The 72,089-nt window shown below is 39.8% G+C and overlaps 1 protein-coding gene across 2 annotated transcripts; it reads left to right on the top strand.

The window, feature by feature from the left end:
• Positions 1–31,988: 31,988 nt before the first annotated feature.
• On the top strand, positions 31,989–58,860 carry adprs (ADP-ribosylserine hydrolase). Of its 2 annotated transcripts, none has more exons than XM_052036241.1 (6): positions 31,989–32,182; positions 37,022–37,118; positions 44,356–44,563; positions 47,654–47,838; positions 54,549–54,643; positions 55,502–58,858. In XM_052036241.1, exons 1-6 carry the CDS (start codon positions 32,008–32,010, stop codon positions 55,816–55,818), a joined length of 1,077 nt encoding a protein of 358 aa, XP_051892201.1. In that variant the 5' UTR covers positions 31,989–32,007; the 3' UTR covers positions 55,819–58,858. The 2 variants fall into 2 exon arrangements, with proteins under 2 accessions (XP_051892201.1, XP_051892202.1); XM_052036242.1 differs by having other exon boundaries at positions 32,002–32,182; positions 37,022–37,058; positions 55,502–58,860.
• The last annotated feature ends 13,229 nt before the right edge of the window (positions 58,861–72,089 follow it).

Below are 72,089 nucleotides of genomic sequence, written 5' to 3'. Positions count from 1 at the left end.
TTAAATTATTCTCATTTGAAAACAGTCAAATACATTCAAATTAAATAAAAAGGTCTATTTAGCATTCTCCTAACAGCTACTTCTGCCTATTTACTTCCATAGCTGCCACGTTTGAGCTTGGTTAACCCGATGTAGACAACAGGCAGGTGTCCAGGAGGAGGGCTGGGAAATCTGTGGAAGTCTGTGCCGACCTGCTTGGACTCCATGGGGAAACTGCATGTCAGCCTGCACTTGGTAACCTTGAGCATCTCACAGGTTAAATGCTTAAAAACCAGCAAATGGGCTGCGCAGTGCCCACCTGGTGGAGCTGCTGCATCGCAGCTCCAGTGACCCAGATTCAAGGCTGGTCTCCAGTTGTGTCTCTGTGGAGTTTGCATGTTCTGCTTACGACTGTGTGGGTTTCCTCTGGGTGCTCCGGTTTCCTTCCAAATCTGAGAAACGTGTATGTTGGTAGGATTAATTGTCTGCTATAAATTGCTACTAGTGTGTAGGTAAAGGGTAGAATTGGGGAGGGGTTGATGGGAATGTGGGAGAATAAAATGGAATAGGGTAGATTTAGTGTAAATGGGTGCTAGATGTTCAGTGTGGACTCAGTGGGCTGAGGGGCCTGTTTCCGTTCTGTATCTTTCGATGACTATGAACTCTAGGGATGTGAGTGGATCTACTGGCTTTTACATGCAAGACCTGCCCTATAATTTCTCAAAGAGATTGTATGAATTCCAGTACAAACAAAATTAACTCTCCCAACAGCAAACATTTGCTCTTTGAAACTGGTGTTAAAGCTCAGTGTTAGAGCTAAGCAGTTAGAGATTAGCATTGTCTTTGACCCATGCTCTTCCTGACTTAATTAGGTAATGTCTCTTGGTGCAACAGAGAAGTAATTTATGCCGCAGACTGCAGTTACTGGTTTTGATAGAGCTACCTGCTCTGAGAGTGAGCAATGCTGAATTATAATGCCTCTCTCACTTTGCTGTACAAAGGCAAAATAAGGGCTTTGTAATCCGTTATCGATAAAATGTTTTGGAAGGAGGGTAAATGTTTCCATTTGGGATTGCTTCATTTGGTTGTTCAGTGTATTCCATGTCACTGATAGGGGATGATGTCCATTCGAGTAGTTTATAGATTGTGAAACCGAGACTAACACTGCAGGTTTCTAAGGAAATAATATAAAATTATTTATTGAAGAACTTGAGGTCTTGTACCCATTATAACATAACAACATCTTGCTACAATGCTTTATAGCATTCTGAGTTCTCTCTGGTGTAGCATATACTATTCATAATATCATGATTAATAAAGATCAATAATCCCTGACACTCTACAGCTATGACGTGATGTTGTATTTCTTCAAAATGCAACATTAAAATCCCATCATGCAAGGTTGCTGAAGCTTAGCATTAAAATAGTATTACTAAAATAACTCAAAAAAGCAGTCCGTGAACCACAGAGATTCAAAAATTAGGCCATTTTGAGTCCATGCTGGATCTTCAGTTAATCCCACTCCCCAGCTCTTGGTCCAGGGCAGGTTATTTGCTCTTCAGATCCTCATCCAGCTACTTTTTAAATATGATGAAGGTTCCTGCCTCCATCCTCCTTCCAGACCCCATCACTCACTGTGATATCATTTTATTTCCTAACTCTCCTCTAATTCTTCCACCAAATAAGTCCATGCCCTCTAGTTACTGACTCTATGCTAATGGAAACATGCTCTTTCAATTTACTCGGATGAGGCCTCTTATAATTTTATGCACCTCAATTAAATCCTTTGTTTCAAAGGAAAAAAGCCTCATCATTGTTGATCTCTCCAGCCCTGGCAACATCTCCTCTGCACCCACTATAGCGCTATCGCACCTTTCCTGTGGTGCAGTGACCAAAATTATACATTATACCCGAGCTGTATTCCTGGCATGATTTCTCTGCTGTTGTATTCTATACTTCAGCTAAAAGAAGCAAGTATTCCATCAACTTCAGAAACATCAGCAGAATAGTCACAAGATACAATTCAAGCAAAAATTCAGTGAAGCAAATTTCTTCCCATTGATACGAGTAATATGGCATTTCTAATTAGGCACCACCTAATCGAAGCATTACATCCAGATCCTGAACCCTCTTTTTATTTCCTCCAGAAAAAGTAGCACACTTAAGGATTCTAATCACCTTTGGGTAAATCCCATTATTTTTAAAGATATGTTTTGAAAGAATTGTGACATAATAATTAAGTAGCCCGTGGTATGATGATTTGCAAATTGGCTATTTTTATCTGCATTTTGCACTTTAAGGTAATCCTAACTGATGCTGAAAATGTCCTGGGGAAATAGTTCTGCATTTATCAGGATTCTACCCTAACATTTAATGGCAATGGAGAAATACAAGGAACTAAATGGCAGAACTAGACATATTTTCCATTAATAATTGTTATTTGGTGCTACTTGTAGTTTTGCAGGCAAGTCAGGCTACTCATTTCACAAGGTTTGAAATCAATGTAACTGTTTCATATTTGTTTGCAAGTAAAGGTGACTCAAATTAGACACCAGAAAACAGCAAATAATCCTCAAGGTGATTCATCTCTTACTTCATTTGAAGAAAAGAAATGAGTCAGGAGTGAAATAAAATGGAAGCATATTATACTCTTCATCAGCATTTTAACGCTTTCAATACTATTTGTAGTTTCCAGGTGATGTGCTATTTTCTTGAATTAAAATAATTTGTTGTAAATTCTGATTGCTGAAGATTACAAAATAGAAATAGAGCCTTAGATTAGACCTTAGAACTGCTCAGCATCGATACACATTATCTAACTGTTCATTAGAAATCTTTAACTTGAGATCCTGTTAATTACTAGAAAACAAGGTAACAGGTCAGATCTCACTGGCTTTTGCCAGTAGTTCTAAATGGATCTAAGGCATTTAAAGGGCAGTAAGTCCTGGACTTTTGCACAGGTGGTGAACAAACATGGAAGTCATGAACTCACTAACAGATTCAGAAACCCAAATCTGTTTGTCCTCATGGAGTGCAGAAGAGAAGCCCAGAATTACCGGGATTTCTGGCTTCATGTTAGGGAAATTGCCTGTATCTGAGACTCTGTTGATTTCAACGGGGAATGATAGGCAAGGAATTAAGAACCAAAGGGGAATTACTTCCCTTTGTTTTAATGTTTTGTATTACTTTTGTGCTTTGGGTAACTTTAAATTATCTTAAATTGCACACTCTGACATTAATAATTTTAAATGTCTATGAATGTCATCAATGTTTACAAACAATTTAAAAATTACTTTCAAATTTTACCTTCTGTGGGAAGTGGGCATGGAGAATGGTGAACATTGGTTTCTGGTGGGAGAACCAGCACAAATTTTTTACAGAGTACAGTCTACTGCAGGTAGACGTCAAGCAATGTAAGTTTCAACCACTCTTAATAATCAATTCTTAACTATACCCAAATCAAAGTTGTGCAAAGACCAGTTTAAAATATGTTGTAAAATGATTTGATATTAACATGCAGTGCTCTTTTTCAGTAAAATTTGACCATGGGTTCAATATTTAGTGCACTTGGCATTCAAATTGGAGAGTGAAGTTCAGAATAAGCATTTATTCACTTGCTAATTCTTACCCCATCTTCTCTACTGAAGGCAAAAATTCCCTTCTGCCTGGTTCAATAGATACCTTCAGCATCCTACACCCATTACACATGTGTAGGTCTTGGCACTGAGTATGGAGTTGATGGAGCACTTCTTCATCTTAAAATCTGGCAGATCTACTTGTGTCTGCCAATTTTTAACCAACTAACTAGCCAGAAAATCATGACACCTGTGCACAGGCTGAAGTACAGCCTCCCATTCCAGTTAACTGCCAGTCCTGGGACACCTTGCTCTGCCAATGGGATCCTCATGGAGACCAACAAAGGAGCTTAGATTTCCTCAGTCTTCCCAGCCATCAGACTGGGAAACCTGCCTGCTGAACCTGCACCAGATTAGACCGAATCCAGGTAGAGCAGCCATTAGAATGAATGGGAAGAAAAAGAAGGGTTGAATGGACATTGTTATTTGGTTTAATTCAGCCAGTTTAAATGAATTTAACTGCTTTAGGAGTGTATGATTTTTTTTGTGTTACAATTTTTAATTATTGAGTTAGTTTTTTTTTAGTTCCCAAGTGTTGTTGAACATTTGTGAATGTTAAAGGGGTGTGGCCTTACCAGCTGTCAGAACCATACCTGGCCATACTTGGTCACTTGCACACTGAGAGGTTTTGCACTAGACGGACCCTCACTGATCAGTTGGGAGTAAGCCTCCCAGAGAAAGATTGGTAATTAGTTGGTAATGGGTTGGTAATTGGTTTGTTATCATCACATGTACTGAGATATAGTGAAAAGCTTTTTGTTTGCATGCCATCCAGACAGATCATCCCATACATAAGTACATTGATGTAATACAAAAGGAAAGAAAACAGAATGCAGAATATAATGTTATAGTTGCAGAAAAAGTGCAGTGCAGATAGGCAAATACAGATCATCCCATACATAAGTACATTGATGTAATACAAAAGGAAAGAAAACAGAATGCAGAATATAATGTTATAGTTGCAGAAAAAGTGCAGTGCAGATAGGCAAATAAAGTGCAAGGGCCATGACGAGGTAGACTGGGAGACCAAGTTTCATCTTTAGCGTGTAATCTTCTTTAGCATATGTCAGAACCACAATGGAAGAAACCGTAGTCCAAGAACCAATGACCAATGAGCTCAGGTAGCCCTCCAATCAACAGGGACCCCGCCCACAATTTGACCATGTTGGGCTTCGGTGGTGAGTTCTGATGTCTCTCTTCACCCAGGTGTGCATGGCGATCATGAACAGGATTCATAATTAAGTTTCCTTGTAAAAACCCAATGATACAGAGAGAGTTGAGGCCCAACCTGTTTCCTTCATGGTTCAAGATCAGTTTTTGCGGCACAGGTCTGGAGTCAAACCTGCTGAGATGCCAAAAGCCAGCAATGGCCTTGACAAGAAGCTAAATCTGTACAATGTTCAAGCATTCTTACATGGTGGGTACAGTGGTAGATAAACCTGTGGGTTGTAAGTTTACCATTATTATTTCACATTTTCTGAAAGAAAAGAAATATGCACATCACAGAGTTCTTCTGCTTAATTAAGCACAAACTTCATTATTTTTACAAATAAAACCTTCACTTTATTTTCTAGCTCTGCCACAGTGAGCGCTCTGCAATAACTTGCTAATTGTCTGTAAGGAACTTTGGAATGCTGTGAGAATATGAAAGTTATTATATAAAGTAAGGTCTTTTTTTCTTTACTTGCCACATGAGGAATTTATTTTTATATTTTCATCCTCCTTGATGATCTATTGGTGAGAAGAAAAAAAATTTAGTTAATTTGCTATTTTAAAAATATTGCTCAGTTACAAATTGGGAATTTGAATCTAGGTCTTGCTGATCAGGTGATAATAATAGGCAAGGTTATTAGAAGCAAACTTAGAACTGAGTCTCGGTCCCTTCCACTCACACCTGAAGTGGTGCAGAAAAATATGGCAATTTGGCTATCAATTTTCCCTTCCCTTGGGCAGCCACATTCACCCCCTCTCCAAGTTACAACTACAATGTTTAAAAGACATTTGGACAGGTACATGGAGAGGAAAGGTTTAGAGGGATATGGGCCACATGCAAGCAAATGGGTCTAGCTCAGATAGGCAACTTAGTCAGAATGGACGAGTTATGGTAAAGGGCCTGTTCCTGTGCTGTATAACACTATAACTATAAGTTTAAGTTGGTCCTCTTCCTCCAGTCAAGAGAGGGGCCTGGAAATCCTAATGCACCCAAAAGGTGCATTTAAATAATGTCAAAGTGGTGGAACAATGTCTATTGTGGTTGACTTGGTTATGTTATAAATTGTTGCATATTTTCATATTCCAAAACATGCCACTCAGAAATCGAAATGCTGAGCTTGGGACATCAGCCACAGGCCCAGTTGGCCAGTAGGACATATTGTAGCCAAGTACACAGGTGAGTGTGTAAGGATTAGGCTGTTCATGGAGACGGGATGGTCAGAGAAGCTGACGATAGGGATTGGTCAAGAAGGCCAGCCAGCAAGTTTCTGACCAATGCATTATAGATGGCTGAAACTTTGTAAGCTATCTGGAGATGTGTGACTCACTGCAGGATACCCAGTCTCTGATCTAAGGTTGTAGACAATGTATTTAAGAGACTGATCCTGTTGAGTTTCTGGTCAACATTGACTCCCAGGATATTGACAGTGGGGCCCCTGCAAAGACAATACTATTGAAAGTCAAGGTTAAGTGGTTAGACTCTTTATTGTTGGGCACGATCATTCCTTAGCATTAGTGTAGCACAAATCTTACTTGCCATGATTAATCTAGGTTTAAACGTTTTCTGGGTCTTGCTCAGGCCACTTATGAAAACAGGATGCTTTCATTTGGAGACTGAAGGAGTACTTTGATCTGCCTTCATAATAGAATGTGATGAGGAAGTAGAGATAATTAGCTTAGTAGAAAGGAGGTGTGAAATATATTGGCATTTACCATTCACAAGCCACCCAGCACAGTTGGAATACATCCTAAATAGATGAACGAAGATGGGCTGGAGATCAGTGAGACTCTGTACAATCTTTCAATCTCTTTGGTTGTGAGGATAATGTGAGAGGAGTGGAGAATTGCAAATGTTATGCATTTGTTCAAAAAGGGGAAGAGAGATAAACCACATATTTATAAGTCAACCGCTTTAATGTCAGTCATGAGAAAGGTACCAGAGTCAAGGTCAAAATTAATTCTTACTTAGAGAAGCTTGGGTTAATTAGAGGTGATCTGGATGTGTTTGTTAAAGTCAAATTGTGTCTGACTTACCTGGGTTGTGTGAAGAAATAAAAGGGAGGGTTAATGAAGGTCATTCTGTAACTGTTATATATGGCTTATAAATATCAGACTCATTCATTAAATAGAAGCGTTTGGAATTAAAGGGACATTGTGGTTTATGTGTATAATTGGCTAAGGAATAGGATACAATGAGTAGTGATGAATGGAGGGTTGCAGTAGGATCCCTATTGCTATATATAAATGACAAGGACTGGGAATAGGGAGAGCAATTGTCCAGATTAGCTACAATATGCCAATGTCATAAAAAGTAAACAAGGAAGTGGCATGTTAGGAAGCCATAGAGAGATTGGTGAATAGTAGGTCATAGCCAGCAAACATCCCTGAAATTTTTGAAGTAGAGACTGAAGATGTGGACAGAAAATTATCTACAGATGTTTTTTATATGGCAATCCAGAAAGCAATTTTTAATGCCTGTTGTGAGAGACGGGTTATGTCAATTTAAAGGTTATGGAATTGAAGGCAGTTACTGAGTTTCATTGTGATGAGACAGAGTGCAGGGATACTAGTCAAGTCATCAGATGGCATAATATGACCAGTGATGCTTTGCAAGGACATGTGTTGGCAAGCAACTATTCATTATATTTATGAATGACTGGCGTGAAGGGATAGAAAGCCACAGACACAAAGATAAGCATCGTTATAAAAAAATAGATGGAAGCAATGGGGTTTCACCTTTCAGAGTCGGGAGTTAGAGTGAGATTTGGAGCGGGAGCTTTGAAAAGAGGTGAGTCTCTGTGCCTGTGCTTGTGAGTTACACCTTGCAGCAATCTAAAAGAGGCACATCTGCAAATTGTTAATAGTTGGCTGGCTAATTAACAGCAGCCAATAAAAAGAAGGTCGGGTTAAGCAAAATCGCCATTTTGGAGCGGACCAGTGTTAGACTGAGGGCCGAGCGCCAAGCGCCAAGCGTGTCTCTGATAAGTTCCTTTCTTTCTTTGGTTTTTCCTTTAGTGCCAGGCCAGTGTAGTTAGAGTGGCTCCAGGGTCAGTGGTGTGTTCACCTTGTGATATGTGGGAGTTCTGGAGACCTCCAGTCTCCCTGATAGCTACATCTGCATGAGATGCATCCAACTGCAGCTTCTTACAGATTGTGTTAGGGAACTGGAGCTGTTGCTGGACCACCTTTGGCTCCTATGGGAGAATGAGGAATTCATAGATAAGAGCTACAGAGAGGCAGTCACTCCTAAACCGCAGGAAGCAGGTAGCTGGGTGACTGTCTGGACAAGGAAGGAGAATAGGCAGGTACAGCAGAGTACCCCTGTGGCTGTTCCCCTGAATAACAGGTATACCACTTTGGATACTGTTGGGGGAATGATCTACCAGGGGAAAGCCACGGTGATCAGGTTTCTAGCTCTGAGCCTGGTTGTGTGGTGCAGAAGGGAAGGGAGGGGAGAAGAGGAGAACTGTAGTGACAAGGGATTCAATTGTGAGGGGGGCAGACAGGAGATTCTGTGGACACAAAAGAGACTCCCAGATGGTATGTTGCCTCCTAGGTGTCAGGGTCTGGGAGGTCTCGGATCAGGCCCACAGCATTCTGAAGGGGGAGGGCAAAGGAACAGCCAAAGTCATGGTACAACTTGATACCAATGACATAAGTGAGAAAAGAGATGAGGTCCTGGAGAGGGAATATCGGGGAGTTAGGTAGGAATCTGAAAAGCAGGACCTCAAGGGTAGTAATCTCTGGATTGCTGCCTGTGCCATGTTCCAGTGAGACTAAGAATAGGATGATTTGGCAGATTAATGTGTGGCTGAAAATTTGGTGCAGGGGGCAGGGTTTCAGATTTGTGGATCATTGGGATCTCTACTGGGGAAGGTACAACCTGTACAAAAGGGATGGGTTACATCTGAACTGGAGGGGGACCAATATTCTTGTGGGCAAGTTTGCAATTGGTGTTGGGGAGGGTTTAAACTAGTTTGGCAGGGGGGATGGGAACCCAAGTGATAGGTTAGAGGTTGGGGCATTTAGTATACCAGTAGATGCAGCGTGTAGAAAGACTGAGGAAGGATAGGCAGTTGAAAGGGCAAAATTGCAGTCAGTTGGATAGGTTGAAGTGTGTCTTTAATGTGAGAAGTATCAGGAACAAGAGTGATGAACTTAGAGCATGGGTAAGTACATGGAACTACGATGTTGTGGCCATTACAGAGACTTGGCTGTCGCAAGGGCATAAATTGATTTGACAAGATGTTTCAAACAGGGACAGGGGTAAAAGAGGTGGGGAGTGGCTTTGCTGATCAAGGAGAGTATCATAGCTGTAGAAAGGGTGGACATCCTGGAGGCATTGTCCGCAGAGTCAGTGTGGGTGGAAGTCAGAAACAGGAAGGGAGCAATCACTCTATTGGGAATATTCTACAGACATCCCCAATAGCAGCAGAGACACTGAGGAGCGGATTTTGGAAGGGAGCAACAATAACAGGGTTGTTGTCATGGGTGATTTCAATTTCCCTAATATTGATTGGCACTTCCTTAATGTAAAGGGGATAGATGGGGCAGAGTTTGTTGGGTGTGTCCAGGAAGGATTCCTGACACAGTATGTGGACAGGCCGACTAGAGGAGAGACCATACTGGACCTGGTACTAGGCAATGAGCCTTATCAGGTTTCAGATGTCTCAGTGGGAGAGCATTTTGGAGACAGTGACCTTAACTCCTTGACCTTTACCATAGCCTTGGAAAGGGATAGGAGCAGACGATATGGGAAAGTATTTAATTGAGGGAGGGGGAATTATGATGCTGTTAGGCAGGAACTTGGGAGTGTAAATTAGGAACAGATGTTCTTGGGGAAGTGCACAATGGAAATGCGGAGGTTGTTTAGGGAGTTAGCATGGGGTTCTGGTTAGGTTTGTCCCATTGAGGCAGGGTAAGGATGGTAGAGTGGAGGAACCATGGTTGACAAGATGTAGAATATCTTGTCAAGAGGAAGAAAGAAGCTTACCTAAGGTTCAGAAAGCATGGATCAGACAGATCAGAGTTACAAGGTAACCGGGAGGGAGCTTAAGAATGGACTTAGGAGAGGTAGAAGGGGGCATGAGGAGGCTTGGTGAGTAGGATTAAGGAAAACCCCAAGGTGTTCTACACGTATGTGAAGAATAGGAGGATGACTAGAGTGAGGGTAGGGCTGATCAGGGATAAGGGGAAATGTGCCTGGAGTTGGAAGAGGTAGGGGAGGTCTTTAATGAATACTTTGCTTCAGTATTCACCAGTGAGAGAGACCTTGATGTTTGAGGATGGTGTACGACAGGCTGATATGCTAGGGCATGTCGATGTGAGGAAAGAGGATGTGTGGAACTTTTAAAAGACATTAGGATAGGTAAGTCACTGGGGCTGGATGGGATATATCCAAGGTTATTATGGGAAGCGAGGGAAGAGATTGTTGCACCTTTGGCGATGATCTTTGTGTTTCCACTGGCCACAGGAGTAGTGCCAGATGATTGGAGGGTGGCAAGTGTTGTTCCTTTGTTCAAGAAAGGGAGCAGGGATAACCCTGGGAATTACAGACCAGTGAGTCTTTCTTCAGTGGTGGGCAAATTACTGAAGAAAATTCTTAGACAGGATTTCTGTGCATTTAAAGAAGCATAGGCTGATTAGGGACAGTCAGCGTCACTTTGTGAGGAGCAGGTCATGCCTCACAAGCCTGACTGAATTCTTTGAGGATGTGGCAAAGCACGTTGAAGGTAGAGCAGTGGATGTGGTGTACATGGATTTTAGTAAGGCATTTGATAAGGTTCCTCATGGAAGGCTCATTCAGAAAGTTAGGAAGCGTGGGATCCAGGGAAACTTGGCTGTGTGGATTCAGAATTGGCTTCCTCATAGAAGACAGAGGGTGGGTGTAGATGGACCATATCCTGCCTGCAGTTTGGTGACCAATGGTGTTCCACAGGGATCTGTTCTGGGACCCCTGATCTTTGTGATTTTTATAAATGACTTTGATGAGGATATGGAAGGGTGGGTGAGTAAGTTTGCAGATGACAAAGGTTGGTTGTATTGTCGATAGTGTAGAAAGTCGCTGTAGGTTAAAACAGGATATTGATAGGATGCAGAGCTGGGCTGAGAAGTGGCAGATGGAGTTCAACTCAGAAAAGTGTGAAGTCATACACTTTGGAAGATCGAATTCGAAGGCAGAATACAAGGTTAATGGCAGGACTCTTAGCAGTATGGAGGAAGAGAGGGATCTTGAGGTCCAAGTCCATAGATCCCATAAGGTTGCCACGCAGGTTGATAAGATTAAGGTGTATGGTGTGTTGGCCTTCATTAGTTGGGGTACTGAGTTCAAGAACTGCGAGATAATGTTGCAGCTCTATAAAACTCTGGTTAGACCACACTTGGAGTATTGTGTTCAGTTCTGGTCGCCTCATTATAGGAAGGATGGGGAAACTTTAGAGAGGATGCAGAGGAGATTTACCAGGTTGCTGCCTGGATTGGAAAGCACGTCTTATGATAGGTTGAGTGAGCTAGGGCTTTTCTCTTTGGAGAGAAGGAGGATAAGAGGTGACTTGATAGAGGTGTACAAGATGCATAGATTGAGTGGACAGTCAGACATTTTCCCAGGGTGAAAATGGCTAACATGAGGGGACATAATTTTAAGGTGATTGGAGGAAGGTATAGGTGAGATGTCAGAGGTAAGTTTTTTTAGAGTGGTGGGTGTGTGGAATGCACTGCCAGCAGAGGTGGAGGATAAAATGTTGGCACAACATTGTGGGCCAAAGGGTCTGCACTGTGCTGTATTGTTCCATTATACAAGTGTATTGGGTCTGATTTTGTAGTCACTGGTAAAGGGGGGATGCTGACCCTTGAATTCAATATGCCCACAAAGACCTAATGATCTCTTTAAAGCACTTTTCAGCTTGCCTCTTGTAAATTGCAATCAGGAATTAGCTAAAGGGAACATCTGACTTTCTGCAACCGTGACATCATTAGATAGGTGGAGAAGCCAATCACATTAAAAAAATTCTCACTGACCATAAGCCTGGATCCACAAAACATTTTTAAACATCTCACAATGAGGGAAATTAAGTTTAATCATTAGTTTAAGATTAAGGCAGAAACTGATACATTACAACCATTTTTTAATTCACATTGGTTACAAAATTCCATATTCTACATTATCTGAGGAAATGATAATCCATATCTAATTTTTAAAGCCAGAGATGTTCTGCAGCAATAATTATGGTTTAGGGAACAATTAAAAATTCAATCAGATCTTATTCAAATAGGCTGCATTTTGTCAGTTTAACTTGCCATGAAAATGGTTTAGTTGAAATTCTTGTTCATTCACAGATTTCCATTGATTAAAGTGGAGGAGGCCAAAACAGTTCACCCAGTGTCAAACCAGAGAATCACTAGCGGCATGTTTTGGACTTCCCTGGGTGCAAGTAAGGACCCTACAGTTCCTTCCAGATTTCTTTCATTATAACAGTGGGCTCTGAAGGCCTCATCATTACATCTGTCTGAAATATCCTTTAAATAGGTCAAGAAAATCTCCGATTCCCTTCCTTCAATCTGTGTTGTTCTTGCTCTGAATGTACAGAGCAGCAGGAATATAATGAAACAATGTGAAAATGGAGAGTTGCTAAAAGAGTTGCAGCTTGTTTACTACACTGCACATGTGTGCAGACCTCTCACTTATATCAGTATTTCTCAACTGTTTTGTTGCTGGGGACCACTTGGCCACCTTTCCATCTGAAGGGGACATCTTTTATGATCCCAGCCATTTTTGTCTATTTTTTATTGCTAGATTTGTGCATATAGGCTTGAAATTAAATGGAAGTACCTCAATGAGTTTTTAATAAATTGAATGCTTAGATGCCCTATTTAGTACAAATAATAATAAAACATCATTTTCTGTTAAAATTCAATGTTTTAGAAGGAATCTTTGACATGAAGTGAACATGGTCATTTCTTTTTTAAATAAAGGTGAAGGACCTACCTGTCTGGTAGAGCTGGGGGAGATCGCAGATACCAGTGTATTATTTTTACAAAATCATAATTAGTATACAGTAACTCTATATTACTTTGTTTTGCACATTACAGTTAATTTGGTTTAAAATAAATGATTCAGATATCATATCCTAATGCGATTTCTTTGCCTGTTTTTTCAGCACAAGGTTATCTATCTCAGAATGAATGTCAGGCAAAGATACTGGGGGCATCTTTTCAATGCTCAATCTGTTTTGGCACTGGGTTTTAGTTGCAGCTTTTGCTGAAAATCCACTTTTGCAAAAATAATAATGGAATGGCAGTAAGATTTTGACTGCAGCTTCACTGAGGTCCAGATATTCTGTCTTGAACTTAATCCAGGATACAGGTCAGGTCAGATATTGAAATCGTAACTATGGGCCCTAATCATTTGACAGCTCCAGCAAACATTCTTCTAATATCTGCAACAATGAAGTCCACAGATGAGAATGGGTTACAAATCCATTGCTTTCCTCTGTGGATCAGAGGCAGAAAGGAAATATTCTTACAATTCTTGGAGAGTTGATTTTTAGATCAGATGATATTACTTCACTTTGGACAGTGAGATTGATATCTTTGTGGTCACCAATACCCAATTGATGCAAAGGATGGGAAGGCGTGAAAACAATTGCACTCAACTTTTTCCACATCTTTAAGCTGTAATCTTTTCTGCCATTTCAAATACACTGGGTACACTTCCCTGCAGATATAAATTTAGGTGACTAGAGTGATCAAGTATATCTGCCACATTTGTAAGCCTGGCAGGCCAGGGTAAATTCCAAAAGTATTCCACCAGAGGAGGCTTCTTTTGAGTCAAAGGCTTCAAGTTCATATCACATTCATATTCTTTATCATAGGACACCCACTGCTCTTCAGCATGTAAAAGGAGGTGATGGTGGTCAGTAAATGACAAAGCTGCAGGAGGAACTCAGTAGGTCAGGCAGCATCTATGGAGGCAAAGGGATAGTCGACATTTCAGGTCGAGACTGTTTTTGTGCTCCAGATCCCAGTATCAGCAGTGTCTCGTGTCTCCTGACGGTGGTCAGTCCCCATTTTTTCACGCAGCAGGAAAGATCATTTAGTGCATTTGCGTTCACAAAATTCAGTTTTACTTACTATATTGAGGACATTGTTAAACTCTGGAGACAATTTCTTGGCTGCCAATATCTCCGTATAAATGAAGCAAAGTGTTGCTTGAGCACTCAATGCAACTTCCATCATTCTGGCCACTCCATTGGTGCAAATTCCAATGCAACAGTCCCACAGGAGTCCATGTCCTGTCACTCACTCATCCAGAAGCTGAAAAATTTCAGCATTGGTTATATATTGTGGCACTTCTTCACAGCAAAATAAATCTTTGTGAAAGGCCCTTTAGACCTAGAATGCACAAACATTAAGAACCACAGCATTACAAATGTCAGTCAAGTTATCTAACTGTATTGCAAAACTAACCTTTCCATTCTTTTAGTCAATTGAGATCCAATATCTTCTGCAAAAATCAGTAATTCTGTGTGAGACAGTCATTTACAAGGGAATGTCTTTTCCTGATGGCTGCATCACTCAAAACTGAATGGCAAACATCTACTACTGAAGGCATTATTAATTCATCATCTATTGTTTATGGTGATTTGCATTGGGCAGTGCAATGGGCCAGGAGATATGACTCTTTTAACATACTATCATTTGTCATTATTGCAGTATGTGTAGCTTTTTCTGAGAGGCCACTTCATCCTGCTTCTATTGAAAATACCCCAGTGACTTTTCTTTCAGTTTGGGTGCTTGTCTCAAGGCAATGAATCATCTTGGAAGGTTTCAAAGCACCATTGCTCAGAATCATGCAACACATAATGAACTCTGGTTTAGGGTATTCCTCTTGCTGCTTGGAATAAACCCATACTTCAGATATGCAACATCGTATTTTCGGTTGAAGGCCAAATGAACTTTTCATTCCTTAAATTGCTCATCACGTTCTTCATCTGTTATCAATCCATGAACTTGTACTAATTCCAATAAATTGATCCAACTGTACCAGCTCTGTTACATGAAACAAAATAAAATCCTTGTTTAACAGCTGCTTTGTACCCCTGCTAATTTCAGTTGAAAGGTCACAGAAATGTAATTTTGAATGGAAGATCTGAAGTGATGATGCAATGGTTTGGAATGTAAACTTACTATGAACTGTTTGGGATTGTATGACTGTTAATCAGTGACCTTGGTTTGTCTTCATCAGAACATTTTGTTCTAATTTATTTAATTCTTCCTCCACCTAGTTCTTCAATGCAGATGGCAGATATCGAGGCATAAAGTGCACTGGTTTGCTTCCTGTTGAAGATACAAAGATAAACATTGTGACCCATAACACTAAAATAGGTAACCTTGAACATTTTTTTCATATTTTCTTTATAATACATCTGAGTGCAATTTTGAAACGTCCATGCTCAACCTCACTTTCCAGATTTAAATAATCGGAACCAATCTTTGCTTATCAATGTTGATCTGTTAATATAATCATCTATATCCATTGGTGGTTCTATTTGTTGGTCACTAAACATTTTATCTGGCTGAAGTCTTCAATACAATGCCTGAATATATTTTCAAATAGACCAGAATTTTCATTGGCAATACTTGGTTCAACCAACTTAGATATATAGAGTCACCTTACAGCACATAAGTGGACCATTCAGCCTACCTCATCCATGCCAACTTTTTTACCCATCTGCACTAATCCCATTTGCCCACATTGGGTCCGTATCCTTCTGTGCCTTGCTTGCTTAAGTGTCTGTCTAAATGTTTCTTAAACGTGGTGACTGTATCTGCTTCCACCACCTGATCAATGAGGGCAAGGCAGTAGGTGTTGTCTACATGGAGTTTAGTAAAGTATTTGACAAAGTCCCTCATAGTAGTCTGGTCCAGAAGATTAAGTTACATGAAATCCATAGTGAGTTGGTAAATTGGGTCCAAAATTGGCTTGGCCATCAAAGACAGGGTAGTGTTGGAGGGGTGTTCTTTTGACTGGAGATTAGTGACTAGTGGTGTTCCGCAAGGACCAATGCTGGGATCTGTTGTTTGTAATATATATTAATGATTTGGATGAAAATGTAGGTGGTCTGATTAGGAATTTTGCAGATGATGTGACAATTGGTGGTGTTGTAGATAGCAAAGAAGTTGTCAAAGGATACAGCAGGATATAGAAGTTGGAAATGTGGGTAGAAAAATGGCAGATGGAGTTTAATCGGGACAAGTGTGAGATGATACATTTTGGGAGGTCAAATTCGAGAGGAAAATGTACAGTAAATGGCAGGATAGTAGCATTGATGTACAGAGGGAACTTGGGGTGCTCCCATAGCTTCCTGAAGTCCATAGCTTCCTGAAAGTGGCAACACAAATGGACAAAATGGTAAGGAAGACCTTCATCAGTTGGGGCATTGAGTATAAAAGTTGGGAAGTCATGTTGCAGCTGTATAAAACTTTGACTAGGCTGCATTTGAAATATTGTGTCCTGTTCTGGTTGTCACACTGTAGGAAGACTGTGGAGGTTTTGGAGAGGGTGCTGAAGAGGTTCACCAGGATGTTGCCTGGATTGGAGAGCACTAGCTATAATGAGGGGTTGGCCAAACTTGGATTGTTTTCTCTGGAGTGGCAGAGGCTAAGGGGCAACCTGATCAAAATATATAAAATTATGAGGCATTGATAGGGTAATTAGTCAGAATCTTTTTCCCGCAGTGGAAATATCAAATAGTAGAAGACATAGGTTTAAAGAACTTTGGTTTAAAGATTTGTGAGGCAAGTTTTTTTTTTGAGTACACATGGCAATAAACCAATACCTGTACCAATGATAGTTGCCTGGAATGCACTCCCAGGGGAGGTGGTAGAAGCAGCTATGATAGCAACATAAAAGAAGCATTTAGACAGACACATCAACAGGCGGGGAATAGAAGGGTCTGGACCAGGACCGTGCAGATGAGATTAGTTTAGATTGGCATCATGGTCGATGCAGACATGGTGGGCCAAAGGGCCTGTTCCTGTGCTCTACTATGTGCTGTGCTGTGTTCAAACTTCCTCTGTTTGCTCTGTCCACTGGACTTGCTGGATTTATCCTCTACATTTTCCTCCCCACCTACTCCACTGCTACTATGCTTCCCATTCCCCCCTGCCAAATTAGTTTAAACCCTTTAGGGCAGCATATAGATCCTGGCTCATGGTGAAATATCTGCTGCTGTGTCCAAGCTTATGTCAATCACTGTCCCTTTGACCATACTTTTGTGTTGATGTTCTTCTTTCCAGCATTACTACTGGTGGTGGTATAATTGTTATATAACCCAATTTGCCCTTTGTGGTTTTTTGCTTTGTTGGTTTCCATCTGTGAATAAATACACTACTAGAGTTGCTTTGGTTAATGATCTTGCTTTACGACTTACATGCTGATGAATTGTACCTTTCCTTCTGACAGTTAAAACATTTTGCTGTTCAGTTTTGACATCCATGCAGCATTAGCTTCTGTTAGTCAGCAGCAGCAATTTCCTTGAGTTTCACCCACACGTTTTGGATTCTGCTTTGGAACTCCATTCTTCACTGTGGCTCTCTGACTCCAAATTGCAGTCATAATTGAACCTTGCTTGGATAAAATGCTTCAGCATGTCAGTTCTACAGGCATCACACTTCCGCACACAAGATCAAATTGGGATTTTGAGCTTGATAGCATCAATTGAACTACATACACAGTGTACCATCTAAAAAAGGTGCAATGTTGCAGTGCGAGACAGGTCCTTCAGTAAAGCAATACATTTGTTGACATCCCTGTCTGGTTTCTGAATGCTTTCTTCATGTTTGTAACTATCAACAAAATTTTGAAGGTTTAGGATTGAAAAGGATCTGTGAGTTTTCCACTGCTTTGCCAAATGAAACTTCTTTTGCTTACCATGCCATTAGAAGATTTGGTAATACACAGTATGTTTCAAAACCAATTCTTTGTACTCTCGTATCATTTTCACCACCAGGATCAACCCTCTTCTTGTTCCAAAAGCATTTCCATGTGTTCCATGTATGAATTGAAAGGCTCACAGAGCCAATTACATGCACTAATCATCCAATGCTTGAGTGTGAGCAGCCATTTTGACCAGTTCTTTTGATGCCCTTCTCCTAAAGTTGACGACAATGCACCAGAATGGATAAAGCTTCCTCAGTATCTGTGCTAATTTAATGTCTGTCCTCTAATTAAATTCATCACAATGAAGCTGCACTGTATCCATATCTCCTCTAGCTGCTCTACAAGAGTTTACAGGTCCTTTTCCAAAGTACTTGCCTGGGAGTTTGTCAAGCTCTGCTGCTCCCCCTTCTCAATACAGACCTTTGGCTGCTATTCACTCCTTTGTCCACATTCACTGGTGCTCAAGCACCATTAGATGGTATGGTTCTCCACAGCACTACTGGTGCCTCATACTGTCACTGTGGTCATTAATGAGGTCATCTTGCATGGTCCAGATGAAGGGTCTCAACCCAAAATGTGGACTGTCCATTTCCCTCCATAGATGCTGCCTGAGCCGTTGAATTCCTACATGGCTTTGTGTGTTGACTTGATATCCATTACTTTACATCATAGTGACCAATCTGCACTGTCTGTTTGAGCACTTATTCCAAATGTTCATAGTAGTAGGCACATCATGAATCACAAAGAGACTGCTAAAACACACTCATCCCCAATCCACTCTTTAAAAACTGCACTGTGAATCTGTGCCTGCACAATACATACAGGAGACACATTTGAAGGGGAGGCTCCAAGAATCCATAACAATAGTGGTGACCAGCATTTGAGTGCTAAAAATAGAGCTGAAGCATTTAAAACCATGTTCACCCTGGTTCATCTCTGTTCCCTCCTGAGATCCTCAGCATCAGATGCCAGTTCATTTCACTGAATAAGATATCAAAAATGTTTAACTACCTACTCTTGATATCTAATGACATCATTGAGTCCACCATCATTAGTATCCTGGGGCTCACCATTGTCCAGAACACACTTAAGACCACTTTTGATGAATCTGTTAATCACCTCCTCCTTTGGCTGAATGCTTTCAATAATTTTGCTTCTGTAAAGGAGATTGGTATGTTAAAGACATAATTTTTAAGGTTGTGACTCTGACTAAGGAAAAGGTTATTAAATCATATCTTAGTTCATTACTTATGATACTTATTATTTTCCATTCATATAAGAACTGGAATACAATAATGGGAAGACCATGTAGAACAAAGGATAATATTGAACTTTATGACTGCCACTAATCTTAACATGCAAATTAAACCATTAGTCTGATTTATTGCTGACTAACCTCAGGCTGACATTGACGGATTGGAACTCGTTTTTGCAAACTTGGTGAACCACAATCTATTGATAAAATGTGTTTTAATTCAGCAGAATCACAGTTGAAAATTTAGTTGTTTTTTTAACTTTTATATTAAAAGAACTTTCTAAATGAGGACTTTACTGCACAGCTGTTCAGGCAGCCTGGCACAGTGTGGGTGGGGTTGGACAGTGGTTGTGTTGCATGCTACAACATTGTGCAAACAGTATGGAGGTTCACTGCTGAGAACTACTGCCTTGAGTTTTTGATCTCAGTTGGATGACAAGGAAGATGGCAAGTGAAGATATGGCTTTCCTAACAAAAAAGGAATAATTATGAGTTATACTCTCACTCTCACGTATCTCCTGATAAGCAGCTCAAGGACAACAGTAATTGCCAGAGTGGCATGTGATAGTGTCTTTATTTAGCCTAGAAAGTGACAGCAGAGCCACACTACAAAATGTATGCAATAATGAATGCTCCTGGTGCTGTCACTATGTCCAGGTCTGTTTACAAAGCTGGCAAAGTGCACAGTAACATGATTTATTAGGGGCTCACATTCCATTCATACTGCGAGTTTCCTGCTGGAAGAAAATAATCTTTGCTATTACTCCATTAAATGCAATTCTACGTCAGCAAACAGAAACAGAAAATGCTGGAAAAACTCAACAGGTCAGGCAGTGTGGAAAGAGGAACAGTCAGTGTCTTGGATCTGAGACCCTTTGTCAGAACTGGAAAAGAGAGATGCAAGTTAGTTTTCAGTAGGAGAGAAGATGGAGGAGGGATATGTAGAACAAAGGGAGAGTCTATGATAGGACAAATCAAAATGGCTTAATGGCAGCGGCTCTCTATCCAGAGCTACTGCTTGACCTGCTGAGATTTTCCAGCGCTTTTTTGTTTCCAATTTTCAGGATCTTCAGTTTCCTTGATTTTCATTTCTACTTCGTGTTTGGTGCTGGATGCAAATGAAAGTCTTCAAGTCAAAATATTAGTAACCTATATTTTCTCTTTACAAATGCTGATAGGCCATATATTTCTAGTGTGCTCTTGTTTTGTATTTTCAGAATTTTTACGTTTTACTGCCTCTTATCAGTTAAATCCTTGTTGCTTCTTTTTACCAGATACCTGAACTGTAAAAAGTATTTGTTTTCAATATTAAAAGTTACTGCAAGAGCTGTGTCTATAAATAACATGCATGTTGTTATAAAGTACTGTGAAATGTAAGCATCATAAAACGGTCCTGTCCTCGGAATATTATTATTTTTGATTCCAATTGTAACTGTCCTCCTTGAATAGGTCAGTGTACCAGCAAGAAATAGTTAATTCTGCAGGGCTGAGTAATATTTACAATGCACGGTAGACTGTCAATTCACACAAGAGAAAATAAAGCTGATAATATACAAAGGTGGAAATAATCACTCAGCGGACAGCAGTTGCCTTCAGCTTTTTGGAATTAATTTAACAGCCTCTGTTGAATCCAAAGTTCATTCAGGCCACCAGAACAATATCTCTGGAGAGAGGAATTTCCAGATATTATCTCACTTTAAATAAAACCATTCTTGCAATTCAGGTCCTGTGGCTAGTAAGATTTTCTCAACTGATGAAAGAGAAAAAAACATCTTAATTTAGATTTATAATCATTTGGCCCATTAACTTAGTCCTTACTTGGTGCAAAGAAGCATGTTATTTTATTTGGATTACATTTTTCTTAGTTATTACTTTAGTAGACAATATAAAGTATCCTAAAATAAGTAAGTCATAAATGTATTGCAGCAACTATTTGATTAAATTATTAAATGCCATTTGCCATAGGTAAGTAGGATGCATATTTGCAATTGCAATTCAGAAACTACCTTAATCACTCTGGTGTCAGAGCGCTACTGGTCTATACTTGGAGAGATTACCATGTAAAATTGGCAGTGACTAGCATTAAAATGTCTTTCTGCACAATCAGCCAATTTATGGCACAAAGTATGCTATAAAGGCCACTGAGGAGGAAAAATATAACTAACTTGAAATTCAAAAGCAAATGAAATGAACAAAGTTAATCCCAAAAGGAAAGAGAAATATATGAATGATTTTACAGTATATGTTCTCTTAAGGTGTTTGATTCTGGTTTTCTCATTGCATAAAACAAACTTATAGAATTTTCAATAAGTCAAGCACATTTTATAGTGTGCAATATATAATTTGTAAAGTAGCTATTCTATCCTTCCATGTCTGTAAGCTCTCCTTATGCCTGCAATGCCACCAACACACCAGGCTGGTTTGTATCATATCAATTCCTTCATTTGCTTATTTACTTTACATTCCTTCAGAGTTTCTACTTCAAATAATTGCCTGAATGCGTTTTTTTATTTATCTGGTCAAAACTTTTGTTTTAAACTGTTCCTGTCTTCTCTGAGATGCTTATGACGCTGAAACTGCCTTCCATACAGCATCATAGTTGCTACAAAAAATATTTGAGTGCTTTGCATCTGAACCATATTTAGCAATAAGCTTCAAAATAATTTTTGTTATGTAGAGTGGTTTATAACTCTTACTGCAAACTGAGTTGCTAACATTATTGGTCTGCTCTCTCCTTTATCTCACTCGGGTCCTCCTAGCCATAATTCCAAAAGCACCAGTGCATTTTTATACTGCACTTATTCTATTTCATCCTTTTCCAAAGTGAGCAAGACAGACACAGCATTTAGACATTATTGGTTTTCACCATGTCACATTGATCTTTCTCCATCAGTCTTGCTTACTTTAGTAAATTTTAGACAGATAATGCTCTGTGCAGTTCCTTGAGTTGTGCTGATTTTACATTTCTGACTGCTGGACATTACTGACAAATATTTTTTCACTCTATTCCATTTTTGGATGAAGATGGCATTGTGTAGGAGGTGGACATTTGATCCATTGAGAAATGGCCATGTCTATCTGCCATCATTTTGGTTCAGCTTTTTTTCATCTTTCTGTTTTTCATATAGTCTGGCCAGCTGGGCATGTGCCACAGACTCACTATTAGCAACACATTGCACAGACAAAGCTTAATCTCATCTCCACTGCCTCTTAGCTGCCACATTTGGTCATCTGCCATCTTCTCATCAAAGACAGAGCTATAGAGGCAAACAGCATGGAAACAGGCACCGATCTACACTAAGTCAAAATAAAAAAAAACTGTAGACGCTGGAAATCTAAAACAATGGCCACTAAAATTGTGCCTAGTGTATAGGTGAGTGTAGAATCTGGGGGAGTTGATAGGGATGTGGGGATCTGGTCAATGAGTGAAAGGGAGCAGTCACCCTCTAACTGCTTGTATTCACTCATTGACCGGATAACCTTGTTTACAGTTTATCCCCATCGTCACCCAGATTCACCCATCAGAACCAACCCCTCTCCCCCACCTTCCCTGCAGTTTTACAAGCTTCTTTTGTCTCCTTTTCAGTTTTAATGAAGGGTCTCTGACCTGAAACATTGACTGTCTCTTTTTCCCCAGACCTGCTGAGTACTTCCAGTATTTTCTATTTTTGTAATGATCTACACTAATACTACACTAATTTCAGTTTATTCTCCCCATATCCCCAACAACTCCACCCCCCACCCCATACTGTACACTCCCCTACACACTAGGGGTAACTTACAATGGCCAATTAACCGACTGAGCCACATGACTTTAGGACATGGGAGGAAACCCACGTTGTCGCAGGATGAATGTGCAACTCCACACAGATAGTACCTGAGGTCAGGATTGTAAGGTCTACCTTCTACCAGCTGTGTCACTGTGCTATCTTTGTTCCACCACACCACCACCCCCCCCCCCCCCCCACCCACCATCTCTGCCACCTAAACTGTTTCTCTCTTTCCCAGTTCTGAGGAAGGGTTCTGGACTTGAACCATTAATTGTTTCTCTTTCCACAGATGCTACCTGACTTGCTACCTGGGAAATTTCTAATCCACTGCAAAGCCTTTACATCCTTCCTACATTGTGGTGCCAAGAACTGGACCCAACAATCCAGCTGGGTACCGTGTGTGATCTAATAGTTTATTTTCACATAATTCCCTGGTTTTTATACTCAATACCTCTATTGCTAAATCTCGATTCCACATCCACCATGAAATGCTATGTGTTACCATCTTCAAAGATTTGCTCACCAACCCCTCCACATCCCTGTCTTCTTGCAGTCCCTTTAATGTTGGAACATACAATACATATAGCTTCTCCTCATCCTTTCCACCAAAATGTGCCACATCACAAATTATCCATGGATATTTCATTTGCCATTCCACCAGCCTGCCCCTGTCTTCCTGTGGTCTGCAGCATTCCTCTTTTTGTTACACTTCCAAGATTTGCATCATACACAAACTTCAAAATTGTGTCCCTTTCACCTTATGCATACCCAATCCCTGTACAATTTATTAACATATAGCAAAAATAACAGTAGGCCTTGGGTAACACTTTCCTATTCAAATAAAAGGCACATGCCTCAACTTCCTGTTTTCCGTCTCTCAACCTGTTTCGCATCCATGATGCTTTTGCCTCTTTTATCACAAGGGCTTCAGTTTTTTTCAGGCCTAATATGTGGACCCTTTCAAACATTTGCATATGTAACATTAAATACTGTCATCCACCCTCTTTTACCTCAGCAAAAACTTCAATTTAGTCAAACGTGATTTGTCCTTAAAAGGTCTGTGCTTTCCTTGAGCACTTCATGCTTGTCCAAGTGGTTATTAATACTGAAACCCGTCCATCCCACCCTACCCTGCTCCACAGTATTTAACTTTCTCATCATTATATTCCTAGCATGTGCACTAGGGCAGGGAGACATATCTAGCTTGGTGTATCAGAAAGTAAAATTTGCCCCCAAAATATTACCCATCTCTACAATACACCAAGTTCTTGAATTTGGGGTGCCCAAGGCCATCCCTGCCACAATTCTTCATGTGACCTTCTTATAATCGTTCTTTCTGTACCAGTACTTGCCATTAGCATACTGAGTGACACAAGCTGTTGCGAGGCACTCATCTGAAGTCGAGCTCTGCCAGTTCCCCCTCTTGGGAACCTGCAAGAAAAGAACATATTTCAGTGTTTGCAGGAAGATACACCTTGAAACGTAGCTTAACTTCACAAGGCACTACAGCAAGTTAAGCTGAATTATTGAAACATATGGTTATTTGTAGGGGAATAAATATGGAGAAATGGAATGAAAATCAAAGGATACTAACTATTTCAGGATTGTTACCTAATTAGCCTAGAAGTGATTGTATGATTCATTTATATTATGATGTTGTTATGAAGCTAAACTTGGCTCACTACTCAGAGCAGTTTGTAAAATTGGGGTCCCAACATCTTGCTTGTAGCTTTAAATACATTTTGGAATGTTCTCTATGTTATAGACGTTATACAAGTGTCATTAGGGATGGAATGGCTTCCATTCATTGACCACAACAAGGTTATGACCTTAATAGGCTATTTGCCTCTTGTACATCAAGGAGCAATCAGGCAGTTTCTGCTCCAGCATTATTGTTACAAGATAGTCCAAACTTCAGAAACAACTAGCCTTCTCTGTCAGCCCTGTAAATTAGTCACATTAAGTGGGTAGTTTTTCCTTGTGTCTGTCTCAAGCCATTATTGTGTCCTTTGTTTCAGAAGCTTTAAGATTAAGCAGCAGTCCTTTAAGAGTTGATGGTATCCTATAATCTACCTCTTAACCTCATGGCAATCAACGCCTGTCACATTCCAATTGCTAGAGGTGGTATGTATTTATTACAATGGACTTGCCTCACATATAGTGCAAGGTCAAGGAATGCACTACTGGCATGCACAGACGGTGAAGAGTAATATTCCCTGTGCATCTATCCCGTGATCACATTATTTATATAATGCCCCTTTCACTAGGCTGTACTTATCCATGTCCCCATCTCCTCATTGTCACATTACCTATTAAATGTTTGCACATCTTTATTGAAGAGCTTAGGAAGGCTCTGACCTTGACTGGATTTACTGCGTTTTTCTAGCATCTTCAATAACACTTTGAATCGCATTGCAAACTACTTGCCTAATGTCAGAAGCATGGTAGAATTTATGTAATGTGAATGCAATTACAGAATAAATCATAGGGTGGCCAAATTCCAGGCTGCAGTTTAGCAATGTTTGACTAACTATAGTTCAGAATGTAATCAACAAATTAAAACACACAATTGCACTTTCTTAATTTGCCACTAATCAACCTGCAGAAACTTGACACATGAGGTTAAAGAAACAACACAGCATCTATGGTCTGCCTTTGTCCAGCATGTTTTAATTCACAAACAAAATGCTGGAAGCAGACAGCAGTTTGGGCAGCAGGAAGAGAATTCACATTTCACAGCAAAGATCACAATGATTCCTCTATGACTCTATTACTCCTCACACAGGTGCAAGTGGGAGAAGTGATCCTGAACACCCTCTGTGGATAGGGTGAGAAAACAAGTCAGTTTTAAGTTACGGAGAGGATGGGAAGAGGTAAATGGGACAAAGGGAATATCTCAGATAGGGTGGGGTCAGTATACCCTGGTGATTCCAGTGCCTATGGAGTTCTCTGGTTAACAGATTAATGAAAAGTTAGAAAGGAGAGAGAGTAAACCAGTGAAGAGACATGTTAAAACCATAAAGCTGTTATTAAAACCTGAAAGCAAAGTGAGAATGTTCGAAGGACTCAGCAGAAGAACTGAGTTAATATTACAGATTGATAACCTTGCAGCAGAACTAATCAGTTCTGATACAAACAGGAAAGGCGAGTTATCATGATTTTGATTTAAGTTGATAAAAGACTAACCTATCTGTGACTGCATGGGAGATCATGTTGTTATATATATTCCACTGATGCAAGGGAAAGATTTCCTCTGAGTACAATGCTTAATGAAATCATAAATCTAAGTGAACCTCATACAATATATTCTGCCAGAGTTTTTCTCCAGAAATATTGGAGTCAAAATTGGTCCATATTGCACAGTTTTTCAACATTGCGTGTGCAAATTACAAATGCAAGCTTTTAGAAAGAGATTTTTGCTACTTGGCAGAGTATGTGGCAATTGAATATATGAATTGTGCACAATAGATGGTTGTTGCTAATCCTCAAATCCTCTGATAGCTGTCTCGCAACATTGGACCTTTACGGTTAACACATTGCATTAAGCATGTTCAGGAAACAGCAGCATAAACACAATTTGAAATGATTATCAGTTAATTGCATGTTTGATGCAGAATGAATAATAGGGGAGTTGGTTGGAGAGAGATGCTAAGCTTGGCTGGAGGAGATTCAGGAAAGTTGTTAAATTCTTTGGGCAGTATACTGGCTGAGTCACCATTCAGGAACTTGACTCAAACCTTCAGCCATAGCTGGATTTTGGAATTCAGCAAGGAAAGTAAAACAAGGAAAGCACACAGAGCGGGAGGAACTGCTGGAAGAGGGAATATCAGGAGATGCAGAAATATCTTCAGCTGGAGGTGTTGAGGATCACTCCCCCAACTGCATCTGTGTGAGGAATAATAGAGGTATAGAGTAATACAGCATGCAAACAGGCCCTTTAGTCCAACTCGTTCATGCCGACCATGGTGTCCACAAAGCTACTGCCATTTGTTTGCTATTGGCCCATATCCCACTAAATCCCTCCTATCCATGTACTTCTCCAAATGTCTTTTGAATATTGTTATTAAAATGTTTCAGAAGATTCTCCTTCAAGAAGGTGGTGGTTACTTGTTCAGGACCAGGACTGCTTTATTGTGGCAGTCAGTCACAGTGGCCTGAACATGTTTCCCTCAGACTTCTTCCAGGCTGCAGATGGGAACTCTTGCAACCTTTCATAATTTTTTGCACACCATCGCAGTTGGGAGACCACTGAGTTTCTTTTCATCCTGAGAGTTAAATTCATCTCCTTTTCTCTCTTTGAAAAGTGGAATAGGCAGCAGCCACAGGGGTTTTTTGCCACAGCTGTCTGAGTCCTAGAGTCATAGAGAGATGCAGCACAGAAACGGGTCCTTCATCCCACTGAGTCCACACTGATCATCAACAACCCATTTTACACCAGTTCTACATTAATCCACTTATTTTTATTCTCCCCACATTCTCTTCAACTCCCCCAAATTCTATCACTCACCTACACATCAGGGGAAATTTACAGTGGACAATGAATGTACCAGCTCACAAATCTTTGGGATGTGGGACAAAACTGTTTGGGGGGTGTATGTGAGGTATGTGCTCATGCATATAGCTCACATACACCACCCACACAGCCCATACTATCTATGCTATGGCATAACAGTGTTAGGTGCACAACCTATAAATCCAACTATCTTCTGCGTTAACAGAGCAGGGCATCATGAGAGGCCCATTCTATTCCTACTCCCTACGACATCCGAGCATGAGGAGCAGAGGGAAGACTGGAGCAAGAGGAGGAGGAGGGGCATTGTGAGATGATGAGCAAAGAGCTTCATTGCATCTGACTGCCCAAAACACCACCTCAGAGACTGGCACTGCCGGGGTTGAATGGAATCATGGAATAATAGAGAATACAACACAGAAGAAGGCCATTCAACCCATTGTACAGTATGTACTGATTGAAAAAGAGCTACCAAACCTAACTCCACTTTCCATCACTTGGTCTGTAGCTCTGCAGTTCACTGCACTCCAAGTACTTTTTAAATGTGGTGAGGGTTTCTACCTCTATGATCCTTTCAGACAGTGAGTTCCGGATATGTACCATTCTGAAGGTGGGATAATTATTCTTCACCTCCCACTCTAATTCCTTTACCAACCATTTAGTCATGTATCCTCTGGTTTTGACCTCTTTGCTAAGACCAATAGGTTTCTCATGGCAGATTATGTTAGAGGGACACGCATTGCAGGGAGTTACACCAGGATCTAATGGGTTGCAGTCAGGCATCAGGCTTAGGAGCGTGCAGTGGCCTGTGGGAGGTTAGAGAGGCTGGGATCCGTGTATCCATACTGTCTCAGAGGATTTAGACGAGGGCCATAATTGGGATGCTTCCTTGAATGGGCTGATATGGATGGACAATGAAATGGTAAGTATGTGCCAGGCATGAGATGTGAAGGAGCATGGAGGAGTCCGGCACCATGTTCTTTTGGAGATTATGTGGAGTCAGGAAACCAGAAAGTCTTTCAGTCTCATTCTGATACAATTGAAGATCTGAGCTCTGTGGAACCAATCTGAAGCTTTAAAGGAACATTTGTATGCTACCAGGGAGCAGCATGTTATCCTCACTGAGCCCAGGAATGAGCAGATCTCAGTGAGTACCAAAGTGTCATTCATGAGTAGATTTCTCTTTCAGTGGACAAAGTAATTCTCTCTATGAGCAGTTAGCATTTCCTCAAAACAGAGATGCCAGACAAGAACAGATTGCTCTCTTACAGAAGCAGAGAAATGGTGCATAGGACTGGTCTCTTTTCCACAGGAAAGGTATATAACCCTCCACTCTCACCCTCTCCATCATGAGTAGAGTGTTGCTTTGTGTGGTGAGCTGATACAGAGTCTGACAGCTCAAAACACCACCTCAGAGACTGGTACTGCCATGGATGAGCAGAATCATGGAATAATAGAAAAGTTACAACACGGAAGGAGGCCATTCAACCTATTGTATGTACTGGTTGATAAAGAGCTATGTACCTGAATCCCACTTTCCAGAACTTGGTCCGAGCTCTGCAGATCACACCACTTCAAGTATTGTAAATATACAAGTACTGTGGAGAAGAGCAGGGACCAGGCAGCTGTGATACAGGTTCTGTCGCTGTCTGTGATTGGAGGTTAAAACTTCGTAGTGTGGCTGTTTTCCAGGTTCCACTTCATGACACATAGGTTCTGGGTCTCCTAGCTCCTGACTTTGGCAAGTTTGTGTAGCTTTCAGTCAATGATCATCTGTCCTTGGCGTGTACTGCATTGATGCAGGTAATAAAATCTTATCCTTAGGAGACTTATGGTGTTTTTCACCACAGTTCCAGTACTTACATTGTCTTGTTTTTGTTAAGTCTATGTTCAACAGCTCTGGTTGGAGGTCACACGGGTGTCAATAGCCAGGAAGAAGAGATATATCCCTTGACTCAGAATCCATCCTTCTAGGTAGTGATGGCTGCTGAAAATTCTGGTAGCATGGAATCCGTCAGGATGAAGGAGTCATAGAGTCATCCAGCATGGATATAGATCCTCTGGCCCATTCCATCCATTGAATAACTGATTACACTATTTCTGTTTTCCAGCACGTGGTCTGTAGTCTTTTGTGTCAAGATGATTCAAGTGCTCATCCAAGTACTTAAATGTTGTGAGAGTACTTATCTCCACCAATGCCTCAGGTAAAGCATTCCCGATTTCAATCACCATCTGGGAGAAAAAATTCTTCCTCAGATCCACTCTAAATCTCCTACCTTACATTAAACCCAAGCCAAGAGGAAAAGTTTCTCACTATCTATCTTATCTGTGTCCCTCATAATTTTGTATAACTCCCTCATACACATGCCAGGTGAAGTTGAATGCAGGGAAATGTGAGGTGATGCAATTTGGTAGGAAAAATGAGAAAAGGCTCCAGATAATAGAGAGTACTGTTCTAAAAGGGGTTCAAGAGCAGAGGGACTTGAGGATACGCATGCAGAAATCATTGGAAAAGTTAGGGCAGGTTAAAAAAGTGGTTAATAATGCAAACACAATTCTGGGCTGTATCAGTAGATACACTGACTATAACTGCAGAGATGTTATTCTGAACCTTTATTCTGAATCTGATCCAGCCTCAAATGTAGTATTATGTTCAATTATGGTAATCAAGTTATCAGAAAGATGTGAAGGCAACCAAGAAAGTCCAGAAAATATTTATGAGAATGGCTCCTGGAATGAGTGACTACAGTTGCAAGGATATATTAGGAACTGGGATTGTTTTCTTAGGTGAAAAGTCTGAGGGAAGATTTGATAGTATATAAAATGTTGAGGAGATAGGGTGGATAATGGGATGTTGTTCACTTTGGGAGGGGTCGTTGTTTGGTCACAGGTATAAAACAAGCAGGAAAAGAATTAAAAGAGACAAGAGTAAGACGTTTCTTATGTAATTTGTGGTTGGAATCTGGAATGCACTGCTTGCATGGGTGGGGGAGGTAGATTGCAGGGTGGCCTTTAAAACGGAATTGGATAGATAAATGTAGGTGGAAAACAGAGAAGGGGCTGGGGATTGGAATTCTGATAATCTGGCACACCTGGGGCATTGGTAGAACCAAACTAACGAATTTTCCAGACTATTGGATGTTACTCATCTTACCCCAACACTTCTTGCATTTTTTTTACATCTTATAATAAATGTTCCTTGATCTTGAGAAGTTTAAAGGGAGTGCAGGAAACAGGGCTGTGGTGAGTTTCAGTTTATCAAACAAGCACTCTGGACCTTTAGCTCTGGCCACAAACCTACCTATGTTCCCGACCATAGTGTTCCCTACCCAATCCTGGCTCCTGCTGCACACTGCTCAGATGCCAACCTAGCAAGCGTGTGGGTTATATGTCTGCAGATAACGATGAACAAATGACTGGGGCAGATGCTGCACCATCGGAATTTTCAAACAACTGGATACCAGATTATTGGAGTTTTACTGCAGTGGGTTGCTCTGATGGAGAACTGGCATGGACACGACGGGCCAAATGGCCTAATTTCTGTGCTATAATCATTCTATGATTTTAATGTAGACTGGGCCTGGAAGAACTCAAGCCAGTGTTGCAATTGGCGTGATTTCTCTTGACAATGATCCTTAGCACAATCTTCTCCAGGTTAAATCGAGACTGGATTGCGCTTTAAAAAGTGCTGCAGAATCCAATTTCTGAACTGAAGTCGTCATTTAGCAGCTCCTGCACACACTGATCTCCTATTGGGAATCTAAATGGAAGCTTTATTGTGCCCCCCCCCCCCTCCATTTACGTGGACAAATGATGCACCATCTGCCAGCTTGTTTGGGAGGAATACAAGGCAGTACGTTAGACTGAAGCGCAAACTGAGACATGCAGTGTGGGGTTTGCTACATAAAGTACTGTCAGAACTCCGCCAGCCAAGCAGCATCTGCGGAAAGGTTTAACGTTTCGGGTCAGGGTCCCTTCTTCGGAACTCCGGTAAAACGTCAGCTGTTTTCTCTTTTCACAGATGCTGCTTGACTGGCTGATTTCTTTCGGCATCTTTTGTGTCAGATTGCAGCAGCCACAGTTTTATTTGTTGGACCAGCGGTAGGGATGTGAGGGTTCGTCAACGCATCGGTGCCCATTGCATTGTGCAGGGCAAGAGATGCTGGTGCGCTGGGGTGATGGTGGGAAATGGACAGTCAACGTCTCGGGTCGAGACCCTTCATCTGGATCCAGGGCGCGGGGTCTCCATCCAAAACGTCGACTGTCCATTCCCCTCCACAGATGCTGCCTGACCCGCTGAGTTCCTCCAGCGCTTTGTGTGTTGCTCCAGTTTCCAGCACCTGCCATCTCTTGTGTCTCCTCGATGAAGATGTGTCACTTGGCCCAGATGAAGAGGCAGCAGAATCATTATCTGATTGCGGCACCTCCTGGGGGGATTGAATTCAGCCCATCAGCAGGTGCGCCGCTTTAAATGCAGGCGAGGACCTCTCCCTGCTTCACAGGACCTGTTCATTCGTCGCTCTGGCCGCTCTCGCATCCTGATTGGCCAGATTGTCGCCCGGGCTGCAGATCTGATTGGGTGCTCCCTGCCGCTTGTCTTCCTGCCCAATCACCGGTCGACTTTGGATCAGCCGCCTCCGTGATTGGGCGCCTTCAACGCCAATCAGCGCCTTCCCTCCTCTTGCCCGGTTCAGCTTCAAGCTAAGATGTCGGCCGTGAGCAGGGTCTTGACTCCGCCCAGTCTCTCTCGTTTCTGTGGGGCTATGGCTGGGGCGCTGCTGGGGGATTGTATCGGTGGGGAGTTCGAGGGGAAGGAGCTGGTCAGGATGCAGGATGTGATTGAAGCCGTCCAAGCCTTGGAGGAGGAGAGGCAGGAGGAAGGTAAAGGCCACGGTTGCCAGGCATTGGAAGCAGAGCACCGACAACCCGGCGGCACGCCGAGGCTCGCTGCTCTACAGCCAACTAAGTCTTTCCGCATTCCTTGTATCCCACCCCCCAAAAAAGCTGTTATCTTTGAGAAACCATAGCATACTTATTTATTTCTCGTGCTCTTCCACCCTCCAATGTGTTTCTTGTTGGTGTACAGAGCCCAATAGCTGTAACGTTGCCACAGTTATCACCTGATAGGTTTTGTGTGAAGTTTAATTCAAATTATCCGCTACTTAATTTTGGATTCGGTAACAATTTTATTTTTGAGTGGTGTGTGAGAAAAGTTCTTAAAATGGAAAATGCTTGCATCCTCTTTCTTTGGGAGGTGCGATGTTTTATTCATTTGAGTTTCTTTTTAATTTGTGACAACTTTATCAGTAAACATCAGAATTTCAGTTGCAGCCTAACCTCATTTCCCATTCCTTTTGTAACTTGGAAAATGGGGGAAAACAAGGGGCAATTCATCCAACTAACGTGCAAAAGTTGTATGATATTTGCATTCTTTTTTCTACGCGTCCATGTGAGCTTGTAATTTATGAAGGGAAGCTTTAATTACTTTGGCTTTTTCACAAGTATCTTTCATGCACTGGAATGTTTCAGTTGCAAACTGTGTACTGTTTGATTAAAATCAGTATTCATTGCAAACAGTGTTAAACTGCTTGCACAAAGGATGTCACTTGCTTAAAGTCCTCCATGATTTTATTGCTGCTAATCAACATTGTTGCAGGTGTTCATACCCAGACTTGTAGAAAGCACACTGCTAAATGGTGTTGTTATCAAAAGTAAGGGCTAGCCTGTTTAGGGCAGATGAGGTGATTTACACCACCCCACCCCCCACCCCCAAGAATTCTCTTCTTTCTTCTTGAAAGAATGGTGGAATTAGAGTCTTTGAATATTTTTTGAGGTTGGTAGATAATTGATATGCAGAAGGATGAAAGGTTATTCCGGGTGGGCAAGAATGTGAAACTGAGGTTAAATAGATGAGCTGATTCGAGCAGTTAAGAGGCCTGCATCTACTCTTAATTTGTATATTTATGTTGAGCTGAATTAGTAGTGTTTTAAAGGTAAGGGAAACCTCAGATGCTTCATTTCAAAGAAATTTGCTTTTGCTAAGCAGTTAGGCCTGAATCTAGTGGCAAGGCAGTACTTGTCTATTAATTCAAAAGCAACACACTGAAATCTGGTGATCTGTGCTGTAGATTACTTTTTCTTTCCTCATTCCTCAACCAATGATGAGTTGAAGTAAATAGATTTAAAGAAAAACGGAGAAATTAATGGGATTGAAAGCTGATAAATCCCTGGGACTTTACCCAATAGAAACCAGAGGCTGTAGGTTGAAGGTGAGAGGGGAAAGATTTCTTTGTGGGGGGGGGGGGAGGAACCTCGGGCAAGTTTTTCCACACAGGATGGAAGATATATGGAATGAGCTACCAGAAGAAGTGGTAGAGACGGGTACAATTACAATGTTCAAAATGGATCGATATTAATAAAATCAAGGGACATGGAGTTAGTGCAGGCAATTGGGCTAAGGTAATGAGATCAAGTATGGGGTTGCACAGCAGAGCTACTGCCTTTCAGCTCCAGTGATGCTAGTTTAATCCTGGCCTGTGGTGCTATGTCAAATTTGCATGTTCTCTCTGTGACAGCAGGTCCTTCAGGTGCTCTGGTTTCCCCTCTATGTCCCCAAGATTTATGAGTTTGTAGGTTAATTAGTCTCTGTAAATTGCCCCTACTGTAAACAGGAGATAGAATCGATGTGAGAATAGATCACAAGAAAATTACTGGGGGATGGGATTCCTCTGTGAGTCAGCATAGATTTAATGGGCTGAAAGTCCTCCCATAAGGTAAGGAAAATATGGAATGAACTTGTTGACTGGCAGAGCAGGCATGTTAAGCTGAATGGTTTATGTCTGGTTATATTTCTTGTGTTGCCCCTTTGGGTATCAGTCCAAAGGTATTTGTGTTATCTGGTGATCAAGTTAGTTGAGTAGACTGCAAACTGGGAAAAGCACAAATTTGAACTGATATTTTAAATGTTACTTTGCACAAGTAAAGATAGTAAGTGCATATTTTAAGGTAGAAGCTGAACTATCATAACCTTTGAAATATTGTTTAATGTATTTATTAGAGGGAATTTCAACTCCTATACCTGAAATTAATTTTTGTTAAATTTTGCTAATTATGGTTTAATACACCATTTAAAGTTTTTGTTTCTTGTAGCATGGCATCATATTTTGAAGATATACATAAAAGTCTCTCAAAAAATTCATCAAGAAAAAAATATAAGCAGATGCTGGAAATCTGAAATATAAAGATGCTCCACAGGTCAGGCAGCATTTCTGGAAAGTTAAGTGGGGTTAATGTTTCAAGTGGATGACCTATCATCTCACCCAAGAGTGCTAGAAATTAAACATTTTAAGTTGCTGACGAGGCAGAGGAACTGCGAAGGTTAGATCACTGGGGGTGTTTAAAGAGGAATTAAATCAGTTTTTGACAGATTGATGAATTGAGGGCTGTGGGAACTGGCACAGAAGAGAGATGCCTGGGGCACATCCACCATGACAATATTGAATGTTGGGGCAGGCTTGAGCAACATCAAGGCTGAGATGTAGCAAGCAAGATTCATGTTGGGCAACAACCATCTCCAAGAACAATAACCACCCCACTGTGACATTCAAAGACATTGCCAGTATTTTCCTCGTCCAATGAGTATCTGGACTATGCACATAGGAGGGCAGTAGTAGGAGGTAGAGGCCACAAATTGTGACTCTCATGCTGACATTTCAACATCTCACCACTGTGTATAGAACACATGAGAAGTGTAATGCATTTAGCTAAATGTGTGCAGCTCCAACCAGGTACAAGAAGCAGTCCAATTGATCGGCACTCTCTCCGCTACTGGTGCTCCATGGTTGCAGTGTGTATCATCTGAGATGTGCTGCTAGAACTCACCAATGCTTAGTTAGTAACAGCTCTCTAATCTGCAACCCCTACCCCTGAGAAGTAAAATAGCTGCAAGTGCTTGAAACTACCACTGCTTCCAAGTCCCTTACTATCCAGATATGTCATTGTTATCATTGAATTTGTTATGTAAACACTACTTCACACAGTTCAATGAGGTGTCCCACTACCATCTCAAACAATTAGATGGGCACTAAATATTGGCTTTGCCAGTGATACCTCCATGCACATAATAATTAATATGCTATTTAATTGAAACAACTAGAATTAATGTTTCAGGGCAATTGACTTGATCTTTTTCTCTGCGTGATTAAGTTTTCTTGGGTAATCTTGCCTTTTTACAAAGGTCACTGCACCTGTCTCCAGAGATCAATGCAGCTAGTCTGCTTTAGTCACCTTGTATTTTTGATAGTTAAATATTAAAAGGCAAAAATAAGTGATTGAAATAATTACTACAGGCAAGTCTATAATAGTAAAAGAATGAAAACTACCTAATTAACTAGCAGTAAATTGAATATTCAGGCCCCTTTTAATCTCTTCCGATTGGTTCACTAGCAAATGTGTTTTGGAAACCAAGCAATGAGATTGGTCAAGTTATTTTAGTAAGTGTTCAGGAAGCTATCAGTCTTTGTAATAACACAACTTGTTCACTAATGTCACCTTACCAGCACTTCTTGCTAGATCTGTTATGCATGGGGTTTGCCTTCGAGCAACATGGTTGACATTTAACTGCCCTCTTAATTAATCTAACAAGATGTATGTTTGCACCAAATGGTTCATTACTTTCCGTTAGAGATGGGTAATAAGAGGTCACTTTGCCAGATAAACTTTCCCCAAGAATGGAAAACAAGCTTTTGCCATCTTGGTTCACTTGGTTAAATAGACAGATTTATGCATGGGTTTATATTAAAGGCTTACACAGTTCTGGAAACCAATCAGATGATTTGACAAAATTTGGTTATTTAGTATCATAGGTGCTACTTGGACAGAATTGCCCCTCTTTTGAGAGTTGGGAGTTTTACCTGGGCTTGAATGCTGAAAAACTCTAGCTGCTTGATCCTTCTGCTTAGAGCAAATTGGATGCAGGAGATGCATCAAGGGAGTTGTGGTTTCAAAAACACAATTTGTTGGAAGCACTCTTGACTGCAGAGAGCAGATCAGTTAATATTTTGGATGTAGATCCTCTGATTTCTTGTATTGCTGATCAGCCATGCCCTTTTGTAATATATGGACATTCTTCATTGCTGTGAAGCTTCATCAGGTTGGTTTGTTTCAATAGTTGGCAATATTCAATTGGCTGGACGTCTGCATTTCTGGCTCTGTTTGTTGTACTGATTTTTGTTTTCCTTTTGGTCAGTGCATCCTCCATGATATTGGATTACGTGGTGGTGTACCAGGCTTTTCATTGTGGACTTGAGAATCAATTGAACCAACTTTGCTATTTTTCCACTGCCCCTACATTGATGTATCCCTGTTTAAACAGATCAGTTGTTATGTTCTTTTAAAAGTGAAAGTAGCAAAATTCTGGAAACACCAGCTGAGTTGGGGTGTGTGTGTGTTTTTTGGGGGAGGGCAGGGGAGAAGAACAACTACTTTGGGTCAATGACATTTCTGTGTGATCTCTGGTGTTCCATCTTCAATACTAGTGTATAGGACGAAGAGAGCCAATGATATCCTTTAATTAATAATCGTATGTCTTCTATTTCCGTGATTGCTTATATTTATGGTGGACATTTTGGCTTGTAACGGTACACTGCTGCTGTTTATTGTATCTGTTTTCAGTCGGTCTGTTTTCAGCTGATTTCTTAAGACAATGTATTTTATTTTCAGGTTCATTAGTATATTCGGATGATACAGCAATGACCAGGTGTGTGGCACAGTCACTGATAAGTAAACAAGATTTTGACGAAGTGGATATGGCTAAGAGGTAATATGTTGCTGAAATTAAGAGGCTTAAATTGAACTGGGATTTTGTTAAATTCTCCTGTGTATTCTATCACGGCACAACAATTGTAAATATAATAATCGTAACTTCCTGTAGTGTTTTGTATCTATCACTGCCCTGAGATATACAGTATGAATTCGCTTATCTGTAATGGAGTTGAAAATCACCTTTTGAGACACAGATTTTATTCTCTTTAAATTCTCTTATTTGTCGTGTGTGCTTGATAATGTACAGTTATCAATATTTTGATGTGTTTATTTAGTATGGTTACCAGACCTTCATTTTAATACAAACATTTTATCTTTGTTAATATTTGTTGGTTCAGCATTTTTGAAGCAAAGCTCACTAATCCTTCCTGTATTTTGTGTAGGCTGAGTACAAATAGCCGGTATGCTTCCCCATTTCTAGAAGCTGATCTGAAAATGCTCACTACGTAATTTTGAGGGTCTGGATTAGCTCCTTCAGTTTGACGTCTTCCCAAAGCCCACTATTTCAACATAATAACATACAATTTTGTGTAATGGAAGGAGAGAACAGTGTTGGAACCACATAGTCCCTCAAGCTTGCAAATCCATTCAATACAAAAGCTAACGAAAGTCTGATTTCAGATTCAGTTTGTGGACTCTAAACAGCTTTTGAATGCATCCCAATTTCATTTCTGATATATCTGGCAAAAAATTTTTCAGGTACATCCTCCAAGTTCTAAAGTTTCCCTATCAGAGGAAGAATTCTGGTTGTCTGCCCTGTCAGTTTCTGTAAATATCTTGAAGTTCGAGCTGAGTCGTTCCTTGCCAAATTCCAAAGAATATAACTATTTACATAACCTCCGCTCATAATTTAATGATTGGAGTCCAATTATCATTCTGATAAATATATGTTACATTTTGGACTTGGTGCCCATGTTGGCTGCCATACTTGTCGTGTGGGCTAACCAGGGCTTTTTATAGCTGTAGCATAATCTTTACTCCATGTTTCTTCAGTCAGACGACTTCATATCTAAAGACCCAAATTCTATTAGCTTTTATTATTTTTCTGTACCTTGATATTTTTATGATCCATGATCATGGACACTCACATCTTTTTGGATCTCTCAACACTTAGAGTTATATAGTACTACAGCACAGAAACAGGCCCTTCGGCCCATCTAGTCCATGTTGACCTGATCATCTGCCTGGTCCCATCTACCTGCACCTGGACAATATCCCTCCAAACCCCTCCCATTCATGTATCTATCCAAACTTCCCTTAAATGTTAGAATTGAAGCCGCATCTACCACTTCCACTGGGCAGCTCTTTTCACACTTGCACCATCCTCTGAGTAAAGAAGTTTCCCCTCAAATTCCCCTTAAATATTTTGCCTTTCACCTTAAACCTATGTCCTCTAGTTCTAGTCTCACTCAACCTTAGGGTGAATGCATGCAGGTTTTTTCTTCTATCTATAGCCCCCCCCCCCCCCCCCCCCCCCATAATCTAGCTTTCAGCTTTTCATCACTTTGAACATACACTGTTTCAGATCCAGATGGATGACCTGTCATTTATCTGCATTGAAATCCATTTTCCACAGGTTTGTCCCATTACTTTGTCAGAATGTTTAGTGAATAAATTAGTCTTTAGGTACTTTACCCAACTGTTTCCAGCAGTGTATCTAGAGGTGGATTTGTATTTGGGATTTGTATTTAGAATAAAAATCCACCAGTATGTTGAACAGATATTTGCACATTTTTTTGGCCATCTCTGAAGAATTACTTCTGTAGGAGATCCCTGACAATAGCCTACTTTTTTATAACTAGGTTCTACTGTTCTTAGGCAGTGATTAAGTATTGTACATGGAGCATACTGCTAGGGAGACAGCTAGTGATTTATATTACTCAAACAAGGGTAACCTTATAACTGATTTATAGAGGTCATTCTGAGTGAATTGAAAGTTGTCTCCTGGAAGAGTGTTCTGTATTTGGTAGAACTTTTTAATTACACTTATTTATTAAACCATTAAAAGATTATCCATTCTTAACTAAATGAATTAACAACACAACTTAAATGATGTATTCTTCTTTTTCCCAAGCTTCTATTGAAGTACTCATGTTTTTTTACCTTTGACCCATGACTTCTTTACTGAAGGTTCTTCTTCTTCTTCTGTCAGTCTCTGAACCAAGTAATTTCTCATGCTTGTTAATTCCATATCTCATCTGAATTGTCCCACTTCCTCTGAACCCTTTGTCTCTGTCTATAAGATCTTTTTGTTGAACTAGTCAAACACTTCGTATCTCTGTATTCTGGCAAAGCTTCCAACTTCGATCTTTCAAGTCACACATGACTTATTCATCAGTCATTAGATCATGCTTTACTGTGTGCTGCTCTCAGCCAAACTACAGATTATTCCAGGATCACCTTGAAGGTTGGAGACGATCACATGTTCTTATCTAACCCTAACTTCCTCAATTTCCACCCCACAAAACCTCTCTTCCTAGCCCTTATACTTGCTGACACCTTCAATTTGTCCATATTTCATACATGCTGGATGCCTTCCCTTTAAAACGACCATTAATCATGACCGAAAATAATTTGTCCTTGACCCAGCTTTCCTTTTTTCTCTTTGTGCTTATCATCAAATCGGTTTTGTTCTGTGTATCCTCTTCGGCTCGAGTGATGTTGGTTGCTTCCTTGAGTTATGGCTTTTATTGAAGCTGATTTGCTTTGTCTATTAAATGATATTAGTGGAATCAGAAGGAAGTGTTGGTTGCTTGAAAACGTACTTTTGCAAGAAGTTATCTGTAGTCTTTGATTACAAGATATCTTGTGTTATCACCACATTTGTTCGAATAGCTTGCAAACAGAGAAAACTAATGGCTAAAGTACTGTAGTATCATTACTAAGTGTGTCAGTCAGTTAGCTTTAATATTTATAGGGGACTGTGTGGTACGCAGTCTTACATTTTTTCCTTTTGGAACCTGATTTGAGTGGATTAATGGGGACAAAGTGTGCAAACTACAAAAGTACCATGCGAACCTAATTTGTGTGAGATTAATTTAGTTTCTACCAAATTCTGTTCTGTGGTATAGAACACTTAATTAAGCGCATAGGTATATGACCCATTTTTATATTATTGAATTATGTTCCATAATGTAAACTATTTGTTGGTAAACGTGAGCTGTGAGCATTATGGATTTGGGTAGTAATGGAATGCAGTAATCACAGACTGTAAGAGCTTCCATTGGAATCCAGTATTTTTGATTTCTGATCAAAAATTTGATTTCTGATCAGTATTTGATTTATGCTTCTCCAAAATGAGGAATCTAGAGTTAGGGTATCACAGTTTCAAAATGAGGGATGGGCCATTCAGGATCAAGAGAAATTCCTTCAAAGGATGGCGAATCTTTGGAGTTTAAGTCAGAGCTGTGGAGGCTTGGTATTTGATTTCATTTGAAATGATAGATTTTGAGGAATTAAGAAATACAAGTATTACAACTTATTTATTTGTGCAGAAAGCAAGTTAACGTGAAAAGCTAAATTTAGGTATGTACCTTTTTAACAACTGTGCTCTGATATTGTTCAAGCTTTATCTTGAAAGGAAAAAAAGTACGGAGACCACTGTCAGTGATGAAGGGAGCTCAGTGTGCTATTATTTAAGTTAAAATTAGATTTATTGTGCAGGGCTGCTTAATGCTGTACTTCGGTTAAATTCTGTACATAAGTAGACCCAAAAGAGTCTCCATTCTGAAAGAAGAAAGCTATCATGCAATGGATAAATGGGTTAAAAACGAGGATTCTATTTTGTTTTTAAAAAAAAAAGGAAAAGTGGGGCAGAAATGGGATCAGGAAGGATGAGTGTGAATGAGAAGAAATTCAGAAAGCAATGAAAGGAATAGAAAAAAAATATTTTAAAATGTCAGTATGAAACAAACTGGCAAAATTACATTGTGACTCTTGAGAGAGAGAAGTAAATTCATAAATCAAAAGATGGTTAAAATATTTAGTAAGTATTTTGAGTAAGCTATGAAAGAGAACAATATTGGAAGAGAATTGAATCCTGAAGTGGCTGACAGGATAAGTGATATTGTGATTTTTAAATAAAGAAAACTCTTAGATCCCGGTCTAGGAGGAAGAAATTTTGCTACAGAGCTTTATTGTATATGAATACATGCTAGATGTTAGGATGAGAATAAAAGGAAACCTGAGTCATTCTGGGTAATTAACACCCAGTTAGGTTTTTGGAGAGAGATTTTGGAGTCTGTGATTATATTTAAGGTCGCAGCAGTGGCATGAATTTCAAAAGGGATAATCATTCTCGGAAAAACCTCAAATTTGAATTAATAGACATTGTATGCAGAATCATGTAAGTTGCTTAATATTTAATAATTGAGATAGAAAGATTTCGGACAAGTTTGGGCAAATGCATGTTAAATATGAACAAAGTAATAAAGAAATACTTTTCCACATTGTGGCAACTAGAATAAAACAAGGTTATTCACTTTCATGGGATAGAAAATCAGGTTTCCCCCAAATATGAAAAAATATTACTGTAAAAGTAGATCTACGAGTTGTTCCCTTTTTTTAGGATTTAACTTCTTGGAAAACACCTTTCTTGGCTTTATAAAGTTATTCTCCCTCCCTCTTCTTCCCCCCCCCCAAGCTAGTAATAGAATAAAATTACTTTGAAACCCTGTTTATTTCATTATTTTATACACTTATTCAATTTTATTGCTTCAGGTAAAGTTGAGTAAACTATGAACAAACATGAAAATTCAACATTAACAAGAGGTGTTTTGAAAAAGTGCTGAATTCTATCAAGCATAATTTACTTTGCATAACACACTAGTCTATTAATGGCACCATTGCACAAGTCTTCACTCTACCTTTATAGCTTTCAGAAATATGAGGAAGTAGATGTAGAATGAGATTTATTATCACTGACATATGTTCTGAAATTTGTTGTCTTGTGGCAGCAGTACACTGCAGACATAAAAATCACTATAAGTTACAAAAATAAATAGAGCAAAAAGAGAAACAACGAGGTAGTGTTCATGAACTGTTCAGAAAGCTGATGGTAGAGGGGAAGAAGCTGTTCCTAAAATGTTGAGTGTGGGTCTTCAGACTCCTGTACCACCTCCCTGATGGCACCAATGCTCGATACAAGAGGGCATAGCTTTAAAGTAATGGGTGGGGAGATATCAGAGGGAGGTTTTTTACCCAGAGGGTGGTTGGTGCATGGAATGCACTGCTTGGGGCAGTGGTGGAGGCAGGTATGTTGGTCAAGTTCAAAAGATTGTTAGATAAGCATATGGAGGAATTTAAAATAAGGGGATATGTGGGAGGAAGGGGTTAGATAGTCTTGGGCGTGGTTTAAAGGTCGGCACAACATGGTGAGCCGAAGGCCCTGTATTGTGCTGTATAGTTCTATGGAAGAGGGCATGTCCTGGATGCTGAGGGTCCTTAATGATAAATGCTGCCAACTTGAGGCACTGCCTCCTAAAGATGTCCTCCATGGAGATGGCTAAGCCGACAACCCTTTGCAGCCTCTTTCAATCCTGCGGATTGGAGCCTCCATACCAGGTGGAGATGCAACCAGTCAGAATGCTCTCCACCGTACATCTGTAGAAATTTGCAAGAGTCTTTGAGGAGATTTGGTATGTCACCAAACTCCTAATGAAGTAGAGCCACTGGCATTCCTCCTTTGATTGTATCAATGTGTTGGGCACAAGATGGATCCTCTGAGATGTTGATGCCCAGGAACTTGAAGCTGCTCACCCTTTCCACCGCTGACCCCTCAATGAAGACTGGTGTGTGTTCTCCCAACTTCCCCTTCCTGAAATCCACAATCAATTCCTTGGTTTTGCTGATGTTGACTGAGGTTGTTGTTGCTACATCACTCAACCAGCCGATCTATCTCACTCCTGTACGCTGCCTCATCTGAGGAGATTCTACCACAACAGTGGTATCATTGACAAACTTATAGATGGCGTTTGAGCTGTGCCTAGCCACACAGTCATGAGTGTAGAGAGTTTTGACAGTAAATGTTTTTGTGTACTTGTGGGATTTTGGTGTACTTGTTCATGATGTGCACAAAGTAAACTTGCAGATGTAGCAAGTAATTAGGAAGGCAGATAGTAGTTGTACTCCAATTCTGTTACAATAAAGGACAAAAATCTGAAAGTCATGCTGAGAGTTTACAAAGCTTTGAGCCCTCATTTGGGTCCAGTGCACAATTTTACTCTTCCTATTTGAGGAAGGATGATGTATCTTGTAGTCACGGCCGTGCAGATTTGCTAGATTGATGCTTGGGTTTAGGGGTTGTCAAGTGAAGGAAAATTAAGATTGGCCCATGTTCATTGGCATCGAAAGGAATAACAGGATCTCACTGAAACACAAGGTTCTGAGAGGATTGATAGGGTTAGTGCCAAGTAGAATTGGTGGAGAATTTGGAACTATGAGAAATGGTGTTGGGATAAGAGGTTGGCCATTTAGGACTATGAGATTTCTTTATACATAGGGTTGTAAAAGTTTGGAATTGTGTATTTTGCAGAGTTCTGTATGCTCGGTCACTGTGATTTTTTGGGATAGATTGATAGTTTTTCAGCATTTAGGGAATTGGAGGACATGGGAATCAAACATCAAGACAAAGTTGAGGCACAGGGTCAGCCATGATCCACTGAAAAAGTAGAGTTAGGCTTGAATGGCCTTATGAACACAAAATTAGGGGTAGATCATATGTTCTGATTGGAACTATCTGTTCACACTCTATATAGAGTTTAGTGGGTTAGATAAATAAAAGAAATAAGAAAACAATATTAAGATCAGATTCTGAACGGTTGGGAATAGGTAGTGCTGTCTGTCACTGTTCAGTTCTGGGGCCACTTCTATGAACTGTCCATCATCAATTTGGATAATGTCTTGAAGGAAATAATGTCAAAATTTGCAGATGATGCCAATGTGGGAAGCATAACTAATTTATTTTGGAACATTAGTGGAAGCTATACAGAATTATTGGTGTGATGGGGAATTGAACCAAGAAGTGGCAAAAGTAGAACAAATGGTAAATATGAGGAGGGTATGTTTCTTAATGTAAGATAATGTGACCAAGCTGAAAGCATTCCATTCCCAGCTGACCTCTTGGTTGGATGAAATGCAAATAATAATGTTAAAATGTATAACTGGATTGTCTTTGGCAAAGTGTTTGACACACCAATAAAAGTGATTTTTGTGTGTGTTCTTCAACCTCTTAGGTTTGCTGAGGAATATAAAGAACAGCCGAACCGTGGCTATGGAAGTGGTGTCATTCGTGTATTTAAGAAACTTCTTAGCCCAAACTGTAATGATGTTTTTAAACCGGCAAGGGAACAGTTTAAGGGAAAGGGTTCCTATGGAAATGGAGGTGCCATGAGGATCGCTCCTATTGCACTGGCATATCCGGATATTCGGGATGTTATAAAGGTCAGAATGATGGATCTTTAGATAATTTACTTCTAAGTAACACAGCTTTATTTTTGCTCCTCCTTCCTTTCTCCACCTTCAGTTCTCCCTATCCTCCAACCCTATGGAATCCTAGGTAGAATAATTTGTCATATAAGTATTTTCTGGTTACTGTTTCTCTGTCACCATTGGCTCTTTTTCTCCCACAGTTGTTCAGAAAATAAAACTGTGTTTACCATAATATACTCTCTTTTTTGAGCTTATTATTGACCTTGTGAGTTTACCAATCAGCCCACTTATAATGGGACTAAGAAAATGAAAAAAGTCCTGTATAGTTGGAGGGCAGCATCAGCAATGCAAACAGCTCATTTGGTCATTAAAAATAAATTTGTGCTAATTATACATTTGTTTTTCACCAGCGAGAGTTTATCAGTACTAGTAAATTTCCTGGGGCATTGCTTGTGGTAAGTCAGATGGTACTTCTGTTTTGGAAGACAGGAATGTTACTTAGTGTATGCCCAAAATATACACATTGAATGGAGGTTGTAGGTCTAACAGTAGTCAAGTAAATTCTGTGCTGGATCAGGTGAGAAATTCCTTAAATTTCTTTCTTGCCAAAACTTTTAGAAATGTAACTTTTCAGTTACAGTTTTTAAATTTGAAAGTTGATTTGAATATTTACTAAATGTAGCACCTGTATCGGATGCGAGCCTAGGGATAGCATTATTTGTATGTTTGTGGATTTCCTGGATCATTGATCTGGGTGAGAATGTGTTATTGGGAGGTTGCAAAAGACTTGGGAAGCTTTTCTAGTTTGTTGTAGATCTCTCCACAAATGGCGAAGTATTATATTGCTTCCTGGAAAACTAAGTATGTTTTTTTTTCATTGAATTGCTTTTGATCAAAGTAAATAGATAATTGAAACCACTACTACTACCACAAAAAATATATTCCAAAGTAGAATGTTTCTGCTTTGAAATTTGACAATTTTAGCATGTCCCGCAAAATCCTTGTATCTGACATTCGTTTCTACTTTTCAGGAAAAGATAAAACTAAAAAGGTTGGTTTTGTTTTTCCCACCTTTTTGTTTCAAACTAGAAAATCAATTTCTTAAAAATTAGAATTTCCACAGTAATACACTGTCAGCTACTAGGCTGAGAATTAAGTTCTCTACTTGGGAGAAGCATAGAATCAATCCACTAAATTTTGTCAGTTTTAGAAAATGACCATTCATTTTGGTTGCATATCAATAAACTATAAATTATTCAGAAGACAGAAATAAAGGCAGTCGATCATCTCCCATGTTTAACTTGCTCTCTGTACATCAGTAGATTCCAACTAATCAAGGAATGAAGTACTTATGCAATTCCAAGAGAATTCCCAACATAGGGAAAACAAGTCTTGCATTTATACAGTGCCTTTCCTGATTTCAACATTTCTGAAAGTATCCTGAGGTCAATGTAAGACTTAAAAATGAAATAAATACCCTGATTATTATGTTTCCTACATTACAAATCAATGTGTTGTCATAGTTGGTGGAGGAAAAAAGTCAAAACTCTGCAATAGATTTGTAACATTTGTCTTGTCCCTGAGCAAGCAGGAAATGGCAGAACTTCAGCAGTGAGGATTATAACACTGAATAGTATTGAAGTTATAAACTGGTTAGAGTTGATTGCATTGAATCTAAATTACCCAATCTTACTGGGTTCCCAAATGTTAATAACTAAACAAAAATAAGAAGACAGTTGAAAAATGTTGATCAGTTATTCATTGATTTGGTAATGCAAGCTCATAGGCTGGGTGTGGTCTCCAAACATCATCTTGGCCCCTTTTGCAATTTTTCTTGTCTGGTATTGCAAAAGATCCATCTGAATATTGCAAAGCACATTAAAGGTGAATGTTATCTCATTCTATTTGATTTATAAATGACCTGGATTTTGAAGTAGATCTGATGACAAGACTATTGGTCATAAAGTCAGTTTCGGTGTGTGATGACTGTTAACTTTGGATTTCTAGAAACTTAGAATTGTCCCAGTGTTGCTGTCAGTGATTCAGTTCACCTGTACAGGCTGCTGATTGCACCCTTCTTCATTGTAATCAAGGGAAATTGCTAGTTAAATTCATGTTAGCCCTACTTGGGAACTAATCTTACTATAAAAAATCTTGTGCCGTGCTGCATGACTTGTGCATTTTTAATTGCATGCCATGACATGCTGTAGTTATTGCTGAGCAAACCACTTGGCCCTAAAATAATCCTATTTATGTGTGTTATATTTACTTTACATGAACATTTCACATCGTATGATGTTTAATAAGTTTACTTAAAATTAAACTTCTATATTTCTGTTGTGCAATTTGGATGGACTGTAGAGTCAGTTTATCAGCAAAGTGCTGGATGCCAGGAGTCATCCTGTACTGACATCTGACAGCAACTGTCAAAATTCTCACCAGAGGGATTGTGGGATCTTTGGGATCTTTCCTTGAACTCAGCAATAAATGCTATTGCTTTATTGCTGACTTCAAATTCTGGACCAATATTTTATGACCATCAAGGAGTTTTGGGCTTTTTACTTAATACTTTAGTCTTGTGGGCAACACTCTCTTGAAATGATCCCTATAATGTTGTGTAGTTGACAAATTGTCTTATTGCAGCTCAGATAGTTTTTCTATAAAAACTGATGACATTGCATTGCCTTGCCCTTCTTATTCTGTTTTCTCATTCATTTCATTATTCATGAGTAAACAAGTAATGTATCCTAGCCCAACATAATTTCTCAGGTGTAAGACTGATCTATTTAGGCAAGAGATGCAATTAAGTCCACTTTTGAAATGACAAATAACTGCGTTTTGACTCTCCTGTGCAATTATACTTGGGGGGAAGAAAACACCCATGATATTCCAAATGATGCAATAGCTGTGGAGGAATGTCTTAATTTTTTTCTAGTTGGTAAAATGCAGGGAGCACATACAACTTCAGTAATGAGTGACCCAAAAGGAAGCCATGTGCTTCTACTCTCATGGCAAATTTGCTTGAAGGTTTAGTCCTTTATCAATTAAATAAGAACTAGGTCCCCTCATCTTCTACAATAACGTTGTTTTGTTATGGGACAGTTTGCAAAGAAAAATGCAGAAGTGACGCATGCATCCTCACTGGGCTACAATGGAGCTATCCTGCAGGCCCTCGCTGTTCATCATGCCTTGCAGGGGGAGTTGAAGGAGGACAAGTACTTGGATCATCTCATTGGGGAAATGCAGTTGATCGAGAATGATGAGAAATCTCTTTCAGATGCAAAAGAGTAAGTACAGATCTAGGGTGGCCTCTTGTGGCCACCACTTCATTTCTCTGATGGTTTGGTATAAGAAATTACGTTCTTCTGCACATAAACTAGGGTTAGCCTTGTGAATAGATCATAGCTGAATAGAACTGAAGAATTGAAATACTTAACCCTTTGTTTTCTGCCACTAAAGTCTGTATGATTGTGGCAGAAATCTGTCAACTGAGAAAGAACTGGAATTAGCCATAGTTAAAGATGGTTAACAGAACGTTTTTCTGTCAGCTGACCGATTTTAAACTTTCAGGAAGGATCATGTGAACATCTGACTTGTAACAGTTTTAAGTTTTTGCTCTGTTTCTGTTTTCTTTGTGTTCCCAGCCCAGTCCTCCCCTACCGCATTCCCATTTTTAAGTCCAGGTATTGAACTAGCTATTAAAATTCAAAGAGATGTGTGTACCCCCACTATATTTACCACATTGTATTCAGAAGGGCTTACTGATTTCATTCCCCAGCTTGTGGAAGAATTTTGTCAATTGCAGCAACACTATCTTGCCCTGCAATGGGAGTTCACCCAACTTTGCATGCAGAATGAATTAAACCACAGAATATAAATCTATGTACTTGTCATCATTTAAAGAGTCCTGAAAATTAATTTCTGTTTTAAACACTAAATGTTTTAATAGGCAGACTATCATTTAGGAAAATTAGACCCACCTTCTCCAAAAAGAAATTGCAGTTAAGAATACAGTGAATGTCTCTTGGACTGTACTCACTGGAGTACAGAAGAATGACAGGGGACCTCAGAGACATTTAAAATGTTGGAAGGACTGGGCAGAGTAGATGTGGCTAGGCTGTTTCCCTTGGGTGAGTCCAGGACCAGAGGGCACAATCTTAGAATTAGCGGTACAGGTTTAAAACAGAGATGAGGAGAAATTTCTTTAGCCAGAGGGTGGTGAATTTGTGGAATTCCTTGCCAGGTACGGCAGTGTAGGCCAGATCATTGGAGGTATTTCAAGAAGAGATAGATATCTAAATAGTCGAGGTATCAAGGGATATGGGAATAAGGCCGGAAATTGGGGTTAGAATAGTGTTTTTTTTTCACCTGCCCCCCCCCCCCCCCCCCCCCCCATTTTTCATTTCTTTTTATTTTTTCCCTTTTCCTTGGAACAGACTCAATGGGCCAAATGGCCTACTTCTGCTCCCTTGTGATCTTGTGAAAATGGCTAATATTAATCGTTATTTAAAAAATCTAGATGACGATCCTAATTTAAGCAGTTCATATGTATTGCATTTTGCCTTCAGCAGACTTGCTTTATCCACTGATTTCTTTTTTTCTCTACATTTAAAATTAGAAATAAATTTGAGCAACTTGTCCCAGCTAGTTTCTTGCCACTTTGGGGTGGTATTAAGAATTGGAGATTGTGTAATAAACCTGAAGAGCACTATTGCAACCTTCTGTGATAAAGTAACCACAGTTATTTTTGATGTCCTGAACTTCCAGGGCACTGCTTTTTTTGGTCCATTTCCAGCTTGGAGGAAGACTGGCATTTGGAGTCAAACAGAGCATAATTATCAATGTAGTCCCAAATTAATCTAAGCATCATTTTAAAACAAAATCAATCTGGGACCAAGAATGTGCATGTATTGCAATACTAGTATCATTGTGGTGTACAAAACATTACAGTCTTTATGCTGTTGGTTAGCATGCAATTTGCTTATCGCTCCCGATCTGATTTTCATTGCCTTATTTAAAGAAATGAACTCATAGTGGTTTTATTTAATTTGGCTCACATTGATTTCGTAATGGTTTTGTTTAATTCAAGAGGAATTTGTATTGGGTATACTTATTATCTGCATGGTGACTGTCTTTTAATCAAGCTGTCTAGAGCTTGCTTTCATGCTCCTAGGTCATCAAATAAATGTTAAAGGAAACCATTATCCCAGAGTCGCCAAGTGTAGTAATTAGCTTTTATGACTTTTAGGCCTAGTTTTCTATATGCATGGTAACTGAAATGGTGCTGGTAGAATTACTGGTGACCAAAAGTAATATTTTGGTTCTGTATGAATCCTACCACTTCCATGTTTTAGGTTCAGACATACCTGTAGCATGTCTGCTCCTCAATTCATCTTGATGTAACTGGATAAAATGCAACTTCCTGCAAATGTTTTGAGCACTGAATCCCCTTCTTGGAGACCTATGCAGTTTCTTTTGCAAGCTGCAGATAGAGGAATTTGTTAAGAAGACCATCATTTTCTCCAATAGTATGGAAGTGGTGACTTATAAATTTGCATAGAAAATTTGAAATGGCCTTTGTCTATTTATGGTCTCCAGCCTTGATCAAGAAGCATGCAACTAAGACAATTATGTTGTCAACATGTTCTTGTCAGTATCATATTAGAAATTGCCTAAGTTGGTATTGTAACTATTCACAGTAACAGAAATTTTGACCAGAGGTGCCCAAACTTTTGCATGCCACTGTATATTTTGAAAACATGCATGTTATGTAGGTGGGTTCTTGTAGGTAATATTTCAGAACCTGTATGGCTTGAATACATTGATACCATAAATTCAAATTAAACCATTGAACTTTTTATTAACTTTTAATATTTGCTGAATATGATTTGCTCAGTGTGAAATGGCAGAATGTTGCTCCTTTGGGGATGGGAGTGTAAGTTGTGCTTCAAGGAAAAAGTTCCAGTCATTTTTGAATTCAATAAGCCATAACGTTAATCTAATTTTTATCCTATTTTTGCTGCCAAGCCAACTTGATATGCTGCTTATCCAGTACTTGGCTAAGTTGGTGCTAAAAGAATATCAAGGAAAAGAATAATTATGATGCTTTGTGGTTGCTTCTGTAAGTCTTTGATGTCTGTGCTGAATAGAGTACTTGATTTTTTTGAATCTATTGGATTAAAACTCGTCTTTGGTGTATATGAATTCTTGGCTTTCTTGTGCTAGCAGAGGGATTTAGCCTTAATAATTTTGCTGTTTCAGCATTAGAGGTGTAATACAGGTACTATCATGATCAATCCATCTAGAATTGTGAATTTTGCTGCAAAATCTGTTTGTTTTAATAATCATAATGACAATTTCTTTTAAAACTATCTCTTTAAAACCTGGGTGAGAGTAATATTGCTTTATCCAAAATATTTTTCATTGATAAGTCCCCCAGGCAATCTATTTATTTCTAATATAATCCAGGGATATGAAGACTAAATTACAGGATTATTGGGTGGGAGCAACCAAGCAAGAGAAGCTTTTGAAATCCAATTGTTTTCTCTTGTTTGGCTGCAAATGCTTTTAATAAACTGTGACCCATATATTTTCAATTTGTGTGTTGTCACTACTGCATTCCTGTTGTCTTTTTTTAAAAAAAATACTAGTTTGATTCTTTTGAAAAAATTGGGCAAGCAATTTGATTCCAATTTGAGCATGGCCACAGTTGGCCTTAAAAAGAATAACTTTGTGCGAAATAAGTTAACGTGTTCCAAAATATATTGAGAGAAATCTGAGGGAGATGGGTCAATTCTGTTTTTAATTGGTTCTTCGACATGCACAGAATATTTTTGTTAATTATTACTATGGGCCATCCACATTCTCAGCTCAGAAGAAATGTGCAATACACACTTCTTGTTGCAAAATGCACATTTGTACATGAACCACACGAAGATTATTATGTGCACATCATATCTCTTTAAAAAAAATCAAATATTTATTGGAGTGCAACTTGAATCATACCCGTGATTAGTTGTGTGATGGATTGTTCTTGAAATATTATAGTCATAGAGACATACAGCATGGAAACCAGGCCCTTCGGCCCACTGAGCCCACGCCATTAACTACCCATTTACACTAACCCTCCATTAATCTTAAAAGTTGATGTATAAGCCCCTCTCCCCTTTTGGTTCAGTTCTATTTACAATTCCTCGGGTAATGAATGGGCCCTGCCGCTCGCTACAAGGTCTGGGCTCATTCCCTCTCGGCCTGACCAATGGTAACTTCCTCATCATTCAGAAGCCAGGTATTGGCCATCTCTGACCACCTCAGTCAAAGAGCCAAACAGCACGGAAACAGGCCCTTCGGCCCGCTATGTCCATGCCGCCCTTGTACTATCTACACTAATCCTATTTATCCGCATCGTTTCTGCTTTGCCCTGCCGGGTGCGCTCCCTCTCCACATTGCCCGGTCCACTTCCAATCCCTGCGGTCGATCACTGTTCCTCCCCTCCCCGCTGTACGTCCCTGCTCCTGGTTCACCCTACACGGTCCGCTGGGCCGCCGCCCTTTCACGTCCGCCTGCGCTCCATCCTGCCGGGTCCCTTCCAGGTCCGCGTGAGCTGCACCGTGCCTTTCAGGTCCGCATGTGCTCCACACTGCCTTCTCCCTTTCTGGTCCGCGTGGGCTCCATCATTGCCTTCGCCCTTTCGGGTCCGCTCCGGATCCTCCTGCTGCCTCTGCGCCCTGCACATGGTTCGCTGACGCTTCGCTCTGCCTTCTCAGCCTCTTCCCGCTTCTCCCCCTACCCCCCCACCCCCACCTGCCTGGTGCTCTGGCTTGTCACCCTGCGCCCCCTCACATTGCCCAGCCCACCTCCAATCCCCGCGGCCGATCACTGTCGCGCCGGTTAGTTGCCCCTTCCTTCTACCCGTCCCTGCTCCTGGTTCAAGTAATAGTTACTTGTACAAGAAGAGACATTTTCAAGAGGTGGATGGTGAAGGACTGTCACCAAACTTTCTTTGAAACAAAGATGCTTGGGGGGGGGGGTGGAGTGGAATCTGTGCACAGAATTTGTGGTTATTTGCATTTAAGTAGTTAAAGGTCTTTAGAGATTCTTCAGCAAAATGACACCAAAAATAATTAAAGCTGTGAATCATGAAAAATCAGCCTTGAAAGAACTAAGCATTTCATGTTCCAGGGTTGAGGTTCTGAAATAGCCTTGGAGTAATTTCTTAAAGCATCCTATTTATTTTTTTTGTGAAAATGTGATAGATACTTTTTGAGGATGGAGAGGAAGAAATGATCTGTTTAGAGTGCAGTTACAAAAATTGATCATGACATGATAAACTGCTATTTTAATACCTTTGGGAAAGAAAAACTGAATTCCTGGAAAAGAATATTTTATACTTAAAAAAACATTGCAAAAGAAATTAAGATTGAGTTTTAATACAAAGCTACTTCTGGACAGTATTTTGGGTCCATGTGCTATTGAGGTTTTTGTCTTAAATTATCCCCTTTCCACTGAGAACAAGTACTGGCTATTATGGTCTGAGGCTATTATAATCTTGTGTATCAAAATGCAAAGTAATTAATTGTGATCCATTCTGAAGGGTTCTCAGTCTGAAACTTCAGCTCCTCCTTCCTCAGTGATTGCATGAACTGTTTATTTTTTCCAGTATTTTTATGTACAGTAACTGTGGTAAGATGAAACGGGATTAGTGATTTTTTTTCCCTGTTGCAATAGCTATATAATGGCCAAATATGCCAACAAGATGGGTGACTACAGTTTCATTTTAGGCTCTGGTTACACAGGTAGGCCTGTCTGAGAGATTTGTTGGAAATCATGTGGTGGTTTCCAGTAAATTGCGTATTGGTGGTCTTGCCTTATATGGAGTTGTTATTCACTTGTAGGGGAGATAAGGGAGACCCTGAACAGTATAATAATGTCTTTTCAAGGGATGTTTTGGAGCTTCTCCATGGGCTGGATTGCGACCAGTGCCTGGTGATCTTCATACCCCTTCATGTCTCATCGAAGTGTTGGAGCTCCCCAGCGGCCAAAGACTGAATAGTTAAGAATACAGGAGCAGCGCTGCTAATTGTTAATTAGTGATAAGTATTATGATGAATTGCATGCAACCTTGAGCTTGATTTATTAGTGGAGAATCAAATGAAGAAGTCTGATTTTTTTTTGTTCTTTTAGTTGAGTTAGACAAGGTTTGTAGCTGTAGTTACAAAAGGTAAATTAGATCTGTAGCTAAGAGTTAACCAGAATTTCTTGAATTACTGATTTCTTTGTTCTTTTAGTTAATAGCTGAATAAAGTTACTTAATCAAACTTTTTGTAGTTGAGTCTTTCATTGCGGACTTGGTTGCTCGAGAGGAATCAAAAGAAACCTGAACTCTGTTTTGAGACAGTAACTAACTTGATTGGTGTTTTCTTGCAAATGTGGGGTTTGCTCTCTTTTTGAAATTAATGTTAATTAATCCAATCACTAATGTTTGAACTTGGCTGTTCACTTTCAAATATGAGCAATTCTGTGGTTCTGTGTAGAAATAGATCATTTAGAGAGGACCTTTTTTTTTGTCCTCTTACTGGCATCTTTTTACTTTAAATCAGTAATTTATAGTGCATATCTTTTTTTTCTCTGCTTTGACAGCTTTGATTAAGTACATACCAAATAAGGAGTTTTGTCATGAGCAAGATGCTCATTCAAGGCAGTAGCAGTAAAATTGGATTTTTTTAAATCTTAAGATTCTAAGGCTTGAAGTTGTAAGAAGGGCCAACTGGGAGTTTAGGGCTTTGTTATTAAGATTTTGATTTTTCATTTATAGTAGGTAATTTAATCATTTACACGAGATTCTCTAGAGAATCTAAATATTTGAGATGGGCACGATTGTTGCCGTGTAAGTACAATGTAGCACTTCACAATATTTGATCTGGAGAAAAACTAATAGAAGCAAAGTGCTCTTTCCTGTTTGGATCCTTCAACACTTTATTCTCTTCCTTTCCCCCAGCTTTCATGAGTTTCCATATTGCAATAGACTGAAGAAAATGAAAATATTTTTATCACGAACAGATGTTTCAAAGGAAGAGGTCATTAATGAATTGGGTAAGAGTGCTATTTCCATTTTTTACAAACTTATCTGTTTAGCTCCAGTTTTATTAATTTTTAAGTGTATTAACTTAAAAGTGTATTTAACTTCTGTAGATTGGAAATAAGGGGGGGAGAAAAGAACAGTTTAAGCTGGAAAAAATAATCGTAAGTGAAAAAAGCAGCTTTTAGCTGTATTTTAACGCTCTGAGACTTGTATACAATTTTTTTTATTTTCAGCATCTAAAAAGCAATGCAAGTCATCTTCATGACATTTTGGTTCACAATTATTCCTGTTTGTCCAAGAAATGGAATGGTTTAGATTTGTGTGGTCCTCATCAGCAGCAGTTGCTCAACCTTTGCATAATTATTTTATAGTTGTCAGAAACCAAAAAAATTTTGGTATCTTTTTGTACCAAGAAACCTTTCTTTGTAAGACTAATATTTTACAATGATTTCTTTTATATAGATGAGACGCTGGATAAGTCTTTCCATAGTTTCACAAAATACATGCTGGAGCTCTCACTTTGCTCGGTGAGGGTGGGTTAAGGGAGTCATGCCGGATATTGCAAATAAAAATGTCAATTTTATCTTCAAGTTGTGATGCAAAATGCTTTGTTTTCTATATTTCTGTTGGTATCTTTAAAATGAATTGCCCAAAATGTAAGCTCCTCATTTTTCCTCATGCCATATGAGAATTTCTGCTTTGCTTGAATATTCAGGCTCAAAGCCAGGCGTTCCAGCAGTCGTGTGTTGTTTCTGCACTAGATCTCAAGCCAGTGCACCACTTGAATGTATTCTGACATGCCTTGTACCTTTTATAGATATCATTTATGTCTACTGAGCCTGTAAGGTTTGTGTAATTTTTCTTTTCAGGAAATGGGATTGCAGCTTTTGAATCAGTGCCAACTGCAATTTATTCCTTCCTGAGGTGCATCAATCCTGATCCAGAAATTCCAGAAAAGTACAATGGGCTTGAAAGGACAATAATCTACAGCATTTCACTGGGCGGTGACACTGATACAATTGCCACAATGGCAGGAGCAATCGCTGGGGCTTATTATGGAAAAGATCACATTCCACAGTCTTGGCAGAGGAGTTGTGAAGCATATAAAGATGCAGATTATTTTGGGGAAAAACTGTGTGAGATTTATTGCAGTCGTCTAGCCTCCTTGCTAAAGACAAAAGCATAGAATTAATTTTAAGATGTGTTGTCAATAAAAACATCAATTCAAAATCTCAAATGAAAAATGTGGGCCTGAATAAACAGGTCATTTCTGAACCCAGTTGGTTATTTTCTTTTCCTGGTTCTATTTCAGTTGAGCAATCAAAATTGTTTGGGTAACATTTCAAAGTGGTTAATTTTGCTTGACTTTAACAAAAAAAAATGTGAACCTTTCAAAGAAGCCTCAATTGTAATTATTATTATTCCTTTCTACACAACCACAAACTTTAGAGTAGGAGTTATGAGTAGCAGGTTTTTTCCCCCCTTATTTAATTGGAGTTAGCTACATTGCCTAAACAAATTAAGGATGTGCTGCAGTATTGGTAGTTTGACTTTTAGTGCCTCAGCCACAGAGATGTTGCTACTTTTGCCAGGACAGTAGGTTTGCAAATCCTTCATTGCTCAAGTGTTCTGTTTTTTTTTTGTCATGAGTTTGTTACCTAAACGTGACACAAAGGCCCCAGTGTTAATTCAAAGCACCATGTTACCAAACCTAAATATTGGATTTTGTTTTCTGATTTTTTTTGCTAATCTTGGATTAGGGATTGCCTATACGTCCCATGGTGGGGGGTACAAGGCTGCATTTACTCAGTTAGTAGCTAAGACCAGCATTGTTTTGCATTATCTAAGCCACATAAATGACAAATGGACATGGACTGCTTTTCTTTTCAGCCATCTTAGTCTTTGGACAATGCATCCGCTATTGTTTTCTGGTAGGGCATCCCATGTCCTAAACCATCTACATCATAAATTAGTTTTCCTTTTGTTCTAGTGTAATTTTAGTAACTTATAAACTAGTAGAAGTATTTTTATCCTGATTTTTCAGGAAATTAACTCACTGTTTGGAACAGTTGTTGTATGTATTCCCGTACATTTTGATGGAAAATCAGTTTCTTTACCTTTTGTGTCTAAAGCTCCTCCTCCCATCTACCATCATTGATCTTGATGCCCAAAACTGAACACTGTATTTAACTGCAGCCTAAACGAGATGTGCTTAAATTTGATAAATGTTTTGGTTTTATTTGTAAGGCTTTTTATAAATTTTAGGATCTTGTATGATTTATTAATTTTATTGACTTTGACTCTGCATTGTATGTTATAAAATTTCAGCTGTTTATAAGTTTGGGTGAATAAATGTATGGAACTTAGTTCATCAATTGTTTTTGCCAGTATATAAAGAGTATTACAGTAAAATTCCAATAATCCACTATCTGACTATTAGGAAATCCTGATGGTTCAGGATTTGCACTTGGGTAACATTTGCACTTTCTGCTCGATGGAGACCCAGTTCCCCTGCCCCCAATACTTGCTAGGTTTACTGACCTGTTACTATGTAATAGCTTTTTTTGTTCAAAAAGAAAAGTGAATTGGAAATAATTGAAGGATTAATAAAAATAACATCTGAGGGTCCAGAAAATCTGCTGGTCCCACACCACAAATTCCAAATGTACCAGATTTGAGGTTTCACTGTATCAAAGTGAAATTATTCACACTAGTAAAAAAATAGTTTATTGAAAGAATGGAAGCATTGTGCTTGCCCAATATTCACTATCCAGAAAGGTGTGTTGGACTATTTAGCTCATGATAAGGATTTACTTTTACCTACTAAAAAATCGAGGCTGGCACTCCAGAGAAGTGTGAATTATTCCATTAATTTTAATCGAGGTAAACACAACCATGGTTTTTTTTTTAGCAAGTGTACTATGCAAACAGTGGGGAAGAATCGCTCCTTTAAGATGCTATTGAGTATTCTTTCCCTGAAGATTTAGGAATGGAATTTCCACGTCATAACTTGGAAAAGAGAGAATAAACTGTTTGTTGGTAGCTTCAAGGGATCCATATTGCTGTCTGTATTAGCCACATTAATTGAGGTGTCAAAAAGTGGACAGGAAGGATCACATGATCCCATCAAAAGGTGAAAAAGCTCTCAATGCCCTGACCAATTATTTATCCCTGGTCAGCACCACTAAAACAGATTTATCTGGACATTACCTTGTAGCAGTTTCTGGGACCTTGCTCTGTACAAATTGGTTGCCATGTTTCCTGCATTATGATAGTAAATATGCTTCAAAAGTACTCCACTGACTGTAAGCACTTTGGAATGTCCTGAGATCAAGAGATGTAATTACAAATGTGCAAGTTTTTCTTGATTTGTAAATACTTCAAAAGTTTAATGCTTTCCCAAAGCATGCTTGATGGAATAAAATTGTTTATGTAAAAATTTAAAGGTAGTAGAGAGAAGGGAATGGGTTGTCATTCATGCTTTGTTTTTTTTTGTTAAATTCTAGATAGGAATAGAAATGTATGTGATTACATTTGCAGTCAACAACTAAATAACCGGGGATTTTTTGTTAAGAATGCATAAATGTAGATATTAAGAAATACACTGTAAATATATATATTCTATATATATATATATATTAGCCTCCCATTCTATGACAAAACTGGTTTAACTTTGAAGTACTTCATGATAATAAAGATGTTTTGTTTTTAAATGTTTTATCTCAAGTTAAGTGTTGATGAGCTTTACTGTATCCATGTCAGTTAGCTGTGTGCTACGTAACATTGTTTGCCCATTGAGCTATTGTGTTTCATAATACAAGAGATTTCTTGTGGGATTTGGGGATTTGGTTAACATGCTGTTGAAGAAAGTGTCCTTCAGTACAAGTCTTGTTGTTTGCTGATGGGGTAACACAATGTAATTGTGATGTATCTGAACCAGTGATTCTCAATCTGTTGGCCATGGGCCAGGCTGGCTGTAGTTACCGATATTTTGGTTTGACTTGTGTAAAACAACTTCCTGTATATCATTTTAAAAACAAAATGTTTTTACCAGGACGTCAGATGAGCTGCACAGTGTGCTGAGTTGACTATAGGTTGAGAATCAGATTTTTAAATTAACTTTACATTCATTAGATAAATATGAAACATGTATAATGGGGAATCTTTAAAGTGAAGTTGGATACTGGCCTGCCCCATTCTGGCATTAGTCAACCACTGTCCCTAAGGTTACGTGGTTTGGGAAAAATTGTGTGCTGATGCTTCCTTTTTAAACTATACACAATAAATTAATTGGACTGTGTGACACACACTTGTCATTATAACACTTGGTCCTTGAAAATTGCTGCCATTTTCCCACTAACCTAAGAATTTTAGTTTAAGTATTTCTAGTAGTGTATGTTGCAGCAGTTTCTAACATTAAATGTAATATAGATGGTCTTAGTGATTTTTAAACTATGTGCCTCTCTTAATGATTTTATTGTGCCATCAGCAATTTTCTTCTGGGCCAACTGGCAAAAAAAAAATTCAAGTAAGCTTCCTCTTGTCAATTGTAGTGTGTTACGGAGTTGGTTAATTCCTTTTTATACTATTTATTTTCCTGTAGGTAGTTACCTTGGGCTTCCAGCAAATTTAGATATTTAATGACATGCACTCAACTAGTTGGGTTTTCCAGTAAACAAGTTTTGTAATCAATGGAGGAAAATTTCTTAACTGGATTGCACAATGAATTTTGTAATTTGGGAGGCAGTTTAGCATGGTCTGAAAGGTGTTTTCTTGCTCTTAAATCTGTTCTAGTTTAGTGGCTTCATTTATTTAACATCTGTTGTGAAGGAGGGAGAGGATATTTATGGTATTGATTCAGAGCTGCAACGTATTCAATGGCTGCATGGTAGTTAATATTTATACAATTTTGTATGTGTGGGTTTTCATGACAGATCTTCTATTAAACTTCATTTCACCAAAGTTGGTTAAATGGTGGGCTGGTTTCCACCCATGAAAGATATCAAATATTTTAACAGGCACCTTTCATGTTTCATGGTCTTTGCCATCAATCCATTGGAGAGCAGCCAGAAGTTGTGGTCCACGTTGGCACCAATGACATAGGTAGTAAGGGGGATGAGGTCCTGAAGAGCGAGTTCAGGGAGCTAGGCAGAAGACAGGAACAGGACCTCACGGGTAGCAATCTCAGGATTGCTGCTGGTGCCACGCGATAGTGAAGGCAGGAACAGGAGGAGGTGGCAGATAAATGCGTGGCTGAGAAGTTGGTGCAGGAGGGAGGGTTTTAGATTTCTGGATCATTGGGATCTCTTCTCGGGAAGTTGGACCTGTACAGAGAGGACGGGTTACACCCGAACCAGAAGGGGGCCAATATCCTTGCGGCTAGGTTTGCTAGGGTGGTTTGGGAGGGTTTAAACTAGTTTGAGGGGGAAGGGAACCGGAGGAGTAGGTCAGAGGAAGAAGGGGATGGGGAAAAGTTAGATCAAACAGGTAGAGAGGCTTTGGGGAAGGAGAAGCAGAATACAGGCTATAAAAGTAGTAAGGTAGATGGACTTGAAGTGTGTTTACTTAAATGCAAGAAGTGTCAAGAATAAGGGAGATGAACTGAGGGCTTGGTTAAGTATGGGGTCTATGATATTGTGGCTATTACTGAGACGTGGCTGATGTCAGGGCAGGAGTGGATATTGAATATTTCTGGTTTTCAGTGTTTTAAGAGGGATAGGGAAGAGAGGAGGAGGGGTGGCGATACTGGTCAGGGACACCGTTACGGCTGTGGGAAGGATGGATGTTGTAGAAGGATCATCTCTAGAATCTGTATGGGTGGAAGTAAGGAACAAGAAAGGAGCAGTTACTCTACTAGGAGTTACTCTATAGGCCCCCCAGTAGCAGTAGAGATATAGAGGAGCAGATTGGCAGCCAGTGTTTGGAGAGAAGCAAAAATAATAGGGTTGTTATAATGGGAGACTTCAACTTCCCAAATATAGACTGGAACCTGCATAGTGCCAAAGGTTTAGATGGGACGGAATTTGTTAAATGTGTCCAGGAGGGATTCCTGATGCAGTATGTCGACAGGCCGACTAGAGGGAATGCCATGCTAGATCTAGTTTTAGGAAATGAACCGGGACAAGTGAAGCATCTATTGGTGGGTGACCATTGCTCCATAACCTTTAAAATTGTCATGGACAGGGACAGGTGCAGAGAGGACAAGAAGATATTTAATTGGGGAAGGGCGAACTATGAGGCTATAAGGAGAGAACTTGGGAGTGTAAAGTGGAATGTCCTTTTTGAAGGGAAATGTACCATGGAGATGTGGTCGATGTTCAGGGATCTTATGCAGGATGTTAGGGATAAATGTGTCCCGGTGAGGCAGAGGAGGAGTGGCAGGGTGAAGGAACTGTGGGTGACGAGAGAGGTGGAACGACTAGTTAGGGAGAAGAAGGTAGCGTACATAAGGTATAAGCAGCAAGGTTCAGACAGGGCCCGTGAGGAATATAGAGTAGTGAGGAAGGAACTTAAAGGGCTGAGGAGAGCTAGAAGGGGACATGAAAAGGCATTGGCTAGTAGTGTTAAGGAAAATCCCAAGGCCTTTTTCACGTACGTGAAGGGTAGGAGGATGGCTAGGGTAAAGGTAGGTCCAATTAAAGACAAAGGTGGGAGAATGTGCCTGGAGGCGGCAGAAGTGGGAGATGTTCTCTTCGGTATTCACCAAGGAGAGGGGTCTTGATGACGTGGAAGGGAGTGCTGGTAAGGGTAATGTTCTCGAGGTTGTAGATATCAAGAGAGGATGTGTTGAAGTTGTTAAATAATATCAAGACAGATAAATCTCCGGGGCCTGACGGGATTTTTCCCAGGCTGCTTCAAGGGGTGAGGGAGGAGATTGTTGAACCGCTGGTAAGGATCTTTGAGTCCTCGTTGTCCACGAGGATGGTGCCGGAGGATTGGAGGGTGGCAAATGTTGTCCTCTTGTTCAAAAAAAGGTAGTAGGGATAGTCCAGGGAATTACAGACTGGTGAGCCTTGCGTCTGTGGTGAGTAAGCTGTTAGGATTCTAAGGGATAGGATCTATGAACACCTGGAGAATCACGGACTGATTAGGGACAGCCAGCATAGCTTTGTGAAGGGAAGATCTTGCCTCACAAGCCTGATAGGCTTCTTTGAGGAGGTGACCAGGAAGATTGATGAGGGTAGTGCGGTGGATGTGGTCTATATGGACTTTAGTAAGGCGTTTGATAAGGTTCCTCATGGTAGGCTTCTTCAGAAGGTCAGAGGCCAAGGGATCCAGGGAAGCTTGGCTGTGTGAATTAGGAATTGGCTTGCCTGTAGAAAGCAGAGGGTTGTGGTGGAAGGAGTGCCCTCAGATTGGAGGGCAGTGACTAGTGGTGTCCCACAGGGATTGGTTCTGGGACCTCTACTTTTTGTGATATTTATAGATGACTTAGATGAGGGGGTGGAAGGCTGGGTTAGTAAGTTTGCGGATGACACTAAGATCGGCGGTGTTGTGGATAGTGTGGAGGGCTGTCGGAACTTAGAGGGATATTGATAGGATGCAGAGCTGGGCTGACAAGTGGCAGTTGGAGTTCAATCCGGAGAAGTGTGAGGTGGTACACTTTGGAAGGACAAAGTCCAGGGCAGAGTACAAGGTACTTGGCAGTGTAGAGGAGCAGAGGGATCTGGGGGTTCATATTCACAGTTCGCTGAAAGTTGCCTCACAGGTGGATAGAGCAGTTAAGAAGGCCTATGGGATGTTAGCTTTCATAAATCGTGGGATTAAGAGCTGTGAAGTGATGATGCAGCTTTACAAAACTCTAGTTAGACCACACTTAGAGTACTGTGTTCAGTTTTGGTTGTTGCATTATAGGAAGGATGTGGAGGCGTTGGAGAGGGTGCAGAGGAGATTTACCAGGATGCTGCCTGGATTAGAGCGTATGGAATATGAGCACAGGCTTGAGATGCTAGGGCTTTATTCACTGGAAAGGAGGAGGATGAGAGGAGACATGATAGAGGTATATAAAATATTGAGAGGAATAGATAGAGTAGACAGCCAGCGCCTCCTTCCCAGGGCACCGATGCTCAAGACAAGAGGGCATGGCTTTAAGGTTATGGGTGGGAGGTTCAGGGGAGATGTCAGGGGGAGGTTTTTCACCCAGAGAGTGGTTGGTGCATGGAATGCACTGCCTGGGGTGGTGGTGGAGGCAGATACATTGGACAGGTTCAAGAGTTTGTTGGATAGGCACATGGAGGAATGTGAGATAGAGGGATATGCAGGAGGAAAGGGTTAGATAGTGTGAAGGTGGTTTGATGGACAGCACAACATGGTGGGCCGAAGGGCCTGTTTTGTGCTGTATGGTTCTATTGTTAATGTTTGGTTTCGTCATGAACATTGGAGCAAACATGCTGCATTTCTGATAACGAAGACTCTGTAGCCACACTATTTATGTGGCAGCTTGAAGCATTTCTGGTCAATGGTGATCTCAGGTTGTTGGTGAAAAATTCAGCAGTGGTAACGTCAAAGTCAGTTGGTTAAACTTTCTTACATTATTCAGTCATGGGACAGGTGCATGGATAGGAAAGGTTCAGAGGGATATGGGACTAGCTTGGATGGGCACCTTGGTCAGCATGGACAAGTTGGGCCGAAGGATCTGTTTCTATGTTGTATGATTCTATGACTATAAATTTTTTTTTTACCTACTTTTGTAGTAAAGTTCAAAAAAACAAGCTGCTGGAGGAAAATTAATACATCATTCTGCAAAGTCATCAATAAATGTACTTGGGTCACTGTACAATTAAAATTTAAAAGATACATGTTCAAATCATTTGGGACCACTTTTGTTTGTAGTTTGAGTCATAGAGTTATACAGCACAGAAACCTGGAATAAGATTGTTGCATATTAAGTGTTCTTAGAACATAAAGCAACCATCAGAGACAAAGGACTTTGGGTGTTGCTGGTGTAGAATGAAAACAAAGAAATGCATGTAATTTAAAGCGCAAAACTTCAAATGGTGCCATAACCAAGAAACAAATTGGGTTAGTTGCCTTCAATAGTTTGAAGCCCTCATCGACCAGGGATGTTTTTAAAAAAGACATTCCCTCCCCATCCACCCCCCCCCTCCCCCCCAAACTCAGCTGCATTACTTGTTTGCTGCAATATGTTGTTAGATCTTGGTGCCAAATGGAAAGATTGAGGCAAACACAACCATAGTCTTTCAGCAAGTGTACTCTGCAGACAATGGGGAAGAATCACTCCTTTAAGGTGCTATTGATTATTCTTTCCCTGGAGATTTAGGAGTGGAGTTTCCACACCATAACTTGAAAAAGAAAGTAAACTGCTGGTAGCTTCAAGGAATAATATCTTTGGACCCATATCACTGTCTATATTAGCAACTTTTGTAAAGCACAAGTATAACTTGCAACCTCTGTGCTCTATTTTATTGTTCTATGAATCAATTTGTATGGCAGGCATGGTAGTGTAGTGGTTAGCGTAACGTTATTACAGTGCCAGCAACCCCGGTTCAATTTCCCCGCGTCTGCGTGGGTTTCTTCTGGGTGCTCTGGTTTCTTCCCACATTCCAAAGACGTACAGGTTAGGAAGTTGTGGGCACACTATTTTGGTGCCGGAAGTGTGGTGACACTTGTGGGCTGCCCCCAGAACACTCTATGCAAAAGATGCATTTCACTGTGTGTTTTGATGTACATGTGACCAATAAAGGTATCTAATGTATTCATGATTTTTTTCAACACCAGTAATTCATACTTCTGAATCTTACCTGTGACCCCTTATATCTGTTCCTTATGAGGACACTGCTCTTCACCTCTAGTTCAAACAAAAGGGAAGAGATGGTATAGTGTGACATTGATTATCAATATATCTGGATGAGAATGTAGGTGGTCTGATTAGTAAGTTTAAAGATGACACAAAATTGGTGGAATTGTGGATTGTGAGGAAGGTTGTCAAATATACAGCAGGATATAGATCAGTTGGAAACTTGGGTGGAGAAATGGCAGGTGGAGTTTAATCTAGACAAGTGTGAAGTGTTGCATTTTGGGAAGCTGAATGCAAGAGGTAAGTATACAGTAAATGGCAAGATCCTTTGCACTAAGGTACAGAAGGGTTTTGGGGTACACGTCCATAGCTCCCTGAAAGTGGGGTAGGATGGTAGAGAAGGTGTATGCCATGCTTGTCTTCATGGGTTGGGGCATTATAAAAGTTGGCAAGTCATGTTGCAGCTGTATAAAACATTAGACTACATTTAGAGTATTGTGTGCATTTCTGGCCATCACAGTACAGAAAGGATGTGGAGGCTTTGGAGAGGATGCAGAAGAGGGTCACCAGAATGTTGGCTGGATTGGAGACTATTGGCTGTTAGAGAGTGGACAAACTTGGATTGTTTCCTCCTGCAGCATTGGAGGCTGAGGGGTGATCTGATTAAAAAATATATAAAACTATGAGAGGTATAGGAAGGGCAGATGGTCATTTTCCCAGGGTGAAAATGTCAAATACTAAATGGCATAGCTTTATGGTGACGGGGGAAAGTTTAAGAGAGATTTGTGAGGCAAGTTTTTTTTTTGACAGTTGGAGGTGCTTAGAATGTGCTGCTGGGGAGGTGGTAAAAGCGTTTACAATAGCAACATTTAGGAGGTATTTAGACAAACATATGAACAAGTAGGGAATAAAGTGATCATGTGCAGGCAATGGGATTAGTTGGATTAGCATGGTCAGTGCAGTCATGTTGGGCTGAAGGGTCTGCTCCTGTGCTGTACTGTTCTATGTTCTTTTGATTTGACAGAATAGTAAAGCAACTAAAACTGGGCAGTGTGTGTATATATTTATATATTTTTTTAAAAAAGCAAAATTAATCCAGAAATCTGAATGTGTTAATATTTCTTGCAAAGATCTTGATTGTAGATTACCTGAAAAGAAAAATTGCATTTCTGGTTGTTTATGGTTCTTGCAAAGGAAGTTTGGTCTCTGTCACAATTTGTAATTGTTACTGTGATCAGGAACAGTTTGAATCTGTTTCATTAAGGACATGATGTTCATTAAGTCTCTTCCTGGAGCTTCACAACATTTCTTGAAAGACCTTGGACTTGGTTTGGCTTCATTAATGAGTCTTGCCCAAAGAAAATGCAAAGCAAAAATTAACCCTTGATCAGCATAACTGCATTTTATCTGTAAGTATTTTTAAACACATATGCTTCCTGTTCAGTAAACAAAATACCTGTGATTTTCCCTTGTCAAGATCCTGTCGTAGAAGAATGTAGTTTGAAGACAGATCTAAAAGATATGAAAGGCAGAAGTGTTTGGTGGTATGTGCTTGCCAACTTTTTCTGCAAGGCTTTTAATTCCTCAGACATTTTTCTGTACTTGCTGGTTGCAATATTTCACAGAAATGTTAACAAAGGAGTTACTGGAATAGCAGCCAGAGTGTGGGATCATTGACCTTGAGACAAGAGCTGAAATCCCTTCATAACAGGTGGGGAATTTAAAAGTAATTAAATAAATCTGGAATTAAAGTTACTAATGGTAACCACGAAACTACCAGATTGTTGTGAAGGTTTGGCTGATTCTTGTGCTTTGGAAAGAAAATCTGCCATCCTACTGGATCTGGATTACCAGACCCACCGCTGTGGTCATTACTTACCTGCCTCCTTAGTTCAGGAGCAATTGGGGGTGGGGGGGGGGGTGGAAGGGGGAGAGATAAATAAATACCAGCATTGCCAGCAACATCCACAACCTTTTTTAAATTCATGAATTTCCTTTTGTAAGCTTTAAGAAATGTTCGATCTTAATAGCAATCTTTCTCCACACTTTCATGCACTGTAGCTTTCAATACCTTTCTCCAATCCAAGGCTAGAAACACAAAAGACTTGCTCAGAACTCGAGGTAATTTTCAGGTTGATTCTGGAAAAGTGAATGGAATGATATGTCTTCATGAAATTTCATCAAGATGTGCAAGTACAATTCTTAACTTACAATTAAGTGTATCTACATTGATGTGTTGTGATCAGCTATGGCCCACCATATTACACCAATGAGAAAGATGATGTAGCAAGGCAGCAAGCTGCATGCACATCTGCTCCTGTCCAATGCTGTAGCATCACTCTTTACCAATGTTTATATTTCTGCTAATGATCCTTCACAATGATAATATTTTAGCTCAAGTTATGTCACCTATACCTTCATCTAAGTTGTATTCTATTAATAATACTATGGAGAATGAGCTGGTCCCTTTCTTGATTAATTAAAGGATTTGCATTCGAGCAAAGAGCTGAAGACAGACAAAGTTGGCCATTGGTATTTATTTTCCATTTCATGTGGAACACATGTCTGAATTGCATAATTCTTACAATAACCTTTAACATAAACACAACTCGACCATCCTAATTTGTAAGGACAAATTACTCTTGTGTGAAGACTTATATGAGTGAATTGACCAGTTTAACCAGTGCAAAAAAAAAACAAGGAAATGAAACATCAATTTATCCAGGAGCATAAATTGAAAGAACATTAAAGACAATGGCAACTATTTCCCTCATTAATGTATTCTAAAACCAACAAAAGAATTTGCATGACATTTTCAATGTAACCAAGAACCTAAAGCATTCATGTGAATGCTAGTCTTAGAGCACAGAAATGGGCACTTTGCCCCACTGCATCTCCTCCAATCATTCAGCAACCATTTCGAAAAATTAAAAGAATTGCAGGTGCTGGAATAACTTGGCAGGTCAGATTGCATCGATGGAAAGAGAAACAGTTAATGGTTCAGATCTGAGACCATAGTTCTGAAGAAGGGTTTCAGATCTGAAACTTTAATTTTGTTTTTCTTTCCACAGATGCTGCCAGACTTGCTGTGTGCTTTCAGTGTTTTCTGTTTTTAGTCCATTAACCCATATACAGTACACCAATCTGATACTAATTTTTATTTTCCCCCTCATTCCAATAAGTTCCTTCCACCCCCTCTTCCCTCCACTGCCTCCCCCAAAATAAAATTTTGGTTCTTGTTTGTATTAATGGCTACTACATCTTACTTATACTTTCTGGCTATGGCTGCTTCTCCCTAATAACTGCATGTATGGGGCAGCAATAGATTATATTTTTATCAAGGATTTTTTATTAGGAAGTAGATAAAAAGTATAACCAGCCAAAGATGATGCTAACAGTAAAGATGCCTATAATCTTACTGGGTCACAAATACCTCTTGTGCTTTGACTTCCCTTCTGGGATGTCACATATAATAGCTCTCAAGAACAGTGTCATCATTGCAATTTCACTTGAGTGATTAAACTCTGCTGAATGTCACTTTTAGTTTATCAGCTAGGCTAAATTGTGGGAGGTGGTTCTGAGATTCCTTCACATCAGCTGCTCTTACATTCGATGGAAAAAATGGGCAGATCCAGTTCAAGTGGCTGACCTTGTGAGGTTTTCAAAATGCCTGTCACTGACCTGCAAGTCTCTGAACTTAACTATTGGCACATTTCTGAAAGCAGCTGCTTGTTTGTGCGAGATTGTTGTTGGGATAAAACCAGTGCATTATCATTATATTTGGTATTGAGATTGTACTTTATAGCCTTTTGACCATCTGTTAAGCTTCAATGAGACTTTTGCCAAATTAATTGGGACCATAAAATACTGAATCACAGAAATAAATCACCTTTTTGTACAATCTTAAGAAGTGACATCTTGATGTAAGCATATTATTGACAAGTACCAGATGTTCTCCTTTCAATATCAAACACAAAATTAATTGGAAAACACAAAAGAAATCTACCTGTCGGACTCAGACTGAAGGCAGGCTAAAAATGCCAGAGTGTATTTCAGTTTTAAATCTGTGGTTAATTGAAGGACAAACAATATTGGTCGACATCTTAAAGCTGCTACCTTTCGACCTTGACAAAAGAAAATTTTAAAAAAAGTCAGCAAGAAGGTAAAGGCATAAACTAAAGGCAGCAAGAAAAGGGGTTTAGCATCATATTAAGAAATCTTATTGTGATTTGTCATATTTTTAAAAAATACAGGGCAGTGACATTATCAGCTTCTCTGTCATTTCTGGTGTGCTGCTCCTTGTAGGATGATATCACTCTGTGTATGTAAGGTTTGTGTTTTCTGTTCTTTGTGGTCTGCCGTTTACAGGATGACATCACTGTATGTAAGATTTGTGTTTTGAGGACATTGTGATTTAAAGCTACTGTTCTTCTTTCTTTTTCCTCATCCTCCCTCTCTCTGTCCTGCATCTTCATGAATATAGTTTGGCTCTGAATATTCTAAGAGGGAATGCTAAAGAACAATTCCACAATTTAATGTTAAGATTATCTTACATTTTAAGAGTGCATTAAATTTGTCACATTTAAGTATATTAATTTCTGTCACAGTCAAATATTAAACCAAAAAGTAAATTGTAAAACTGTCCAAATTTTCCATATGATCACCTCAGTATTTTTCTTGATTCCTAAGTTATTAGTATAAAATTTGCCATATTAAGATGCGGAGTCTCACCAGTTGATAAGTCGGTCTTTTTCTTATTGGGTGTGGCAATGAATAGATCTGTACAGACTTTTAATTGAATAATGTGAGGAAATTGAATTGGTGACATTGGAAGAATTATTTGGGTTTATTGAAACCCATCAGTTCTTCCAGCTCCCAGTTTAAAAACTTAAAACAAATAAGTAAACAATTTTTAATATTTATTTACTTCTGATGAAATATTGCAGACCAGAAAGCTTATTTTACCTTGGATTTGTACTTTTCTCATCCGTAATGTACTGACTCCTTCCTCTGTTCTTTCACCTTTACATTGATAACAAAGATGTAAAAATCGACAAAAATGAAATAGTGAAATATTTTAAATGCTGTTGTGACATGGGGCTGCACGAATGGTTCTTCAGCTGGAAGGAACTGCATGTGAAACACTTTATGTAAGCTTATAGACATTGGTAACCTACTTTTGTGTGGATTGTTGGGATCTGAATGAGCAAAGCTTCCAGTAGAGGAAACAAATATGCCGGTGAATGCAATAATCTAGAAGAACTGAGATAAAATTAATCAATGCCATCACCACACAACATCCTGTATAACATTTGCTTGTGGTCGTGATGCCAAATGTGGTTCTAATGCATTCTGAGCAAATTCGATCCATTCCGGAACCAATGATTCCTCAACCTCTCAATCACCCTGCACATGTAATCTCTATAGGTGGCCCAAGCTGATCTATCTGTACAATGAGCTCTGTGGTCACTATCAGTGATATGCATTGGCTGACCTGCAGATGGACAGGACCTGACCACTTTTCATGAGGTGAAAGCCTCTCTCAGTATGACTGCATAAACGTGCTAAAGAATGCAACCGTTAGTCTTCCTAGCGAACAACATGTAACAACTAACAGCAATTAGCAGGGTATGTATTTAATTCAATGTATCCTGACACTCACTGTCAGGCAATGCAGAATGTATAATGGTTCTAGTTCAGAAGAGTGGACCTTTCAGTGATACTTTGCCGTGAAGTAGCTTAAGCTGAGACTAAATATCTCACGAGGGATGCTGTGTTAAATTTGTAAGTGCATGAATTCTTTTTTGAAACATTCACCTGTCAAAGATTGTGATTCAATGCACAGACAGTTCTCCCATCTTCTTGCTTAGTGCCCATTTCTTTGTGAACACTGGCAGCCTATTTAATTTTGGTTAGCTGGTTGTAGTGAGCAATCCTTCCATGTGTCAAGCTTTTCAGAAATCCTCACTCACTTCTAGGTTTTCTGTTTCGTCCATTAGATCTCAGTGACCTTTGTGCAAGTAATTAGAACTACTGAAATCAATAAAGTGTGAGGTGGTGAGGACAGTTATCGACCGATACTCGCACTTGTTTATTGCTAGGTACAATAGACAAACTTAATCCTCCTTCAATAAAACTAGCCACTGTCCGAAGCAATCATAGTGGGTACCAAACCCAGTTGCAAGGACTGGTAATTTCTCTCCTAGCCATCTAGATGTCTAAACCCAACAGCATATGGCATTCCTAACTGCAGAATCTTAAACTGTCCTGTCCCTGTGCCAAAACAGGTTTTTTTTTTGACTTGTGAGCAGAGTAATATTTTTCTCCTCTTTGGCCCTCCTCTGGGGTGCTCTAGCTAATACCTAACTCTCGATAATTGTCACTGAAATGGATTTATGTGGTCGTTATTACATAGCTATTTGTGGGAGTTTGCTGAGTTGAAATTGGATACCGTGTTTCCTGCACAACCGTGACTGCCTTTTAAAAGCAGTTCATTGGAAATTACAGACCTTGGAAGATCTTGAGGTTGTGAAATGTGCTACAAAAACTCACAGGCCAAGATATTGCTCCACACCCTACTGAGTCACTCCAATGCTGTTTGTGAACGTTGCTTAAAAGGGAGAACTTCAAGTGCAAGGTTCACAGAACCGAGTTGTCAGGTTTGCATATTTAATACTGTGGTTTCAGCCCGACTTTTTTTTTGTTTCCTCCTTCCCCCACCCACCCCCCCTTCCCCCCAACTGATGTAACATACCAGTAATATAGTTACAAAGTAACAGCAGTGGTGATCATTTCAGGCAGCTCTGAAGGATGCATATCACTATCAAGGCAATGATGGGAGCATTGGTAATGAATGAATGGATGCTGTGATAATGAAGGGCAGTGTAGTGTGTGCTCGTAGGTCAGAGGGAAGTGCCCGCAGCAGCTATGTCCTTTGTTCTCAGGGACCAGAGAGATCCCTCCATCCCCACAGCCTGATGCTCCTGAAGGGAAGCTTTCAGTGGGGCTGAGAAAGGGAGGTATCCAGGAAGGACATGAGTGCTGTCTATGACTGCCTGTTCTTGGGGGAAGCCTGCTATGTAGACAAATGCCTGTGTCCACACTACTTGCTCTGCTGGGTTGAAGGAATAGATGGTGAAGTCTTCTTGAATGTGGAGCTTAGGTGACCTCCTTAATGCAGCAGTGAGCAGCAACCTGCGAGATATGGCAAAGATCGATAATAATAGGTTGGAATGTTCCCAAGGCTAGGATGCCGAGAGTGACCCTGACTTTGATTTCCATGAGCAAAACAGTGAAGGCACACATGTAAAGTTATATCTAAGGTTATAGGAGGTCAGAGATCTCAGTGAGGTCAAGGAATGCAGTCTGACTGTTGGCCTTTCAAATAATATGCCTTCAGGGGACGTGGAGTAGTAAAAGCTTGTTGTTCTTTGAGTAAATAGGAAATACAAATTTTCGGATGGGTAAAGCTGAAAATCTCTGCAGTTGAATCTTGCTGCTTGCACGACTGTTGACATCATTTGGAAAAGTCTTATCACAGAAAAAAGTGCTGGTGAAATGAGAATCTTATAGAAAACAAGGAAACCAGTTTCCTGATGGGCTGTCAGAAATGGGCACAAAAATTCTCTACTCTTAATAATTATATTTTCAACTACACATCATTTTTATTTGAGTTGAATGAATGAGTTCAGTTTCTGTTT

The sequence above is a fragment of the Pristis pectinata genome, chromosome 22 (assembly GCF_009764475.1).
Source record: "Pristis pectinata isolate sPriPec2 chromosome 22, sPriPec2.1.pri, whole genome shotgun sequence".
NCBI lineage: Eukaryota > Metazoa > Chordata > Chondrichthyes > Rhinopristiformes > Pristidae > Pristis > Pristis pectinata.
This window is presented reverse-complemented; position numbering and strand designations above follow the sequence as displayed.

What these genes read in the sequence shown, in the direction of transcription:
- adprs (XM_052036241.1), top strand. Translation starts at nt 32,008, where the DNA reads ATGTCGGCCGTGAGCAGGGTCTTGACTCCGCCCAGTCTCTCTCGTTTC. An exon ending in GAAGTGGATATGGCTAAGAG is followed by an intron (nt 37,119 to 44,355) that starts GTAATATGTTGC and finishes TCAACCTCTTAG; the next exon opens with GTTTGCTGAGGAATATAAAG. An exon ending in TCTCTTTCAGATGCAAAAGA is followed by an intron (nt 47,839 to 54,548) that starts GTAAGTACAGAT and finishes CCTTTCCCCCAG; the next exon opens with CTTTCATGAGTTTCCATATT.